A 72,089-nucleotide genomic window follows, 5' to 3' on the forward strand; every position below is an offset into this window, starting at 1 on the left:
TTTTTTGGTTTTTTAAAATTGAGCGAGTTAATCGATAACCTAGCATCGCTTTAGATAACCCGAGACTTTCTAGTGCCGAGACCCTCTAATGCTCCAGTAAAGGGTCGGATCCAGGGGGAGGGAGGGTCTTGGTCACACCGCAGGCACTTAAATTGGAGTTTTTCAAAGGGGGCAACCTCCAAAAAGAGTTGACAAGCAAAAATAAATAAATAAAATTTAAAAAAAAAAACAACCTGTGCACCACACTGTAAAACCTTATTTCGGGGGAGGGGGATTTCGTCTAACTTTTCGGTACATTTTGATTTCTTTTAAATGTTTGATTTAAATTTCCGTATTTGGAACCTTCCCGCAACAAAAAGTGCTGGGGAGCCTCCAATGCAAATCAAAACATATATATTAAAATTATAACAAAAGTGAGCGCCCTCCCCCCATACTACGCGGACATTTTGAACTTTCTCTTCATTGATTAAAATATCCCCATAATATAAGGAGATAAATATCCTGTTATGGATACTCCCTTTCATGACTTTTTATGCATTCTTCTTAAAGTTAGTTACTTAAGAAGATGGTCCAAAAATGACATAGCAGTACATTCGCCGGAATCTTCCGATGATATCAAAGTGAAATCTTTCATGTTATGTGTGGGTGGTCGAGGCCCGGGGCCGGGGTAGTGAAGGTACACGGAGGAAAGCAATAAGCAAAACGCTATCTAGAAAGCAGAAAGGGCAGAGATTGAAGTACTTATTTTATTGAAAATATTAGACGTAAAAATATCTATATTACAGAAAAAAACATTCTCTCTCTCTCTTCCTCTTTCTGCAAAAATAAAGGGGTTCCAGCACCCGAACTCCCCCTCCCTAGATCCGCCAATGGAGTTAAAATTCAACCATACCTGCATGCTTACATGTAAGCCTCTTTTAATTCTGTTGTTAATTTTTAAGGCTACATTACAATTGTGATAGATACCTAGATCAACATTTCATTTTCATATCATTTCAAGGTCATGATTTTTTTTTTATCATTACAGCCTAATTAAGCTGACTTAAATAACGATGAAAATTACAAGATACATGTACAAAAATTAAGTTTAATTACACCTTTGTAAAATCACTAAATCTAGAAATTTTCTTTGAATTTCGTTTAGAAACACATGCATATGGTCCACGTATTGCAGTCCTTTTTTTTAAAGGACAGCAACTTGTATCTTACTTAGAACATTTTTTCAATGCACTTTTGTATTGGCTGTTGTCATAATACGATACTGGTGACGGTGACCAAACAAGGTGGATGGGGCGCTTAGGGGTTTAAGATATTTCTTTCAGAGGGATGAATAGTTTTTGAATTAAATACCCTTACTGAACCCCAATCATATGTTATTTATCGTTGTGGCACTCTGCGGGTGCGTTAAAAAGGGCTGAGCAACCTCATGACATTAAGCGATACTGAGAGTATTGTGAAGAATCTTTTTTAAAACAGATGAAGATTATAACTGACCAGTAGGCAAATATTCAAGGAAAGCACCGTTTTGTCCCTTGAATATCGAAAGCGCCACATCTTTACGTAAATTAATTTGGAAATATATATTGAAATTAAATTTTCCGGGTACAAAAATTGGAGTTGTATGGGATATATATATATATATATATATATATATATATATATATATATATATATATATATATATATATATATATATATATATATATATATATATTATGTTCTTATTCGTGCCACTCAAACGAACATAAATAATTTATAAAATAAACACAAACACGTATATAAGGATGTGAAGCGCTCTGATAGTGCAGTTTACTTTTTACACATATGTACAAATGTCATAAACAATTCTTCTGTGTCTTCCTTTCTACAAAACAAAACAGTATTTTTTAATATAAAATCTTATTAAACATGTAAAAGCAAGGGCGGGTGGGGTGGGGATTCAGTTATCTGCACTGAAAAGAGCCTTCGAATGGCTATAGAACTTTCGGCGCTAACAGCGGTCAGTTAAAACCCGTGCAATGAATATTTAAATGTCACCTGACAAGGTGACAAGTATTGCAGCCAATAGATTACAGATATAAATAAACACGAACACGTGTTATTAAAACCTTTGATAAATACATTTATGTTCTTATTCGTGCCACTCAAACGAACATAAATAATTTATAAAATAAACACAAACACGTATATTAGGATATGAAGCGCTCTGATAGTGCAGTTTACTTTTTTCGAAAGACAAAGAAGAGCTAGCGATAAAGGGAATGACTTGTATATAAACTTTAAATACCTAAGTTTTGGGTTACAAATAATTTTTCCTGAATATTTTCTTTCACATAGCCGTCTTTAGCTTTTTCTGACCTCCACCGCCCATGCTTTTTAAACAATCTATCACTAATACCAGCCGCTGCAGCGGAAGTGGCCCCGCCTGACCGTAGGCTATGAAGACCAAATTTACTCTTATCTAACCCTATTTCTCCAAAAACATCTAAAACAATTTCTCGTGTTCTAGTATAAGACAAAGGCCGATTATCTCTTCTAACTTTATATGTATTTGTATTTTTACAGAACGTCAAAGATCTGAATAAATATTCTGATGAATCAACTTCAGCATCTAACAATTTTATATATTCTTCTAACATATGTACAGGACAAGTATCACCATGAGTTCTAGCAATACACAACTCGTGACCTTCCTTATAAATATCCGTTTTACTTTTGACAATGTTAATTTTCATACACACATCATCAAATGATATATCATTAAGTCTAATATTTGCGAGCTCCGAAAATCTGAGGAACCCTGCGAAACCTAACAAACACAAACATAAAGTACGCATATTATATAAATTATTCGATTTGTATCTCTGAACCAATAATTTCAAATGATCTGGTGTGATTGGTTCCTTTTTCACAACAGGCTTGGAAGTCTCTCTTATTGCACCCTCCTTTGTCAATTTCACTAAAGCAGATTCACATGGATCTTTTAATCCTGCTAACTGATGGGCCCAGCTTATGGAATGTGTAGCTAATTGAATTTTGCTTGATGATTTGCAATCTTTAGCGATAGAGATTATATATAGAGCCACGTGTTCATCCGTTGCGGGTAATGCAGAAATAGAAGGCAAAAAAGCGCCGCACCATCGACAGAAAGCATTGAATGCGTACCTGTATTGACTTAATGTATTCCCTGCTCTTGATTTAAGGCAGTAAGTTGGTAAAAGGTCCCTTAGTTGCTGTAACCGCTGATCTTCGATCCTTGCACTATCTGACCACCGTCCCGTTTTAAATATATCTGAAAAATGTATATAACGGAATACAATGATTAATTTGAAACTAGTACAATGGTCATGGTGTATCAGGATTCTCAATCAACTGCAATACACCGACTAAATAGATGTATCAGGACCATATATCAACTGCAATACATCTAACCAATACAAACAATCTGGTGTACCAGGGCCCCAGCTCATCTGCAATACACCTCAAAACGTATCTACATAATTATACATGCTGAACTCGACATGAGTTTATCAACAGACTTGAGCGTTCTATTTTTAAGACCTTGCGTCTAACTTTACTGCCAGTATCCCAGAAGTGAAATTTGTTGACCCAAACAAACATGCTTTGTTATCACCCTGAATAAGTATATCTGTACATTCATTGAATAGTAAAGCATCTTTAACGTACCATCTATACGTCATATCTTTATCAAAAATAAACGGCCAAAAAACAGCGGAGGGCCAGTTTGGAACAATTAGGACCCCGAAAGCTTTACAGGCTATTAGATGTTTTATAGCGCGAACTACTAAGTGAATAGGGGGTACTAACCAATTGTTTTCATGTTCCCAGTTTTGTGTAAAACAGTCAATAGCTTCCGAGCCAGGATTCCAAAACTTTGAATTATACCGCCCCAACTTACAATTATTATAATTTGCAAATCTGTCAACAGTGAAAGTTCCGAACAAATTGTTAACGAATTCAAAAAATGTTGCAGTAACACCCCAATCATCGTGATCTATGATATTACTTAGAAAATCAGCTTTATCATTTTCTAGTCTGGGAATCCATTGTATGTCAATTGAAATTTTTTGTTCTACACACATCTTGAAAATATTGTAAGCAAGAGATTGTAAATGATGTTTCATACTGCAAGACTGAACAATTTTTACACAGCTCTGATTATCAGTGAACCATTTTACTTCTTTATTCACTAAACTATCTTTAAATGAAGCTAAAGCTAATTCAATCGCCCGAAGCTCTCTCCAAGTAGAGCTCATACCCTTCTCAAACTCTTTCCACATTAAGTGAAATATTTGAATCAACTTCAACAGTGTAAGCTCCTGACGCTAGACTACTGGCATCGGAGTAAATGATGACACCTTTCTTTGTCAGTATGTGTAAATACCTTGTTTTTTTCTGAGTAAATACATTGTAACCAAAAATTACATTCATTTAGAACCTCGTTCTTGTGTGTAAATACAATAATATCGTCCCATGACTTTCTACATGCTATCTCTATAGAACAGAATCTGGTCATTATACTACATATGTTACCCATTACTGGTGACATTGACATAATCTTTCCGACCACTCTTGCCAACTCTCTGGCCGTCACTTTAGGAAAACTCTTCACTAGTTTCTGCAAACAAGCAACTGTGTCGTCAAGACGTCTTGTTGGCACTGAAATAGAAAATGACTTTGAATACCAAGAAATTCCTAACCATTCTAAATTCTGGGTAGGGTAAAATACAGATTTTTCAAAATTAATAAGTAGCCCAAATTCTGACAAACTCTTTTGAATGAATTCAGAAACTGAAAAACATTCCTGTTTAGATGGGGCAAACACAAAACCGTCATCTAGGTAAAGTACTATTTTTATACCCCTCTTTCTCCAGAATTTAACAATAGGTCTTAGGCATTTTGTAAAAATGAATGGAGCGGATGACAAACCAAACGAGAGCACGGTATAACAGTAATACTTGTCGTTCCATGAGAACCCGAGGTATGTCTGGAAACTTTCAGAAATATCTATATGATGATAGCCAGATTTGAGATCGAATTTTAGACAATAACAATCTTTTTCAAAATAATCTAGGGCTGTTTTCCAATCTTCAAACTTTATTTTCTCATATTTCACATAATTATTAAGTCGACTCAAATCTAGTATCAATCTCTTTTTCGACCTGTTTTCCGCGACGCTGAGGGGACTTACAATGTGTGGTCTGTATGTAACTTCTACAACACAACCTGTCTTAATTAATTGGGATATTTCTGATGTGACAAAGTCAGCGTTAATTCTTGCAGATTTGTTATTTCGAAAAATCATAGACGGTGGAACGGAAATAAAAGGAATTTCGTAACCAGAATGTATGACTTTCAAAATATAAGTAAAAGCCCCAATTTCTTCCCATTTACTGTAATGTCTTTTTAAACTGTGTTTTATGCTACTTTCTGTTTTACTCTTTTGAATCTTTTCGTGAACACAAGTCAAACAACCTGTATACTTATCATTGACTTTGAGTGGTCTTTCCCTTTGGGCAGTTGGACTTCCAGTGCCCTGTTGCAAAACAGTTGAAACAAACGTCGTACGGCATAGGCTGTCTCCTTGACTGCTTGTTTCTGCCCTGGCCGTAGAGAAATGGCTGTTGCTGCTGCTGTTGAAATGCAGGAAAGGGCTGAAAAGTACTAGAAACCCCAGGAAAAGCCAGTTGAGCTGGAGATCCCGCTGCTGCCGCCGGTGGTGTTTTTTGTGTCCCATAAGGCTGAAATCTCTTGTTTTGTTTCTGATGTCTAAGGGCCCTGTTTTCGGCGCTGCGAATCTTCTTTTCGTCATCAGAGTTGTCTGCGATCTCGTTACTCTGGTATTCGTTGACGGTTTTCCAACCGGCCGGAGACGAATCAGCTATCCGTATATACTTCTGACGCGTTTTTAATTTTTTATTTAAGTCGGAAATAATTTTCAATGATTCAGAATCCTTCAAGTCAAAGGCTCTTGACTCCATCTTCTCTAAGCCCTCTAACAATTCGGCATTAAATTCGAACTGAATTCGGTTACCTTCGGACTTTATCTTGTGCAGAGAATTTTCTTTGAGTTTCTTCGAAATAGATTCGGACTGTTCCGCTTTTAACTGCCCCGAGAAAGTTTTGAATTGAGACTGTATTACTCCCGTGAAGAGTTTAACTAATTAATTTTAATTAATGTCCGAGATTTCTAATGAAGAAGTCCCTCCTGTGCTGTCTTTTGGTAATTTATCTGTATCTAAAGTCAGCTCATCGCCCGAATCGCCCATATTACGTGGAAATAGAGAGTGGCAAAAAGACGTGTTATCTGCACTGAAAAGAGCCTTCGAATGGCTATAGAACTTTCGGCGCTAACAGCGGTCAGTTAAAACCCGTGCAATGAATATTTAAATGTCACCTGACAAGGTGACCAGTATTGCAGCCAATAGATTGACTTGGGAAAACCAAGTATGATCCCGAGGAGATCAATTGGGTCTAGCACGTTACTATAACAAGGGTATTTTTACCAGATTTTTGAAATTCTTGGGTAACATTGCTTCGTCTATCAGTTACTTTTGTTTTATACTTCCATGGATTCTTTACAGTGTTGTATTATACTCAGGTGACCGTTAAGGCCCTTAGGCCTATTGTTTGTATTACTGTCCTAGCGACTTCTTTTCAGTCAAATACATGAGTGTTATTGTAAAAAGTCACTAAATTGTGATATTTCAAAAAAGTATACCATCTGGGTTGGTCTAGGATTTATTAAAAGTTTATGGAAGCGATCATGCATCGCTTACAAAACCGGAAAACAGTGATGTCGTTAGAGCCATTTCAGCCTTTTTTCCCTATCAATTGTCTTAAAACCACATTTTCAGCCCCACAGACGTTACAGATCATGTTAATTTTGTATTGTATTAATAGCCATTCTCTGTAAGCATTTAAACTCTTATATAGGGAGTGTGGCACGCTAGGTCTTGGATTTTTATGAAACTTGGCACACATTCCTATATTGATGTATGAAACTAAAATTCATAATAAAATGGTTGCTATGGTCAATGGTTACCATGGCAACCAACATACATTTTTCATGGCCTACAAAATGCTAAATTTTGATGAAAAATGACCATTTTTGACTAATTAAAAGTCTTTAATACAAAAAGATATTTACATGACTTTATCTTTTTGTCAAAATACATCATTTTTATAGTTCTTTAGATAATTCCTGGTATTTGAGTAACCTAACCTCATAGAAAAAATATCCCCCCTTTTTAAGTATGATTTTTCTAAGGAAAAATTGTAGATTTTAGGCTCTTTTGAAAAGCCTGGTATAAATTTTTGCGGACATATTGGAAAAAATAAATACATTGGTTTGAAAGCCCATATATAGTTGTAATATAAACCATAAAGAACCACTTGGTATTCATATCTTGTTTTAATGTTACCATGGTTACAAACTAATGCTTTTTTAAGAATTCCAGACAAGGGCAATAGGTATCTACTATCAGTTTCCATATAAATACCTGAGTATTTTAAAATGGATTAAAACCAAATTTGTACATATAGTACACAATAGCAAAAACAAAGAAAAAAAAATCAATTTTCATAACAAAAGGTCAAAGTTCAAGGTCAATATGGCTCGATTTAGATGGAAAAGTAAGGAAACTAAGCACGTTTCTTCAATGCCATAAATAATACTTGTGTTTTAAACAACGTAATTATGAATAAACAAAATTACAGTTCTGGTGGACAATACATGTAACTAGCATCACATGAATTGGTAAATACGGACAGAAGGTCAAAGTTCAAGGACACAATGGTATATAAAATTTGCCATTTTATCCCCTACTTTCACTTAAAGTGGGGGATATTTATTTAGGTCTGTCTGACGTCCATCCGTCTGTCAGTCTGTCTTTCTGCAACACTTTTGTTTCTGCACGATGTCGCGTGAAGCCTTTGAGCCTTTGCAATGAAAGTTTATATAACAACTCCCTGTGACCTAAGGAAGACCCCCATTGATTTTAAGGTCAAAGGTGAAGGTCATGAATCATAATTCTGTCTGTTTTAACACTTTATTTCCGCGCAATATCTCAAAAACTTCGAGCTTTTGCAATGAAATTTTACACTGAAACTCCCTATGGCCTAAAGAAGACCACTATTGATTTCGAGTTCAAAAGGTCAAAGGTCAAGGTAAAAAATTTATACATTCTGTTTGTGTGTAAACTTTTCATTTCCGTGCGATATCTCAAGAAGCTTTTAAGCTTTTGCAATGAAATTTTATATCATAACTCCCTTTGGTCCAGCCCGCAACTCTTAAAGTATCCCGTTCCCCCAACCCCACCATCCTCCGACCCCACCCCTCAAGATCCGTACATGCTCTTTTTTTCCTTAAGCAGGGGACACAGCTTCTCTGAATTAGCTTGTTAGTATAGCATTTAAACTCGGATATTGTGAATGTCGTATCCTGTTTTATATACAATGCATTTTACTGAAATTGGTATTACATTCTCACCTTTAGCTTGATGCATAATGTTAAAATGCTATGAGAATGGTTTCATTTATTGAAAAAAAAGTAGCCAACTCAAAATATTGAAAGCCTATACACGTACCATATTGAGTGACTTGTACGTAGAGCATTGTGCTACGTGCATGTAAATACACTCTTTTGTTGTTTTGGTAGACTAAGTCCTTGTTCTAAAATGTACATTTTTAGACCCTATTCAACACTCCACACTTTTCCAGTGACAGTCAGAATGTGTTTTCCTGTGACTTTTTTTTTCAGAGAAGTTGACAGAAAAAGCCTAAATCCATTTTACTTTGCAATACAGTAAAAATCTATCATGTATTATTCTTAAAAACTTGAAAATTAAGAGACATTGAGATGATAAATATTTTAACCCAAATATGCCTGGATTTAAGTAATAGATCTGCTACTTCCAATATTTAATCAATAATAATCTTTTGTAAAAATCTGCTGGACCTGCTCAGATAATCTGATTTTGTGTTTTCTCGAATTTATGTCGGTTGCTAAGTTTGAGTTGGTTGGTAAGCTTGATAGAATTGTACACCTTATGGTTTGTATTGTAAACATAATTTCTAAACTTGAGTCCTTGAAAATATTGAAAATAATCTGTCCCTGCCTCCTTCCTACGGTTTTCATTTTTTAAAATGAACATGATAAAGTAACCAATGACCAGGACTTACTCCATCCCTTCCAGGAACAATGTAAAAGCACTTACCCCAAATAAATGGGTAAGAGGCATTTGTAAGAAAAACACGGATCCGTTGTGAAACATTAAGAAACGTTATATATAAATATGAAAGAAAGCGGTTCATTCATAAGTGATTAACCCCAACCCGCCCCCATTCCCGAGTATAGATTTTTTGTGTTTAATTTTATGATTTTTTTTCTTTTGGTAGAAAGGGGTGGGGTGGGGGTGGGGGGCTTGTCAGAAATTTATTTATGTTTTCATTATTAATAAAATACAGCTACACAGATTTACTATTAATTTTACTGCTACAAGGTTCAATCTACATTTATCTTAGTCTAGAGAAATGATAAACTTGATAAAAATGATAACTTTAAATATGATTCAGACAATTTGCATTTCTATGCAAACACACACACACCCCCTCCCCCCCCCCCCCCTTTAAAAAAATTGAAAGTATAATTTTCACTGGTCGAAAGGAATCAATTACAAAACAAAACATTTTCATTACTGACCTTAAAAAATTTTTTTATTCTTTTTTTTTTTTGGATAAAGATCATTAATTCCCTTAAAGAAAATACTTGGATCAGGAACATTATCAATTTCTTTGTAAATATTTTCAAAGTCACTGAATAAGAAGTTCAAATCTGAAATATACACAGATAACTTTTCTCTCTTTTTTTCTGAATCAGATACAGATAAAGGCAAACAGTAGTATTAAAAAGATTGAGTTTTCTGTTACATCCCTCACAAATACAGGGTTTTTAGGTGTGGATTTTTTTTTCTACATGTAGCCTTTAAATAGAGATAAAATATACTTTTACGCTCTTTAATTTTAGAATGAGGGTGTAAAGAGTATCAGTTTATATTTCAAATGTAGCAAATCCTATCAAGTGAAAACACTCATCATATAAAAATTGTAAATTATGAATGACATAAATTCTGTTTAAAACTGCATAATATGACTGCGTTGACTATGGGTTAAGGGACGACCGTTTGATTCAGAAGGGGGGGGGGCAAATTTTTTCCGAGTCAGATCATTTATTTTCATGGAATTGAAGGACAGATTATTTATTTCCAATATGATCCAGGACAGATTATGCATTTTTTGCTTCACTGAAAAAAGTCTGAAAATAAAATAAACAATCGACCCCGCCCCAAGGGAATGGGGGGGGGGGGGGCGTAGGCATTTGTTTTGGGAATAATTTTTTTTATTATTTTTTATAATAATAATACTTATTATAATATGGGTTAAAAATCATTACCGAAACAAGTGCCTTTGGGTTGGAGGTTGTAGCACTTATCAAAGATGGATTATTTATTTTCCTGCCAGTTGAGGACAGATTATTTATTTCCAACATTTTCAAGAACGGACTTTAGTTTCTAAAATCTGTAACCCCCCCCCCCCCCTTCGCATCAAATGGTCATCCCTTTAATGACAGACATCAACTTACATACATCATTCAATATTCAACTTCAACTTCCAGTTCTGTACAAACATGTAAATGTAGCTTGACTTTAATTATTTAGGTAAAATCAATAGCCTAGTTCTCTCACATTATAATTCAGTTTTTTTTCACATTTGTTTTAAAAAGGCACTGACTTTCCAAGGCTGTATTCATTATAATACATGTATGTCACTCTGACTAGGACATTGTACCTCTTCTTACAACCAATTCAATGTAATTCTGATATCTCAAGTTTATCTTTTATCCCCATTTTGAAACTCCTAAGACCTTGAGGCTTAGGCTTCAATATCATGAATATGCACAGAGCTGATTTCCTGTACCATGTGGTCTTTTACATTTCGCCACTGTTCACTCATCAAAATTATTCTTTTGCATGCAGGAAATAAACAAAGCGGTTAAAATTTGTATGCATATTAAATAAATAGAAAACACCAGTTGATTTTACTTGAAATCCAGGATACATGTTGATAATGTTAACAACTTCCAGTCAGTTTTGTCCAATGATTTTTTTTATCTCTCGCACTAAAGAGCTCACAATTATCAAAGGGAGATAATTCAATTTTTAAATGAATGTCTGCTATTTTAATCATAGATTTCTTATATTTATAGACTGAATACCAACAATGTTTTTAAATACCTTTTAAAATCAGATGTCATACTTTTTATTTCTGTGAGTAACATGGATTGAAGTAGCCGCATTTCATTGATTGCCATTCCCAAAAATTGCATTTTTTTCAGAAAAAATCAACTTTAGACACCGTTTCCATGGTAACTACTCAACATTCATATGATCTAACAATATTTTTTGGAGTAGTTTATGAGGTGGTAAATTCTAGCCAAATTTGAAAAAAATCTGTGACTATGCGTGCCACAAAAGTTTAAGTGGTTACAGAGAATGGCTATTAAATACTTAGGAAAGGTGTAATGTCGCACCGTCGACTGCATGAAATTTAAAAAAAACTGCGCAAAGTCATGCGCACTCGAATTAGACTCGGCCTCGTTTAGTATAATAAAAACCTTATTATTGTCTATATTTTGTCAAAGTATTAAGCTATACTCATGTATGATATGTAAATACTTGCTGAAAATTTCAGTAAGTACACGAATTATTTTTCATTTAAAATCCTTTGTCCATGATTTTACTGGACAACCCTCGTATATATAAGGCTATAGATTTTGATTTATGTCGTGTGAAAGAAATCATGGAAATGAGTAAAGAAAAGAAGATCAAAGTTAGTGAAGTATAAAAAATATATTTCAAAAGACTTCTTAAGGATGGTGACAAATTGAGGCTTTATAAAAGAAATGATGTTAAGGATTGGTAAATTATGTATTTTCTATTCTTTATTAATACACATGTAATAATTAAAAATGACACATTTTCTTATCGCATAATGTAAAAGTACTCACATTATATAATTGCAAGGTTTCTTATAAATGTATACAGTTCATTGTTACCTCTTGTTGTCGCATATCTGAGGATCTATTAAATCAGACAGAATGAAGGCATAGTTTGTAATTTTAACAACTGATAAAATAGTACTGTCTCTTACGATCCAGAAGGTATAGAATTGTAATTTTAACAACTGATGAAATAGTACTTTCTCTTACGATCCATTCCAAATATATAACGATATCTTCCACTGGGGCCTGCAGCCAAACGCAGGGGTCAGAATACATATTTTTGTCCATTGCGCATTTTTATATACATGTATGCTAAGGAAAGGATATGAAATAATAATAAACCAGAAATTTATCGGGAAGCAAGTCCAGATTAAGATTTTAAAATTACGCATCTGAGAGCCTAGTGGTATGGCGTCCGCTTAGTGATCGAGAGGTCCGGGTTCGATTCTCATTCGCCGAGCCGCGTCTTACATAGGTAGTGGCTGTTCCTTCGCCAAGCGCCCGGCATTAGAAGTGAAAGTCAAGGGTCTTTCGGGTGAGACCTTAAAAACCGAGGTCCTGTGACTGTTCCTTCGCCAAGCGCCCGACATATAAAATAAGAGTCATAGGTTCTTCGGGTGAGACTTTAAAAACCGAGGCCCTGTGTCACGGTAGGCGTTGGCACGAACTATCACTGCTCAATGGCCCTAAGTGCAGAGTATAGGTCTAAATTTGAAGCCCTACACCGACATTCGGTGACGTCTCTATATGAGTGAACAATTCTCGAATAGGACGTCAAACAACATACAAGCAATCCGTCACCGCACCGTGCAGCATGTATAGTCTGCTTGCTGAAATCATCGGTTTGATCCATGGTATTATTACATGGAAAGATTTCCTTTTCGTCATCTAGAGATATTCTTTATTTTGATGATGGTTAGGTTACGAATGCTTTTTAGAGGATTCCGAGAAATAGTATAAAATTTTCCTCCACAAAATTTCATCGAGAACGTGTCTGTTTTATGATCATACTAAAAGGGAAATAGAATTCTATATTATAGGGTTATTGAACTTTTATTGGTGAATATTGACACGAGTTGGCTTTACAAATGCACGAGTTGCGGCAACGAGTGCCAATATTCCCCAATATAAGTTCAATATCTCCTTTATTATATAGCTAAAACATTTACCACTGATTTATATTAATTATTTTAATAAAATAAATCAAAATTAATGATAATTATTCAGAATCAGTATCTAAATTAAAACTGAGCAATATCAGCGTCTCTCCTGGAAGTAATTCCAATGATCCTACAAAGTGCTATGATTTGCTTATTGGGGTTTTTATTGATCCTTATAGGTACTTAATTATTAATTAATATTTTGTGTAATAGACATATCTTACCTAGCTGCCACTACCCATCATGAAGGTTGACCAGACGTCATTTTTTTGTTTACAACGGGGCGTTCGAATTCGGAATGTTTCAGAGCATATATCTTGCAAACTGAGCGTTCAATAAAACGTTAAGATTCTGAACGCTGAAATTCTTCAGATTTTTAGTAGTTTTTTTTTTTATTATAGACAATAGACTATTTATTAGTTATATAATAATGCAATTTATGTTATTAAAAAAATCACTTCAATTGCAAAACATGTAGATTGGCTTTTGATTTAATTTTCCTCTGTTTTAGTGTCCATGCTTCTTCTGTTTATTATAATAATTCCTCTTATAAATGTTAAAAGAAACTGACTGTATAGTAAAGAATAATGAGACTCTAAACACTGCAAAACAAAGAGTCTGAACTTCATGGTAAAGTAGATCGGTGAAATTTTGACCACTTTTGCTGATGTATGGCTTTCAATCCCCCAAGTATCAGTTTCTTAAATAAATAAGTTTGAAATAGATTCAGAGTAGTTAAGATGGTTTGTACCATATATAACTGTGTACGAATTCTTTGCAACAAAATAACTGTTATTGAAAGGGACACTGATAGAAACAGAAAGTGAAGAGTTCAGGTAATGCAACCTCTTCATAATGTTTTCACAGTCCCCCCCCCCCCCCTCCGGAAAAAAATCATAATTATACTATACAAAAGAAAACAAATATACTATAATGCATGTATATACAAAAGAAAACAAATATTATACTATACAAAAGAAAACAAAGATTCATTTTACAGTTTAGCGTGCCCTCTCAAAAAAGATGTTTAATGCCATATTTTTTGCATTTGCTTATCAAAGAATTTCTGCTTGGATGTGCCCCCCCCCCCCCCCACCACCACCACCACCACACCAAGTGAAATCCTGTAGGTTCCTAATGGGCCTTGGTTAGAACATAGCTTTCATAATATTAGTATCTACTGTACCCATGGGCGGATACAGGATTTGTGATTAGGGGGGGGGGGGCGTGGATAACTTCGTTTAGGCAGGGGGTCTGGGGGCCGCCTTAAGGCCCCCAGTAGGTCCGGGGCGAAGCCCTGGTGGGGGCCCAGGGGGCGAAGCCCCCGGAAGCTCCTGGGTTTTCGTGTATTTTAAGAGTAAAACCAGGCACAATAATAGTGGTATTGGTTAGTTTATATGTACCAAAGTTTGGCATTATTAATACTAGTCATATCATATTTTGAATAGAGGGGGCCCAGGGAGCGAAGCCCCCGGAAGCTCCTGGGTTTTCGTGTATTTTAAGAGTAAAACCAGGCACAAAAATAGTGGTATTGGTTAGTTATATACCACAGTATGGCATTATTAATATTAGTCATATCATACTTTGAAAATTTTAGGGGGGGGGGGCGTGCGCCCCCCACGCCCCCCCCCCCTTAAATCCGCCAGTGGTACATTTCTGTGTTAGAAATGTGACTTACATGTACGTGTAAATAAATTCGCTGGACATGAAGACGTGGATTTCGATTATTTCAGACGTGAATTTCAGGTTTTAATTACATGTACATAATTCTTTACATCTAAAATATACCTAATTTGAATATTAAGGAATTTTTATATTTTCAAATGAAATCAGCATACATCATTAAACACAGATACACTTACGGAATTTACTGAATTAAATATTTCTTTATTTTGTTGTAACGCAGACAATGTGATCTGCATTGTAGAACATGATGTGATACATGTACATATGTGTAGCTTAACGTAATGCACCTTGTACTTTTATTTACTGAGAGGACTTAAAGATTTAAGGTCACGGCAGAAACCCAAAGAAGCGGCTAGCCGACGTTTTTCAATATCCAAACTGGAAATGAAACATTTACAATGAATCTTTAAATAATTGAGTTGAACTTAATAAATTACAACTATGGAGAATAAGATATTTTGACTTGATGTAAGGTCTGAAAGAAAATGGAAGAACTTGTCCAGTCAGAAACCCACAGATTGGGATTGCTCATAACATAGAATGATATGGTCTTAATGCAAGGTCATTTGGACAAGGACTGTAAATTTGTTCACCGTCTTTCTACTGGTGAAATATTGGAAGTTGACACCTCATTCAAGATTGTTTTTTTTACCTTAGAATGTGTCATGACCTTGACCCAAAGTCAGTACTTCCAGTCCGCAGCTCCGGCTTTGCAAAGAGCTTTGCTCTAGTTATCATTATTACTGTTCATAGGCGAGTAGTAAAGGTTTAAGAAAAAAGGGGGGGACAAGCAAAAAAACAAAAAACTAAGCTGTCTAAGCTCGAAAATCCTATATCGTAAGGGGGAGGGGATGAACCTTCCTCCTACTGTTAAGTATATTTTTTTAACAAATGCTGGAATTTGCCAGTGTTCGACATTACAGCTACAAAAGTGGGCGAGGGCATCTAAATGAAATTTTTCACATTAAACCTACAGCAAAAGACTATATACAGAAAAAAGTCGGGGGAGGGCAGCCCCCCCCCCCATCCTCGCGTTTACAGCCCTTGTTCAGATATGTAAATTCGGTTTGTAGAATATGGTAACTCATATTCATAACATAGGAGCGTTTTGTGTCTTCAGGTTGAGTAGGAGGGGGTTTTCAAGGTCATTCTTTTGTTACTTTAAGCACTCGATCTGAACATCACGGAAGGACTGAACCTTCTGCCTCTACCTTCTCGCGGGATCCGCAACTACATTTTTTTGGTTTTAGTTTTTCCTGATGTTTAGGTCATGGTTAGATAGAATATCTCAGAATTGATAAGAAGGTAGATCTCGAAGCAAAATGTAATAGCACAAAATGTTACAATCCAATTATCACAGTTTGCTTTATTATTAAATTTTACACTGTTATTACAGTTTGCTTTGTTATTAATCAAATTGTGCATTGTTACTGAGCTCGCATGTCCCTGATGTACAGGGCCAGGAATATCGAAAAAAACCCGTCTCCTACGTCGTGTAGCCTGATTATTAGATTGAATATGCATAAATATATTCCATCGAAAATAATGTAGATATTCTTCTGCTCGTTATAATAATGGGAATCGACAGGAGTATGTCACCACTGAGTGTAAAGTGATAGCGCCTTTGTACACAATCTCATGTTAGGCCAGCATTTTTTTTTTTATTTTTAGGTTTGCAAACCGGCCGCTCGATTTTTTGAATTTTTAAAAAAAAAAAAAAAAAATTGAAAAAATATGGAATTTGTTCTTTCCGATGTCAAATTTGTATCGGGATCGAGATTTCGAATTTACGAACTTATACTTCCTCTTTATTAGCTCACCTGAGCCTAAGGCTCAAGTGAGCTTTTCTGATCAAAATTTGCCCGTGTCTGTCGTCGTCGTAAACTTTTCACATTTTCATCTTCTTCTCAAGACCCACTGGGCCGATTTCAGCCAAACTAGGCACAGAGTATCCTTAGGTAAAGGGAATTCAAGTTTGTTCAAATGAAGAGCCACACCCTCTTCCAAGGGGAGATAACTAAGAAATAGTGAGAAATTGGAGGCTGTATTTAAAAATCTTCTTCTCAAGAACCACTGGGCTAGAAAAGATGAAACTTATATGAAAGTTTTCTGACATAATGAAGATTCAAATTTGTTCAAATCATGACCCCTGGGGGTAGGGTGGGGCCATATTGCGTGATCAAAGTTTTACATAGAAATACATAGAAAAATCTATAGAAATCTTCTTCTCAAGAACAGCAAAGCCATTAGTAGTGATATTTATGTAGAAGCATCCTTAGATAGTGTAGATTCAAGTTTGTTCAAATCATGACCCCCGGGGTTAGGGTGGGGCCACAATTGGCGATCAAAGTATTACATAGAAATATTTAGGAAATATCCTTTAAAATTTTCTTCTCAAGAACAGTACAGCCATATTGGTAATATTTATATGGAAGCATCCTCAGATAGCATAGATTCAAATTTGTTCAAATATAACCCCCGGGTTAGGGTTGGGCCATATTGGGTGATCTGATCAAAGTTTTACATAGAAATATATAGGAAAAATCTTTAAAAATCTTCTCAAGAACAGCAAAGCCTTTATTAGTGATATTTATTTAGAAGCATCTTCAGGTAGTGTAGATTCAAGTTTGTTCAAATCATGACCCCCGGGGGTAGGGTGGGGCCACAATGGGCTATCAAAGTATTGCATAGAAATATAAAGGAAAAACCTTTAAAAATCTTCTTCTCAAGAACAGTAAAGCAATGATTAGACATATTTATATGGAAGCATCCTCAAGTAGTTTACATTCAAGATTGTTCAAATAATGACCTCCATGGGTAGGGAGGGGCCATAAATGGTGATAGTTTAACATGAGAATACATAGGATAAATCGTATAAATCTTCTTACCAAAAATAGCAAATTCATGATTAGTCATATTAATTCAGAAGCATCCTCGGGTAAGGTATATTTGAATTTGTTCAAATCATGTACCCTGAGGATAGGATGGGCCACAATAGATTATCAAACATATGAAAAAATGTTCTTAAGCTATAATTAGTCAAACAAATATGAAAGCATTCTCAGTTAGTGTAGTGTAAAAATAAGTACATGTAGTAAACACACTCTTCCTATCGGCTTAATCCTATGACAGCGATGGTAGATTAGAAGTTCTTGTAAAGTCACCTTGTACATGTAGTGACCAGATTTGTATGCTTTCAGTAATATATCTCATTATATGGTTGGATTAAAGTGTCTGACATATGATCAGTAAAATATGGCAGCCTTTCCTTTATTAATACACCTAAGGAACTAATAACGACATAAGACAGTCTTTAAAAAAAAAAAAAAAAACACACACACACATATATTTATAGGAATTGAAAGTCCGGATGGTTAACCAGAAGCTTATCTACTTCCGTATCTGCTGCAGATCTCGCTATGTAAAGATTAGGATGGACGACCAGAGAGCTACAGCGCAACCCATGTAGAAAAAACTGACAAGTATATATATTGCGCACAAAAGCTGCGCTCGGTTCTGGATTAATTTCTAAGAAAATCTTACCTCAAATTCAAAACAGATGGATTAAAAAAAGCGCTGGACCAAATTATCTTGCAAACCAAAGTAGCAGTATAATCTATCGAGATTTTTCAAATGTTTTAATCTAAAAAGAGTAAAGGAATATGTTAGAAACACAACGTTTGTAATATTTTGAGTTGACACGGAGAAATAAATGGAGAAAAAAAAAATGCACTTTTTTGCGCGCGATATACACATTTTTAATGGGTGGAACTGTAGCTCTCCGGTCTGTCAATATATTTATCGTCGGAGAGATTCACACAATAATTGATCTGCCTCATATATTGAATTATTTATTTTAGCCTATATGAGACAAATAGTTAAATACAAAGGATTTTTGCTCGGAATCCAGTTGATGTTAACCTCAATGTTTTCTTCTTTATAAGTAGTATCCAAGTTTTATATATATATATATATATATATATATATATATATATATATATATATATATATATATATATATATATATATATATATATATATATATATATAAATAAAATTACACATGTACCTACATGTATAACAGAGCCAGGGTAGATATACCATGATATTTTTAGCACTTGTGTTAGCCCCGAGGCGGGGTATTACATGAAAAAAGCACATACTTCCTTGTATCGGTCCATAAACGTGTATTTTCGATTTAGAAGATTTAGAAGATTTTATGAAATTGAAGAAATTAAAGAAGGATTTTCAGACTCTACATGTATAAATGAATGTTAGTAAGCTATTATTATCGGAGCTTTTTTCAAAGGTAAGTACTTGATAACTATATAATTATATCACAGTCAATAGAAAAATTGATAAATATCTTTAAAAAAAAAAAAAAAAAAAAAAAAAAAAAAAAAAAAAAAAAAAACTTCACATAGTTTTTCACTTGTAGTTGTAAAAAATTTATAAAGAAACACTCTTTTTACTTTGGAATTAAAACTAAAATGTCTTAATATGGATGTCTTAGAATGGGAAGACTTAATAGTGTTCACTTGATAAAGTCTCTCCTTCGATACAGGAAGAAATTTTCTCTGCCCCTTGTTAAGATACGCTCTTTTTTTTTTTCCAAATACGATTGAACGTGGACCATAACTTTTTCTTAAATTGTTTTAGCGTAGCGTTTGATATTTGAATTGTGGATGTACTAATTATATCAAATTAAAACGACGTGTATTTTACAATTATCATAATTAGGCATAAATAACCGTTGACATCGAATGCAAATTTTGCCAAAGAAATTTAATTCCGGTAGAAAGTAACTAAAACAAACAATGCTTTGTACATTTAGGAAGTTCGTCAAATGGGAACGATATTAGAAAAAAAAGTTTTCTCATTTAGACATACATGTAACTACATATAAAATGTACTTCAGAAATCAGACTCATCTCTATTTTCGCTTGATCGGTCATTTAAGAAGGTTGACGATTAAAATAAATCATCTTTAAAACACTTGCTCTGAATAAGAAATGGCTGTGTAGAAATAAAAAAAAAAATTTCCGAATGAAAATGCAAACTAAAAATCAAGATGGCTCTAGATTAAAGTAAGAATCTTTTATGCTTTTATTATATTCTTTTAAAAGATTTCTCTGAACGTGTGTTAGATAGATTGCTTTTCCCCCTCTCACTGTGTTTGAATATATTTTCATAATTTATTTCAGTACAAGAGATGTTCGAAAGGCATGGGACTCTCATATCGTTGTGTTGTATAACGATAACTTGCTATGTTATAATCCTGTACCTGATTCCCAATACAGCGCACCCTCTTTGGACCGACTTGTCTAAAGTAGTAAATCTTGACTTATTATTCAACGACACAGATATTAACATGACCGTATCGGTATCCAATAATTCATATTCAAGGATATATCGCACATTTTGGTTCCAAGCAGAGGGACACTTTGTAGATCATTTACGGTATTATGACAGTTCAAAATGTTCCGTGCCAAATTGTATCTTGGAAACCAATATTTCTAATGCTGACATAGTGATATTCAGTCATAAACGGATTCCTAAAAGAGTGATCAAGAAAGAAAAAGGACAAATTTGGGTGTTTAACACGGCAGAAAGTCCTTATCACACGGTGCAGCCAAACAAAGAATGGATGGGCCTTTTTGATTTGTCTATGTCGTATATGGAGGAATCCGATATTTATGTGCCATTGTATGGTAAACTGCAAAAAGTAAAAGAACCTGTCATCAAAAACTACACTGGGATATTCAGCAAGAAAACCAAAGACGCGGTGTGGGTTTCGGGCCACTGTCCAACTCCTTCCAAAAGAGAAAAATTGGTTGAAGAGCTTAGTAAATACTTAAAAGTGGATACTTACGGCAGATGTGGTACTAAAAAATGTGGCAAACAATATGATAATTTGAATGGTTGCCAGTCCATGTTCGAAAGAGATTACAAATTCTTTTTTTCTTTCGAGAATTCATTATGTAAAGGTTACACAACAGAAAAATTGTTTGCGCTGTATTTGAACCGTGCCAACCTAGTTCCTGTCATAAACGGACCCAAAGGCGCTGCTCATTATCTTCCAAAGGGAACTTACATTAATAGTCAAGATTTCGCTTCTGTAAGTCTTTTAGCCAAAGAATTAATCAGAATAGGTTCTAATGAAACACAATACATACGGTATTTAAAAGAAAAGGACAAGTTTATTCCTCAACCATTTCAAAAAACTGTTTTTGATGCCCAGTGTGATTTATGTAAATATGTTAGAGAAGTGAGTAACGGGAAGAAGGTGAGGAAAAACAAATCCTGGCTCAATGTGTTGAATCCTGATGTTTATTGTACAATGGAAAAATAAAAATATAGAATTTATCAAATTATTCAATGTCATTTACTTATGAATGTTTCGGCAGAATAATGTACATGTATATGTGTTTGGCATGCAAGTGTATTTTTCCTTCTTAGGCTAATTCATGGAGAAACTGAAATTAAATATAAAAACTTAGCAGATAAAAAAGGAATTTAAAGAAAAATATCAAATAAAATTCTGTAGAACTCAGAATGCACTGACAATATCATGCTGCATCTTGGTTGTCGATGAAACGGTTCCTCCTATCTCTACACACTACGTGTGTTGACTAGAAAAAACAAGAGCCCGATGGGCTAAAACGCTCTCCTTAGTCACATTGCTCCTGGTGTTTTTCATCAGCAGATTTTTCCCTTATAATAATCTTTTCTAAAAATTTGATTGCCTGTTGTGGCCCCATCCTACCCCCAGGGGCCATTATTTGTTATTGAAAAAAGATTTTTTAAAGATCTTTTCCTATGTATCCTTATGTAAAACGTTGATCTCTTACATGTATTTTAGTCCCCACCCTTCCCTGGGGGATCATGACTTGAACAAATTTGAAACTACGCTACCGGAGGATGCTTCCAAACAAAGAACAAGGTTCACTTAGGACATTTTTTTGGCCTTCTGAATTTATGAGTTAATGACCACTGAAGCAATTCTTCCAAGAATGCAAGCTTGACAGAAACGTACTTGGTATTTAGGGAATCAGTTAACTTTTGTAGGTATTTGAAGTACTTTCATAAGGTTGAGAGTGGGAACATAATTTTTCCTGCCTTAAAACATACACAAAGCTTAACGCAATGCATCGGATTATGATACAGACAATCTAGTGAATGATGTTTTTGAAATGGAAAGGAAAATGCGAATGTGAACTTTGATTTGAACTGAACAACAATAGAGAATAAAGCAGATGCTGAAGGTATATTCGGCCATTCCAGTTTTTTTCTATGTTTAGCGTCCGCATGTACCTTGGTTTTTGACACCCAGAGCAGAAAAAACAAACTTAATCAGCAATCCAGGACTTAATTATTTTGATGGAAGCTTTGGAATTCTGTAAATTTCTTTCAAATATACTTTTTAATCTTTTTACTTTGTCAAGTTAAGTATTTGATTATCACATACTACCTTCATTTTGCAAAGGCATTCATCTTTCTATAAAGAAATAGAATTATGAAATCATATTGCTAGAATGTTGTTCTTTATACGTATCTAAAGTTTGTGTTTTATTTTTTGGCTTGTATGCTGTTGTTATTCTTTTATAATAGGTAGAAAGGGGTTTGTAAAATAACCAGCAGGAAAACTCTTCTATGGTAAAAATGAGAGATTTACCAGCCAACTGTGCTTATAGTGTTAAGTACCTCCAATCTTAACTATTCAAGCCAAACAAGGGAAGTTGTAACTATGGTCAGCACTAAATAATTTTAAATAAATAAATAATTTTATGATTGTACTAAAGTTTTTGTGTTTCTCTGGCGGCCCCAGAGATCCTTCTCTTTTTCTAAAACCAGAGAAACTTTTTTTTTTTTTTTTTTTTTTTTTTTTTTGCATGCCAAGAGGTTGAAACGTTTTATAAGACCCATTTTTGCATGATCTGCTCCGTCGCATTTTCTTCCTTCCTGTTATTTAAAGGTTTAATTTTTTTTAATTTTCCAGTTCTGTATGATCAATATTCTGTATCAAAATTATCATTGATAGATGAAATTTAACTAATTTCCCGTTTGCTAAATCACAGTTTTTATTTCTTTTGTTCAGTAACAGTCCAATTTTGAAGGATATCAGTACTGAGACAGTCTAATATTACGATTAATATAAGACCACTCACTAATGTCGGACTGCCACAGGTAAGTTTTAAGCCTACAAGAACAAAGGAATGACATCAAAACGAAGTTTTAAGGAGTGGTAAACGGTAAACTATGAAACTTAGTAATGGTGGTCGATTTGTTTCGATTTTTCCGTTTTGATTTTTCCGACTGAATGCTGCAATTATAACGATAACTATTAAACTCTGAATTTCAATATTTTATAACTTGCTAGCACAACAATTAATATAATTTCTGAGATTGTTATTTTTTCTTTGGTATTTTCTTTTCTTATTTGAGTATTTTAAGGAAAACCAAATATCCTGTATTATAAGACACCTGTTTTACATTTATTGTAATAAAAGAACTCATTTCAATGTAATTTTAACGGAGAATTTTATCTCTCATAAACAAACAGTAATATAATTATTACATAATTGTATTTTTATTACATGGGACCACCTCCAAGCCAATTACAGCTAAAAATGCATGAAAATTCAAATTCACCCAAACATTACTAGGAAAATTATCTTTTACAATGTATATTGTAAAAAAGCATTTTTTTTTATTTTCACACATACATGGACTTTTATTATTTTCCGATTTTAATAGTCGCAACCCAATGACTTTCGTTTCGCCTCTTCTCTCTTCAGGGACATCAACCATTGTTCCGGGTGAACCTGGAAGTTATTACATGTAGGAAAATTTGGGGGAATTTGGGGCATGTCCTTAATATCACCCTCCTGCATGACCAAGTTCATGCCTTGCGTTTGATGATGTCCGTAATGGCAGTGCATAAACCAAAAACCTAAAATAAATATATGCGTACAAAGAATCATATAGGTTAGCGTAAGGGTCTCATGTATGTTTCAAAAATTGCGAACGAACGTGTATATTTACCAGGATTATCAGCTTTTAGTCTTATTATGACGTAACCGTTTGCAGGAACAACGACTGTATCTCTAACAATGGGATTCACTAAGTTTAAGCCAGGGATATTTCCAGTATTCCACGTGGGATTCGTCCATGTTGCTCTTGTACAAGGCTCGTCTAAACATGTTATATCCGGATTTCGTGCAGTGGTATTTCCGGTAATGAAATCATATGGCGGGTATCCGATTTTAAGGACATGAAAATGATGCCCATGTAAATGAACTGGATGGGCAGCTTTAACATCACCTAAAAATGAACAGAGAAATATATTCTACGGGTTATCAAGTATAAGAATTCCTTGAATTAAAAACAAGATGTGTTTGTGAAACAATGATGTTCCCGTATGGCAGCACATGGCCAAGGTTAAAGCGTTTCAAATGTAAGTCAAACTCCAAGGTCAAGAGTTCAAAATTCTGATAGCCAGAAAGGTCTTGTCACAAGGGATACACATGTGAAATTTAATAGCGCTAGTGCCAACCATTCAGAAAATATATGGCTTAGAAGTTTTCAAAAAGTAGGTCATACTCCAAGGTCAATGTCATGATTTATAAAAAAAAAAATAACGGTACCAAAGGAAAGGCCTTGTTACAGGAAATGCATAATTGAAATATGAAAGCCCTAACAGCAACTATTCATAAATTATAGGCAAAGTAAAGATTTTTTTTTCAAATGTACGTCAAACTCCGAGGACACGGTCATGACGTCAAACATGTTGGAACACAAAGATAGGTCTTGTCAAAAGAAAAACACTTGTGATATATGAAAGTCCTGGCACCCACTGTTCAAAAGTAATTTTTTTTTCACAAGTTCAAGCATTTCAAACTTAAATGTAAAGGTAGAAAGGAAAAAAATGTTGGTACCGAAAAAAGGTCTGGACACATGAAATGTACCTGTCAAATAAAAAGGCCCTAACTCTAACCGTTGAAAAATTTTAGCCAAGGTTAGAGTTTGGTAATTTTTTGCAAACGCTTCGCAAACTCCAAAGTCAAGGTCAAAGGGTAAACAATTTTGGTACCCAAAGAAAGGCCATGTCACATGGAATACACCAGTGAAATATTAAGCCCTACCATCAACAGTTCAAAACTTATGGCCAAGGTTAAAGTTTTTCAAAAGTAGGTCAAACTTCAAAGTCAAGATAAAAAAAAATCAAAAATGCTGGTACCGGAAGAAAGGTCATGCCATGAGGAATAAACATGCTTAATATGAATGCCATAGTATCAACCATTCAAAAGTTTTGGTCAAGTTAAAGTTTTGAGGACAAAGAGACAAACAGACGGACAGACCAAAATTAATATTCCCGAATCTTCGTTTACAGGCCTTGGGTATAATTTTTTTTTCAACATTCTAAATTTTCTTACTAAAAGAGAAAAGGACGAAATCGATTATATTTCCTAATCCGAGTTTCAGCATATGTGTGCATCTACAACCCTTTGCATTACAAGTGTCAGGTCCACAAGGAACAATAGCTTCTGGACCTGGGTAGGTCTGAAATGAAGAATAATGGCGTTACCCATTAAAATTATGACTATCAAATATAACTGTGATTATTTGAAACTGTTATAAAAGATGTGTGGATATTTTGCATTTTGGTAGTTTTACCTGTAGTGCGGAAGTTGGCATGCGAAATTTAATGTTATTAATAACTGGTCTTCCCTCTGAAACAGAGTACAAACCTTTTACAAGCAAGAGGGGTGCAACACAAATTAATACTCAAGGAAATTATCACTTTTACAAAACATAAGGATTTGAAATATCAATCAAGTTTTAAGCTTGTAAATATCTACAGACATTGCAGAAAGCTTTGCTGTTTATAAAAGCGAAAACTGCCTCAGTCCATTTTATGCCGTATAAATTGGGTAGCTATTTTAAATTCATTCCTTATATAAACTTACCTAAGAGAAAGAAATTAAGGAAAAACAACTGTTTGGTAACTCCTGGCCCAACACGCGGGACTGGATTTTTCTTAAGGACCAAAGGAGTTGGCTTAAGACTTGTAACCGGTACACTTATTGTGTGTTGGTTTACTGGGTAAACTCTTAGAGAAAAAAAAATAGATACAGATCATCGATTTCTATATACAGGTTATTTTCGCCCCGTGATAGTTTCACCTTTTTACACCTGTAAACGTTTTTTGTATTGTTTTAAATTCACCCAGACAGACTTATGATGAAAAGAAAAACTCAGTTTTCTTTGATTTCGCCCAATTTCAAAATCATATATTTTGCCGAGGGCAAAAGGGGAAAAACTATCCTGTATACAGTATGTATCGTTCTAATCAGTTGTAATGGAAGGTCCTCTTTAAAAAAACTTCATAAAATTCTAGAATAAGTACATATATTGTTCATGTACAGATATAATATCATATCGACTTCGTAAACCATCATTTGACTGGTATTTTTTGTCTGAACCATAATTATGATAATCTGTTGTTTCTTTGCAAGAATAAATAATAGGAGCAAGAAAAACATCTTACCCATAAACTTGATTAAGTACAACACACGGCATAAAATTTGTACATTGTCTTGGACGGATCATTGGAGGAAGATACTTATCAATACCAACATAATTTAGGACTCCGTACGTACGTTGTCTGTTGGTTAACTCTTCCTGAAATAGAGTTAAGTTTAAACTATCCAAATCCAAATCGTACGCTTTAAGGACCCTCTATACACTGATGAAAAATGTTTTTTGGACTTTGAGAAAATTATTTAGCATAAATGAGGATATTTTGAAATTAACTAACTCATTTTTAATATAGAGAGCGTGCCTTTTTTATTCAGGAAAAATCTTCAAAGACAATGAAGCAATAGAAAAGAAAAATTGCCTTCACTTACTCAAATGGATAAAATACATGCAAATAAAGTTTTCAAATACTCTATATTGGTCTAATATAATGTTTAGAATACTTGTATTTATTTCATATTATGTGATTTAGTTCAGATTACAATTTATTCTATTTGTATGTCAAATGGTAGGTCAGTCTAATTACACAAAAGTACCCTAAAAATTGAGTGCAGTGTAGAGAGGGTCCTTAAGGTTAAATTTGAGGAAAACTGTTTTCTACAAATGAATGTATTTTACAGCTATCATAACTCTTTCGAATATAAAACTTATATTGGAGAACATCGACACACCAAACGTGTGACATACAAATCGTTGTTACATATAATGTAAGGTAATAATTGAAGAACATCATACATTTTCCAAAACAGCCTAAGCATACATTATTAAGGTCTTCCGTTTCCAACGGAAGACCTTCTACTGATTGTAATGATTAAGATTATTCTTATTAAGGTCTTCCGTTTCCAACGGAAGACCTTCTACTGATTGTGACGATTAAGATTATTCTTATTATTCTTTTTTTTTTTTCCTAGACGCCAACTTTGACGCTTCATATCTTCCTCATTTTTAAACAGATTTTGTTCAAATTTTCAGAGCTTTTCGACTTTACAAAACACTGTCAGAAAACCATAATACAATTCGGAAATTACCTTCTGTTCACGAGTTATTCCCCTTTGATTGAATTTTGCATGCCTCCGATTTCCAGACAAAGGCTCAGAAATGGTTATAATTGGAGCATAAAACCCTTTGAAATTGAAAAGAGGAAGCATTGAAGTTGTGCACATCGGTTTTTGTTTTTTGATTTTTGCATTTAAAATGGCGCTAGAGAGGGGTCAAAAGTTAGAACGCGGAAAACAGCAAAAAATTTGACATATTTTCCTTTATATCTTGAAAACTAGAAATATTTTGTTAAGACATGTAGAACAAAAGTTGTGCATAATTGCAAGGGCTTTCATATTATACTATTTAAAAGGGGCTGGCCCCTATGATTAGGGATCTTGGGCCCTTAAAAGTTTTTGCTTTATAACTCAAAAACGGTAAATATTTCGATCTGGATCTTGGGAACAAAATTCTTCTTTTACACCTTTTTGATCTAATGAAAATGTTGTTTTGTTCGAGTATACCATGGGTATTGCGTAATACGTATTGAAAGCAGGCCAGGTAAACAGGTAACGTTTTTCATTCGGCAAGGAAATCAGACCTCTTCATGTGTATAACTTAAACAGACTTGCTATCAATAATATACCCTGCGGTATTTAATGTTAATTTTCTTTTTAATGAGGTTTAAAACGTGGTTTATGGTTCACTATTAAATTATTTATTACAACTAGTCTTTCTTTTCTTCTTTTTTTAAATTAGATTAATAGTGTTCAAAAGCGGAGAATATTAAATCTATCTTTCTACGTTTATTATTACAACAAACTTTGTAAGTGATTTTAAACTGTATGCATTGAATAATTCACGATCATTAGCTGTATGCATATTACGGTCTCCATGTTCAGCTCGATGTTTAGTTATGTAACCCAACGCGCGAATCCCACGCCTTTGATCGAGGTCACCAGTGTACTAGCCACCTGTGGCCATAAACAAAGCTAGTATTTGTGATCGTGTATGATGTCAATTTTGTACAAAGAGCTATTAATTAATGGAAAGTTATGTTTTTGATTATATAGAATCAGTAAGATTACTTTACCGATCTTTTATATCTTAATTCCAAACACTGGTGCATAAAAATCATTTTGAATTTTAATCGCTGTTTTTGTCTGTTCACGCAACAATACATTTAAAAAAAGTATTGCTCTATCCCGTGTTGTTGTATTTTAATTCATCTGCAATTGTAATTGAATGGGGGCTTGGGTAAATAATTGTAATTACTACGCATGCTACGCACATATTATTTTTACCATCACTCTTGTGAATGTCCATTTATTATTTATAGAATTAAATAAACATTAACATAAATAAAAACTCCTTCAAATATACATGTACTATAATTCAAGTCTTTGTAATATAGCAAACAGTTTCACCCATCTCTGCCGCTTTGTGTCTTTAAGTGTTGTAGTCCAGTCCTCGTTTACATACACGTGGCCACAGAGAGCCACGGGCACCTCGATGTTGAACAAATTATTTTTTCTACTTAACTTGTTACTGTATGCGAACAAAATGATAAACGTGTAATTATTTATAGGTTCCCATTATAAATATTTCACACTCCTAAATCCACCAATGAGCATTCAACCGCATGAATATGAATGAGATATTTTATGAATGAACACATAGTAAATTCCAGAGGACTGTAATTCACTATGCTTAATAGATGAAAATGATGATGAAGATAATGAAATGATGATTAGTGATTAGGTCATTAAATATTCAATCATACATATAATATTTATTAGAATAATAATTTATTCACCCTGTGACAATAAAAAAAAAATGAATTTACAATTTTACATTTTTGCAGATGCTGTAATTTAAACTCCTCATTATTGGGGGGGAGGGGGGGTCAGATAATTAACTAACACTTTTTTTTTAATTTTTGGAGCTGTTATAACCTCCCTTTTTTTAAATTTGGGGGAGGGGGTTGAGATTTAAAAAATGGAGGGGTGTTACATTATTGCAGCTTGCCTTCTGCCTACATGTATATATTTGAATGTTTTCTCCACAAATTTTGATATTCATTAAACATAATGGTATGTATAAAACGATAAAAAAAATTTTAAAGTGTCATAAAAATTGTCATTTTCTTATTGTGTTTTATGTATAAAAAAACACCAAGGAATAAAAGTTTTTCCCAAATATCTTAAGGGTTGGGTGGGTAGGGCATGCATCGAAGTTACAGAAAAGTGCATTTCAAGGCCTTTAAAACATAAAAAAAAAATCATTTAAAATTTGCTAAAACCTTGATTTTACTAAAATATTTGAGCTAATTCAATTTTTCACAATCAACATTGCTGGTCTTTACTTTTCATATTTCAACCTTGTTTTTTTTTTTCTTCCTACGGTCTTTAAAAAACAACAACAACATAATTTTCATTAATTACTTGTGTTTGTTTATTCTAAGGGAATAAACCATATCGTTATTTTTTCATGTTTGTTTCATTGCAGAATAAACCACATATTCCTGAAATATCCATTGTTAATTTATCACAAAAACTATATAACTATCTTCATCAGTGAATTATATTTTTTATGTTTGTTTATTTCTAGTGGAATATAAATCATATTTTCATGCCAAGTGATAATATCTATGAGGAATGGAAGCCATGTATTCGAGGCTCGACATTGTGGAATTTGCAACACTTGTAATATCATTTAAACAGAGAATGCATCTCTGTAAATACATATAACATTTTGTATTTAATTCTTTAATTTATCAGATTATAAAATCAAAATTTACTGATCAAATTTATCTTTGACATTGTGCTTCTTTTTAGCCTTTTGTAATCTCAGTCTAGTTTATCTTCTATCCCCTTTACCCTGTAAACATGGTAAATACCGGGTCTGCGTGCATTCAAGCGAGAAATTCACACCTGACATGCACTAAATAAACAAAGGGACTTAATTTGTATGCATTAGATAAACAAGACCTTTCATGCGACCAAATTTTATTCGGTGTGTATGTATCAGAGAGCGTATTTTGCGATCTTTACTTGGGCTATTTATTCATTTATTTTTAAAAATGGCTGTACAAAAAGGGCATGACGCCTTACAAAAAGAACACTGCGCCACATGAAAATGGCATGCCTCAAGGAAAAAAAATACTTCTATGTCTCAGTGTAGAATGAAAACTGGCAGATAATAATTGAGAGATACCGCGATTCGAAGATTGCAGCCATGGCCGGAACCAAACTTACAGTAAAATCCGGAACCAATATTATGATTTTAAGGTTCCGGCCGGAACGCAAAGTATCCGGAACGTAAATTATGCGACACCGGCGCGCCGGGCGCACGCCCCCCCCCCTTTCCGTTCCGTTTTCGAATTTTTTGTATGTAGAACTTATATGTCCATTATCCTTAAATCAAGGAAAAAACATCTCTTATTTGTAAGAATTTGTCAACTTCTGGGGGCTTCGCCCCTGGATCCCCACCAGGGCTTTGTTATAGACCCTCTGGGGGCTTCATTGCAGCCCCCCGACCCCTCCCCTGCCTTCTACTTTGCCCCCCCCCGTTATGAAATTCCTGGATCTGCCACTGCAAGGGGCGTAATAAACAAGAATAATATAACTTTGAAGGGATGTGATCATCGGTATTGGTACTTTTACCTATGATATATACACAAAGACCTCTAGATCTACACGACAGAAATAAAGCTTGAGCGGTAGCTCTGCTTTAAAACATGTATCTACTTTTCGGTACAATCATAGAAAATTATAAGTATTTAGCAAATCCTTGCTACAAAGTACAAACACCATAATATTAAACTTGACATGTAACTAAAATTATTCCATCAATAATCCACGAACATACATTGAAAGGATTATAAATATCTGTAGAAATTAAAAAGCAATTTGAAATTTAAAAAAAAAAAAACTGTCGGCGAGTTTCTTATTGCTGCTATTGCGTTGAACATGCCATTTGATTGACAATCTCTCTACATATGTAATATAGAATTTTTTGTATTATTTTCATTCTTTATCTTAATAATTAAATATTACTGATTATTTCTATTTTTATCATTATTTTGTACTACACGTATGTGTTTGTGGTTTAAGTGCAAAGTTAGGCTGTAGATTATAAAACTATAACATATGCCAGGACAGACATTTCTACATGTTACTTTTCAAGGACATAGCATCGTTTTTGAAAAGGGGGGGGGGGCATCCAGAGAAAAAAATTAACTTACCTGAAAAGACTTCACAAGCAAAACCAAAATAGGAAAATAGCCCAGAATCCTATTTCCTGGCGGAAAGGGGTGGGGACAACGGGACAATACTGCAACAAAAAGTGGGGGCCAACGGGACTTTCAATGAACATTACTAAAGTAAAAAATTAGGTCTGAAAAAAGGGGGAGGCTGATGCTACGTGCCTGCTCTTATAGCTCATGCTTTATTTGATCTGCAATATCATAAGTTTACTTGATTGAATATCTCGGAGTCTCTCTTATCCTTTCTACAGCCTTTTAGTTTGACCAACTATGCAAAATTTAGCCTTTTGAACAGTTGGCGTTAGGGCTTTCATACTTCACATCCGAAATTCTTTGTGACAAGACCTTTTCTTTGGAATAAATATTTTTGACCTTGTGACGTTCACCTTGGAGTTTGACCCACTTTTTTAAAAATCTAACCTTGGCAATACCTTTTGAACGGTTGGGACTAGTGTTTTCACATTCACAGGTGTATTCCTTGTGAAAACGCTGTTCATTGGATATCAACAATTTTTACTATTTGACCTTGACCTTGGAGTTTGACGTACTTTAAAAAAAATTAAAAGTTTTGACTTTTCACCTTTGACCTTAGAGTTTGACCTACCTTTGAAACATTTTAATCTCATTCATAACTTTTCAACGCTTGATGTTAGGGTTTTCGTATTTTTACATGTGTGTTTCGTGTGACAAGACCCTCCCTTGAGTACCGACAGTTTTGACTTTTGTCCTTGATCTTGGGGTTTGACCTACATTTGAAAAAAAAACCTTGACCTTTGTCATAACTTTTGAATAATTAATGCTAGGGCTTTCATATTTCAATGTCTATTTCTTATGACAAGGCATTCCTTTGGACACCGTTAATCTATCCTTGACCTTAACATTTGACTTGAGTATAAAAAAAAATTAACCTTTGCCATGCTTTTCAATAGTTAGTCTTATAGCGGTTTCATATTTCACAGTTATATTCACTGAGACGAGATCTTTCTTTGGGTAACATAATTTCTTATCTCTTGACTTTGACCTTGGAGTTGGATACGGATTTGAGAAACTTAAACCTTTGCCATAAGCTGCAATACCGGGGCATCAGTGTTTCACAAACACGTCTTGTTCAATATCCAAACTGGACAAAAACATTCACAATGAATCTTTAAATCATTGTGTGGAACCTGATAAATTATTTGACTCGATCTATGGTCTGAAAGAACATGGCTAACCTTATCCAGTCAATAACTCACAGATTGGGATTCCAGTGTGTGTTATGGTCTTGATGAAAGGTCATTTGGATGAGTTTGGATGAGAAGCTTTAAATTCGTTACCGTCTTTTTCTAGTGAAACATTGTTGGTATCATGCAGAGTGTGACATGGCCTAAACTCAAGTTCAAGGTCACTAAGGATAAGATATTTTGACTGGATGTATGGACTGTATGAACATGAGTGAATTTGAGAAGTTAGTAATACACAGATGGGGTTTGCTCATAACCAGAGTGTGTCATGGCTTTCGCAAGGTCATTTGGACAAGTTCAAGGTCACATGCATTCCTTTATCGTCTTTATACTACAGAGTGAAACATTGTTAGTTGATACCTCTTACAAGATTGCTTATAACCTTATGATATGGCATGACCTTGACTCAAGGTAACTTCTTCCTGCCTGCAGCTCCAACGGAAGACCTACTCGTTGCTTTGCAACGAGCTCGGCTCTAGTTATTCTTTTTTTTTTTTTTCCTAGACGCCAACTTTGAACCTTCATATTTTCCTCATTTCTGAACGGATTTTGTTAAAATTTTCAGAGCTTTTAGACTTTACAAAACACTTTCAGAATACTGTAATACAATTCGGAAATTACCTTCTGTTCACGAGTTATTCCCCTTTGATTGAAATTTTTATGCCTCTGGTTTCCAGACAAAGGCTCGGAAACTGTAATAATTGGAGCACAATACCATTTGAAATTGAAAAGAAGAAGCATTGAAGTTGTGCACATCGGTTTTTCTTTCTTGATTTTTGCATTAAAAATGGCGCTAGAGAGGGGTCAGAAGTTAGAACGCGAAAAAGAGCAAAAATTTTGACATATTTTCCTTTATATCTTTAAAACTAAAAATAATTTGTTAAAACATGTAGAATAAAAGTTGTGCATAATTCCAAGAGCTTTCATTTGATATCATTTAAAAGGGGCTGGCCCCTAAAATTAGGGATCTAGAGCCCTTGAAAGTTTTCGCTTTATAACTCAAAAACGGTAAATATTTCGATATGGATTTAGGAATTAAAGTTGCTCTTTAACACCTTATTGATCTCATAAAAATGTTGTTTTGTTCGAGTATTGCGTAATATGTCGTAATATGTAGGTAAAAAGCAGGTCCCGTAAACAGGTAAGCGTTTTCATTCGGCAAGTAAATCAGAACTCTTCATGTGTATAACTTAAACAAACTTGCTATAAATAATATACCCTACTGTATTTAATGTTAATTTTCTTCTAAATAAGGTTTTAAACGTGTTCTGTGGTTCACTCATAAATTATTTTTTACAACTTTCTTTTCTTTTTTAATTTAGTTTTAAAGGGAACAACGTCTTCAAATAAAGGAAGGAATTAAATGTATCTATATAACTATGTAAGTAATATTAAACTCTAAGCTTCGAATAATTAATGATCATTAACTGTACGCATTTTACGTTCTCCATGTTCACCTAGATGTTTTTTGTTATGTAACACAATCCGCGATCCCACGTTGCCGAGGTCACCATCGACCAGCCACCTGCGGTCATAAACCATGTAAACAAAACAAATATCTGTGAAGACTGTGATCACGTTTTAAATCCATCGTGTAGAAACAACGACTAATGAAACATTGTGGTTTGTTTGTTTGGTTTTTTTTTTAATCTTTAACAGTTTAAGATAACTTAATCTCATCTTTGATTTAATCTTAAATTCAAACACTAGTGCATAAAATCATTTCGAATTTTAATCGCTTTTACCGGCCTGTTCACTGTCGACACAGCAATACGATTTTTTTAAAGTAAAAACAAAACAAACAATTTATTTCTCTGTCCCGTGTAATTGCATCTTTGATTTAATCTTAATTTCAAACACTAGTGCATAAAATCATTTCGAATCTTAATCGCTTTTACCGGCCTGTTCACTGTCGACACAGCAATACGATTTAAAAAAAAACAAACAAAACAAACAATTTATTTCTCTGTCCCGTGTAATTGTATTCTATTTCAATTGTAATTGAAAAGGTGCTAAGGCAAATAATTGCAATTAGTGATGGAAGTATTAAGTATTAATACTTGTGTAAAGTATAATTTTTACTATCAGTCTCTTAATTGTTTCTTCATTAAATTTTTCATTAAATATTAAACTATATACATCAAATAAAACTTTTAAACATACAATAATTCACGCCTTCTTACAGCACAGTTTACATTCTGCTCTGTCGCCTTGTAACCCAGTCTTCGTGCACACGTGGCCGCAGAGAGTCGGGGTCATATCGGTGTTAAAATACATTGTGTACTCATAGCGATTAATGGAAAATTGGGTTTGAAATCATTTCGAATCTTACATATTATTTTATTTTACTCTATCTCACGCTTATTTTTATCAATCCTTACCGCCCGTGCATTTATTAATTTCAAGTTTTACACATTTTAATTGCCGACTTAACCATTAAGTTTGCAACAATTTATTTTTCTGTCTCGTGTTTTAAACTGCATGTACACATGCATGATAATTGTAAGTGGAGGTGACTTTTTCAATTCTCGGCATCCTCACAATGTCAAGGTATTGTGATTTCGGAACCTGAATTGACATTGTGAGGATGAATTCTCGGGAAAATCGAAAAGTTTTACGGATACATACATACATACATACATACATGCAAGTACAGAACATGCTCTTTTTATAAGCACGATCATGAATTCGAATGTACAAGTGTACATGTATATGCAAGAGCGCCCCAAATGTACGCATATCGAGTGTTTAAAATACAGAGAAATACAAAATCCCCGGTCTCTGTTTTACATTATCTTTGCAACAAAATATTGGTTAATCTGAAATCAATTTTATTGATCTATAGCTTATTTTGAAGTAAATTATTGGTCCACTGAATTGATAATGAGTTGTTTTTATAACGGGTACATTTAGAGTATTCCGATTCACTTTTTACATTTTGACTGTAAACGATTTTATTAACAAGTTTATTAATGGTTGGTTGGTATTAAAGGAAAGCCAATTCAATGAAAAATCAAATCTACAGTACACGGCGAGTCTATCTACGATACAGCGGCCTTGACAGGGGTTATATTTACATCACCTTTTTAGTGTATTGCAGGTCACTTCCGGGTATTTCGAATCACCAGGTAAATGGCTAAAAACAGTCAGATAACAACATTATGATTAATGAATTAGTTGGTATTGTTTACCAAAAGAAAAGAATTATTTTCTTGTTGAATGTTGTTGTTTTTTATATTAAGTTATTAAAGCCCCCCCTCCCTCCCTTCTGTAGACACACTATAAAACAGCGTTCTCAGAGGCGGATTATGCAGAAAAGCAAATACCAACAGAATATTACTTTCTGAAATTACCTGATTGTAAATTGTTGTCCTGTAAATATAATCATGATAATTATGTAATTTTTTTTACCTTTATGATTTTTTTAATGCAAATAATTAACATTGAACAGTCATAATTCTACGAGTAGGCTACCAAATAATGATATAATGATGATAAAAAAAATTGTGAAAAGGAATTAAACCAACTCATGTTTAGATTTCATGATTATCAAGAATGATGTATATCACTGCATACGTGTACTCGTACATATCACCATTGATCAACACTGATCAAGTGTATACCGGGACCCGGGATAGTCTTATTATAGCTCTTGCTTTGTCAAATCGTTACTTTCATACCCTTTGCATTTAAGAAAAACAATGTTATAAAAAAAAATAATAATCTGACATATAACAAGTATACATGTAGCGTGTGCAATTTATTTGGCTAGGGGCATGTACACACGTGGTTCGAAACTGTAGGGGGCTATAAATGCGGCCATAACTAGTATATTTTTAAGGTGTTATTAAAAACAAATAATACTCACAAAAGCTTATAAGATTGCCGTTCTATCGATACCTTATATGCCATGTTTCATCCACCAACAACGCCACGACATCGATGAGAAATACCATGCAACGTTTCCACACGGGCATTTTCTTCGAAAAGGATAGGAAGTTAATGAATTAAATAATTAATTCTTTTACTTAACGCATTATGTTTACCTCTTTATTTGTTGTATGCAACAAGTATAGACCTTACTAATAATGACTGTTTGGTTGTCACACCTGTGCATGTGTCGTGCGAGGTACAGCGGTAACTAAGGTAAATTACCGAGAGTCGCGATTTGCGGGGTGATTCGGAATACCCTAAATGACTGTGGTCCATTGAATTTCTACTAGTAAATCAACCTGTCAAATATAACATGGGCCCACATTATACGACTAAATTCGTTTCATGAATGAACTGGTTCTTAACAAATATATGTACAGTATACAATATCTTTTCTTTAAAGCTGTTTGTTTATTATTTTCAACCACAATCTGCAGTACATGTATAGTTACACGAAATGCATGCACAACGTCGCTACACCTGTCAATCAAAATCACTCGATATTGTGAACTCAGTCTGGTGCTACGGTAGCATTTCCGAAGTGATTCAAAATATTCTTTCGGCTAATTCTAATTTTTCGCGTTGAATAATAATATTTTGGAACAAAGTTGGAATTAAGGCTGGAGCTGCATGCTGTGACTTTATCACACCTGCAGTCTGAAGTCTTCTCTTCTTACATGTATGTGAAGCATCTGTTGAGTAATGAATCAGAGAGCATAATATGCGGAACAGGTTTGATTGAGATTTTTACTTTTTCTTTAAGATAAAATGATTAATAACATAATTTATACATCTAATAGATACATATAAATGTACATGTATAGCTTTTTAAAAACAAGAATCTGTAATTGAAAATGTGAAAGTGAAGAGTTTAGGTAATAGTTCTTAACCAAAATTTAATGACAGTTCATTCCTTCCTAGTCTCTATATAACTTTTAATTACGGCCGTGCCCTCTCCCCTTCAATTGATGTCTTATACATGCTTTTAAATTCTGTTTATGTATCAAGAAATTTCCACAGGTACTTGTGGACAGGATCCTCCCCCCCCCCCCCCAAATTCAACCCCGATGTTTGTTGGACATTTTTTTTCCCACAAATTATATTTATTACACTTATTCATCATGTGTACCATAGGAAAAAATCGACTACAAGTACCTATGGAAATTTCTATTTGCCCCCCCCCCCCTCCCAAAAAAACTGAAATTGCTTTCTACGGGATTGACAACAGGTACTTGTTGACAGACACCCCCCCCCCCCCCCGATATTCAACCCCGGGGCTTGGACATTTTTTCCACAAATTATATTTATTGCACTTACTTATCATGTGTACCATATGAAAAAATCGTGAAAACCCCAAAATAATCGTTCCACACAAAAATGCCTCACTATGTATAGTTAAAACATTAAATTTTCATATTTCTTGATGAAATTAACATTAAAAAAATCAACACAAAATTAATACCGAATTACATATCACTTGAATTTATCATAAAGCAGAAAATCTGTTCTGCGGGCTTCAAGGCCAGCTCAGGAACCTAAAGATATCCTCATTTTCCAAGTCCAGTACAGAACGTAAAATAAATGAAATAAATCACACGATCACTGGGATGAACTCAAAGAAAGAAGACTCTTGAGGAAAAGATATTTTGGTTCGAATTATAGACTGAAATAAACCGATATTCTCTTTTTGCCACTCTTTCCTGGTGCCCTGGGATTCTGAATGTAGGATCAGTATTTTTTTCACAGGTCCGTTGTACGGATTGTACGGGGGGGGGGGGGGGGGCAGACCTTCTGAAAATAGTCTTTTGCTGTAGTTTTAATATGTAAATTTTGATTTAGTTGCTGCTTGCCCCCTCCCCACTCTTTGTTTCTCTACGGTCATACATAGGCGAATCCCAGCAAAAATGTAATGACCTCCCCCCCCCCCCCCCCCCTCCAACACACACTTTTTTTTAATGTGTATTGCGATAGGACTTAAAATTGGAAAACATTTTCTGTATATCTCTACATCGAAAAATATAAAACAAATATTTTTTTTTTATATTTCCTTTTTAAAACAACATAGATAATTATGCATAGCTAATTAAATACTGAATTAAATATTTATCTTTGCAGACAATATGCTCTGGGTTATAGAACATGATGTGAAAGCGTATCGTAATGCACCTTGTAATCCTTTGGATTTTCAGATTTAAGGCCAATGCGAAAACCCAAAGACGCCGACATTTTTTTATGCTACTGTAATCGAAGATCCGGGGGGCATACAGTTTTTGTCCTGTCCACCTGTCTATTTGTTTGTTAGACTGTGTTAGCCTCTTTGTCCGCAAAAACTTTAACTATGCCCATAAAATTTGATTGGTTGGAACTACTGCTTTCATATTTCTTATGTGTATTCCTAGTAACAAGGACTTCCTTCAGGTACCAACATATTTGACCTCTTGACCTTGAACTTGGAGTTTGATCCTCTTTCGCAAAATTTTACCAAACTATTATAACCTTGGCCAAAACTTTTGAACAGTTGGTGCTAGGACTTTTATACTTCACATCTGTATCCCTTGTGATAAGTCTCCTCCTTGGGTATAAATATGTTTGACCATTTGACCTTGACCTTGGAGTTTGACCAACTTTTAAACAACTTTAGCCTTGACAATAACTTTTGAATGACTAGTACTAGGGCTTTTATATTACATAGGTAATTTTCTTGTAACAAGGCCTGTCATTGTATACCTATATTTTGACCATTTTACCTTGACCTTTGAGTATGTCCTACTTTTGAAAAACTTTAACCTTGGTTTTAACTTTTGAACAGTTGGTGCTAAGGCTTTTTTGATACCACATGTGTTTTCCTTGTAACAATTAAGCCCTTCCCTCAAGTACAAACAATTATGATCCCTTGACCTTGGAGTTTGACCTTTTAAAGAAATTAACCTTCGCCATAACTTTTAAACTGTTGCTGCTGTGGCTTTCATACTAGTATATATTTCACGGTATATTCTTTGTTCAAGACCTTTATTTGGGTAATAACATTCTTTTTTATCTTTTGATCTTGACCATGGAGTTTGACTTGCATTTGAGAAACTTTAACTTTTGCCATAAGATGCCATATGGGGGCATCAGTGTTTCAAAAATCACACGTTGTTCAGTATCCAAATCGGGCATAAAACATTTACAATGATCCTTTAAAGCAGTGAGTTGAACCTAATAAATTACGACTATAGAAATTATGATAATTTATTTCGATGTATGGTCTAAAAAAAAAAGTTTATTATACCTCTGTGAAAACTAGCTTACAAGTGAAAAATCACTAGTAAAATAGAATTTGATTGGCCGAGAAAGTCACGTGTCCATCATGTTTGCTCTGCAACAAAACGTCGTGTTTAACGATTGTGACGTCACAATTAAACGAGTTAGGAATTAGATTGTTTATAGCGACGCTGCTAACTTCGTTCGCGCGGTAACAACAACTAAAAATTCACCCCAAAAAATCACCTTAATTAATAGAATTGCATACAGATAGTAGATTAAACGTTCTTTGTTAAAATGTTTGCACTTTTCAAAATTCGTTTATGGAAATACAGCTAACATACGTCATGAGACGCCACAGTCTAGACGTTCCAAATGTCTTGTGCTGTTTGAAGAGGCGGATCTTAAAATTAAGTGAACAATGCACTCGCCCCAACGGTCGCACCGTCAACATATTATCGTTGATTGATTGTGTCGATTTAAATGTGTAAAAATGTAATGGTGGTGTTTGAATGTTACTGGTGTGATCACACAAACTTGTCACGTAGGAATTTTTTTTTTAATGAAACGAGGCTATTGGTGTACCTGTAACTTACATATCTTTCATATCGTTCTCATCAAATGCATGTTTGCTTTATTCATTGGATCTCCTTTGTAATTCCTGCATTTTGGTTAATTCGGTATTATAAACAATTTATTGCATAATAGTGAGGGAGACATAAAGATTTCTTCGCAAATGAAAAATCATATTTCCCTCGGGCGTTGCCTTCGGGGAGTATGATTTTTCATGGGCGAAGAAATCTTCATGTTGCCCTCTGGGAATATGATTTTTTATGGGCGAAGAAATCTTCATGTCTCCCTCACTATCATGCAATAAATGCAAACTGTGAACTTGTCAAGTGCGAAACACACAAAAGGGCATCGCTGATATCATACAGAGTGTTATCATTGCCTTGATCAGGCCCATAGGAAGCAAATTCAGTTGTTTTTTTTTTTTTGGGGGGGGGGGGGGGGCACAGCCATACACTTTCAGTTGACAGTTACGGGAGCACTACTACCATAAATTTCCTGACAAGCAAAAAAAAAAAAAAGGTCACCAACTACCAAAAATTCCTTGACAAGCAAAAAAATCAGACGTTTTTATTGAGGTGGCACAAGTATAGTATCTATGTCTACTATAGTAATCTATATATCGGCAAAATTATTGGGGGGGCACGCCCCCCCCCCGTGCCCCCCCCCCCTCGGTTTACGGCCATGTTGATTAAATTTAGGGTCACTAAGGAAAGAATGTTTTGACTGGATGAATGGTCTGAAAGAACATGTGTTAACTTGTCGAGTCGGTAACACATAGATAGGGTTTGCTTATAACCAGAGTGTGTCATGGTTTGATGCAAGGTCATTTGAACGAGTTCAAGGTCATCAACGGAGAAACAACATTCCTTAACTGTCTTTCTACTGGTGAGACATTGCAAGTTGATACCCCTTACAAGATTGCTTATAACCTTAGAATGTGGCATGACCTTGACTCAAAGTCACTTCTTCCTGTTCGCAGCTCCAACGGAAGACCTACTCGTTGCTTTGCAACGAGCTCTGCTCTAGTTATTATTATTATTATATATTACTAAATATATACCCCTGTTGAACATTTCGTCGAGGCAGTTATAAAGTTGATATGGTAATTATTTATCGGACGTCCAGCAAATACAATGAAATCAACCCTCTCAGCCGGAGATATGGTGACGACATCAGCTTTGAATGGCACTACGTCATTTCCGTCGAAAGCAACAATCATGAGTGTATGCTGCAAATTAGACCATTTCATTTTCATAGACTATATATATTTTTTTTATATTTTGCTAGAGTATTAAGTCAATGTATTATGACGTCAAGTTATAAACCCCTGGCTTCATCCGGGTGAATGGAAATTGATCATGGAATTTTACACCAGACTTCTTTACCTATCACAACTCGTCTTTCAAATTACAAAGGGAATAAATATTTTGTGGATGTTAAAGAAAATAACCTTCACTACATTCTTTGAAAAGGCGATTTTAAGATCAAGGTGTATCCATGTCTTTTTTGTTTCCAGAAAGAAAGGATCAAATCGATTATGCTTACATCGTCTATGGAAATTTCAAATGCTGACACGATGCCTACGTTAGTCACCCTGAACCGGTAATAACGGTTCTGTGTTACGGTGAAAGTCTCCAAAGGAATATAAGGCTTTTCTGGAAAATTTGGATCGTTATTTATGTATCTTCTTCCTAGAAAAAGTAGAACAGAATTAGACGTTTATGTATATTCATACAATATACCCACCTTTGTTATTTTGATAAACAAAATTTTCGAAGATTTTAGTGTAAATTACTAATATCTCAAAAAGTTATATACTGTAGAATATTTATATGTGATTATTATCATAATAATATCATATTATAACTTTGTCTTATGATTACAATAATCCATATTATTTTTCCAAATGTAGATTGCACGATTATCTACATTATGAATAATTCATTAAGTAACTTTGTAACTTATTTATAAAGCAACTAACTTCAAAATGTTTAAAACCAGTTTAATAATCTACTTTAGTTTCCGAAATTGATTATTTCATTCTGTATTGTGTATAGACTGTCTTTATGTTACTGACTCTTGAAGTTAATGGCAAACGAAAATCTAAAATATAGAACAATTGGGATGATTTCAACTTTTCCATCGTCAACATCCCCTTTTAATTTTGTAAAATTCCACATATCACCTTTATATGGTGTTCACAGCTCTCAACTAGTTTAGTATGCAACAGCATGTTCTGATGCAATCATTTTTCAAAACCGGAGTAGGATATTCCTAATATAAATTGATGTTATAGGATTTTCTACAATCTCCTATCTACTGTAAATCACTTTTTATTCGCGAGAACTTTATTTTCGCGTAATTACGCGAGTCTGTCTGCTCGCGAAAATTTTATTCTCGCGCACATTTGTATTGTTAAAGATTATATACAACAAAGAGCGTAGCTCGCGAAAATTTTGTGTCGCTTATAAATACCAAATAGCTATCTCGTGAAAATAAAGTGATCTACAGTAGACAGATATTCGAAAAATGCTCTGGTCTTTAGAATGATTTTTTTTTTTTTTTTTTTTTTTTTTTTTAAATACATATCATAGGGTCTTTTTGTTTTTTATCAATTATTAGCTAGTCTATCATTTATCATCATTTTTACTAAAGATTAAGTAGTTTGTCTGATCGATACAGAGGGCACATGGCGGGTGTAAGGGGTCGACAAAGGGGTCTAACTCCCTATTTAGGCACCTATTCCCACTTCAGTTATACCCAATGGTCCATATAAGTGTAACACATAACTCATTATGAGAATTTCCAGCAAGGGCAATGAAAATGCGTGCATTCAGTCATTTTGAGGAAATATTGGCATCACATCGGGAAAAGATAGAAGGATTTTTTTTTTCGGAATATTAGTGCAATACTTATGATTAACAGCTACAAACCCTTGACAATCCATATTATTGTCAAATGTTTTATTAAACATGCAATTTTTGATTTCTGTTAAAAAGACTCAAATTAAACTTCCGATAGTGGAATGAAAATCATTCAACCGTTTAATTACCGATTTGGCAAAGTTGAAGATGTCCTAACTTTTTAAGTACAAAGTTATAACCTGCATATAATTTTCCCCTTAAAATAAGGATGTTGCGTTTCTTTTGCGTTTCAGTATAATTTACGTAAGAAATTTTGTCCCTATTTTCAATTCCAAATATTAGTGACAATTCTTCATTAGCATAAAAAGTTTACAGACTTATATTTGCGTATAATATTTTTCTCTCTACATTGATTTTCTGATCTATAATAGGCAACGTACCTTAATGAAAATTAGCAACTTTACAAGTGATTCTACGCAATCCAGTACGATATTTGAAGAGAAAAAAAAATCTTCCAGTCAATAGTGGTGTACACAAAGCTATATATTGTCTACGATTCACCAAATTGTATTAATATTCAAACATACCAAGACCATTTACAAGGCCCACGTGTAATTGGAATCTATTAGAAGATCCGTCTGGACGCACAACTTGTGGCAGACATGTTCCATCATATTCATCCAAACTTAAAAAATAAATATTATCATAAGTATGGGTTCATATAATAAATAAATAAGACTTTAGATAGAGATAGGAGAATCTAATAGGAGTTTATTTTGGACATTTCGTTTCTTAGTTTAGTTCTCTTTTATTGACATTTGAAAGAGTTGATACCTGTCTGTGTAAGTTTGAATTCTTCTTGAAACAAACAACAAAATATCACGATCCATTACAGTGACAGACAATATGCTTAGCATAAAATAAAAATATGTCTCTAATCATTCTATATATATTTTCAATATCATATCCCTTTTCCTTTGCCGTTAATTTCTTGATCACATGTTTCGGTAACTCAGTATTGGACAACCCTAATGTCTCAATATTTGTTCTTACATTTCCTTAAAGTCATACGTTGAGCAGATATTCTAGGCATAAATAAGTATAATTAATTATTTGAATTATTAATTAATTGTAGCATTATTTGCCAGAGAATAATCAAACTTTTCTTGAATACGATTCATCTCATTTCAAAGAATTTTCGAAGATGGGGTTACCAAAGTAAATACATAGCATAGTTTTTCTATAAATTTAAATCAAAACATTTCAACACTTCAAAAGTTAAAAAATGTATCGTATCATCAGTATACATAAACAAATTTACCAATGTCACTAAAGAATGATTTGACTTTAATGTTGGTGTGAATGTTGTTAATTAATTAGAATACAAATCGATATTAATTGCCACATATCTTACAGTCCCAATCCCCCCTTAGGATAAAACTTTTCTAATGTCGCCTTTTTAGTCCAGTCCTGCACGATTACTGAAAATTCTGCATCCACATCAGGTATGGGATCATGCGGAAACATCTGTAAATGAATTAAATCTTTCTTACAGGAATTTGCCTCAAGTGACTAGATGCTTTTGTTAAAGTAAAATTTTGTCACCAAGCAGAAACTGAAACCGTTCATTTTTCTCTTCATTAGATGCTACATGTATAGAGATACTATTGTATCCAGAACTATATAGATGTAACAAGACTAGAGAATGACGTCATGATATCGGATATTTGATTACTAGAGAATGACTTCATGATATTGGATATTTGATTTATCATTTGAATTTTCAATTTGGATCATGATATAAGATACATGTAGCATGAAGAAATGAAACGATAAGATATTTAAAATATGTCATCAAATGATGGTCAAAACTATAACTGCTATTAAAAGTTCCATAACGCGTACTAAAATATCAAATTAAAAACAATGTTCAATAAAATACCTAAAGAAATTACTTAAAATTATGGATTCAAATTATTCAAATTTTTATAAAGTATATACATGTACATATAGGCATCTTTCAAAAAATTGCATTCTATATGTACTTGTACATAGAATATAATAATTCTTAAAATGTGGTCTAACTCAAAATTTCATAAAGTATACTTGTATCTTAAATTCACTTCTATATTTACAGGAATTACTTACAATAGGTGGTCTAATTCTAGGCAATACAATAAGGGCACCTGCCAATCCGTCATTTCTCATGCTATTGGTGTGTGCATGATACCAGTGAGTGCCAACAGGAGTGGCAACAAATCTGTGAATGAAAACATATTTATTTGTATTGGCAACTTTCTTAACCCTTGCAAACATCACCTTATACAGTAGAACTCGTTTAGTACCAACATGGATATAGCGAATTTAGATTTTTTGGGGCATTCCCAGCATAAGTTTTAATAATTTCGTCTATGATTTTATGGCTATAACGAACTCTGATGTGACGAAGTGAAGGATATAGCAAATAGATTTTGTAGTTAAAAAATAATGAAATATACATCCTTTAGCTTGGATTTTTAAAATCTTGAAGTTTATACTATTGATATGACATTTTTTTATAAATATGTGAAATTCAAATCATCAGAAGACTTTAGTTCTTCGAGGTTAGATTTGTATTTAATACTTCTATGAACATATTCGGTGGTCATGATTTAAGAAATTTAAGAAATAAGAATTCGCTATATATACTTCTACTGATTCGTTATACGTTTATAAAGAATTGCGGATTTAGCAAAGAAATTTTACATGTCCTCAGTACTGACGTATAGCTATTATCGAGGTTTACTTTAATACTTAATCTAGCAAATTATCATAACTACTTGAGTCAAAATAGGAATGAAAAAGTGAGCTAATGTAAATTAGATATGTTGCAAAAATTAGAATTCCCTGTTGTATGATGTCAAATATATTAATATTAAGAAAATCAGCATTGACCATTTACAATCCATTTTTGTTATCTCAACAGTTAAAGAGATTCTGTATTTAAAATAAGTTAATATCATTTCAGTATTTTCGTTTATAGTTAAATAATTTAATTCTGGTTGTAACACGCCATTTGATTGGATAAAAAAAAATAGTTTATATCGTTTGATCTGTGTTGCCTACTTCATAATGACTTAAGTCAAAAACAAATATATTTCAAAATTACGCTTACCTGTACTCAAATGTTTGTCCTGGTAAAATGGGACACTGGGTTATCATATCTACGCCGTCCATAAACGGTGTACCTCTGTGAACCATGCCATGCCAGTGAATAGTCACCGTTTCAATTTTCAGATGATTGTGCACACGAACAGAGACCTGTAAATATTTGATTTCATCCTTTTAATGAAAATGTTTAAAGTATGCATATATATGCCAAAGATCCCATCGAATAAACATCATCATGACAGTTTCTCCCCCATTCAGAAATGGTTTGAACGTTTAGGTAAATGTATAGTTTTAAAAAAGTAAAATTATTACCTTTTCGAGTTTTCATATAGTGATAATTTACTTCAGTATTGTTAACTGACATGATGATAACGGAGTAATCATTGATATAAAACTGTAGAACTTTAAACGCAATTGCCAAAAGGGCATAACGAGGATAGGGTCTATTGAACTTTGAAAGAAGGCATGATTTACTGTGATTTTAGATAGGAATTTTATTGAAGATACAGTGTTGCTATATACCTTATCTAATTATTAAAGGTTTTTGAAAATACATTCTTTGTATCAGTTAAACCTAGGGTTTGTATGAAAAAAATAAAAAAAAAAAAACATCTGAAATTTACTGAAACAAAATTTAAATAAAATGAAAATAAGATAAGGCATGATATCTACATGTACTCTGTTTGCGTTAGATTTTTATTTTCTATTCCAATAGGTACGAAAAGTTACACAATTCATCTTTTTTTTAAATTATAAAAACTACTTTAGTTAGTATGTACTGATTAGACACTCTAACAATACTATCAGGGTACAAGATTATGTCAAGTGGCATTTACGAATTGGAAATGGCGATCTGTGAAAGACTAATATCTTAGAAAATCTTTTGAGAAAGAAATAGAAAAGGAAAAACTGGAAGTAGGCTAGGTATAACAAGCAGTCACATAACAGACCGCCATAGAAGTCTAAGTTATTAGGTATGTAAAATTTGACTTCTTCTGAAATCCAACTTTCTCTGAAGATTGCCCTTTGCAATTTTAGTACTTACGATTTGGTCCTCAAAGACAACAACATCTGGTCCGGGAATCTGACCATTGATAGCGTATACCATTCTGTAATTTCCATCTCCAGGACTGACATTTTGTTTGAATTCTGTCGGGAAGAAACATTATATGACATTATTTCTGTATTGTACTTATATAAAGAGGTATTGGGGATTTCCTGTTCTCTTAAATATACTTTCATTGTACTCTACTATCGTAGGAAATTCAGTTTATGTCTCAATGAGAAATTTATAAAACTCTACGTACATGTATTTGGATATCTCATTGAAATATTTGGTACATAACTCATTGCACATTTTTCTTAAGCGCTTTTTTTTCTCAGATTGTCATTGCAGCCAAAAATGATCAGTCTGACATTGTAGTTATACCTTTGAATAGCATTCATAGATCTAAACTGCTAAAATTTTCGTGAGACTTCGCTGCAACAGACAGAAATAGTCGGAGGAAAGCGAAAGCACACAAAGAAAACTATAACCAGAATGGATCTTGATTCTTTCGACATGGCGAAAAAATCATATCTGTATCTTAGGGCAATCGGACATTAAGAGAATATTAAAATTTGCTAACTCTGCCGCGGATTTGGAAAAAAAATCTATATTTATTTCATTATCCATATAAACATGTTCCTTTCCGATAGGGTCAAGTCGTCCAAAAGCATTGCACAGCGTTTTGCAGAAATGTTCCTCACCTGTCAAGGGATAGAGCACACCCCAGAACTGTTCAGTATAACAGAAATCATTGTTTCTCAGTTAAGCATCATTTCTGATGATCAGGATCATGGCAGTGACAGTTTAGTACAATAATTTAGTACAATGTAGCTGCCTTTCAATATTTCATTTTTATTTATTTGTTTGTAGTATGCATATTTTATTACATTTTCAACAGTGAAATACTGTAATTAATTTATTGAATAAAAGTGATATTCTGACACAGTGTGAAAGGATATCAAAATGATATTCTCACAGTATGAGAGAATATCAGATGCGTGGCAAAACTCTCGATTTTTCTTCCCTTCACGAAGAGTGCAAAAAAAAAAAAAAAAAAAAAAAAAAAAAAAACTCCCTGGCTTGCCATAAGATAGAGAGAGAGTCAATGAACCATCCTGACAGAGACTCAAACTGCCAAAGTTTCTCCAAATATGTTGTTAAAAACCATGTTTACAACGCAGCTCTGTTAAGGCTTCATAAAGGGGGAGAGTCCTATTTTATACGGGAAAAGTTTACTGTGACATCACAAAATACTGCAATTCCTTACAATAACAGAAAAATGAAATAATTTGCGGTTCCAAACGTCATCATGGTAAAATTTGACGCATATTATGTGCGGTGAGAGGCGGATCAAGTGATTTCTTTCACAGTGAAAAATGCATTTTATTATTAAATAGAATATTATTTGCAAATCATAGGTAGACCAATAATACAAATTTGAAACGTTTGTTTAGTGCCATTGTTTAAAAACTATCGATAGAATGTATTGAATTAATTCTACCGTGTTTTTATCTACAGGGTGTGTATGTTTCACGCCGATGTGCCTCATTAAATCGCCTTTTCGCAAGGGCATACACTTAGGGTGAGTTAACCATGCATCGGACACATACCTTGCTGCGGACTACCTTAAGAAATAAACTTTCATTGAACCTGAGTCTCCCCGTGTTTTTACTTGTTTCTGTCTTAAAGGTGAAGAATTAAACTTTTTAATGATGCCGATTTTTATTTTCATGTTGTGATAAGAATACCACAACAATGGCCTTGAAATTACGTCATATTTTGCATCATCAAAGGGGAGTAGCCAGAATTTTACGATTTTGCAATTTTTAGAGTTGTCGTTCTTTTAAATAGACGTCAACGGAACGGGTCGGACCTTGGTAAAAATTGTCAATAGTTGATAATATTACAGAAGAAATTTTTCAAAAATTTTACTTCAATGTTTGTATAATATATTTTAGAGTTGTTTTTAACTAGTATGTTTATTTCACCTTACATCGGACACGAATTAACCATGCATCGGACACTTTCCGATGCATGGTAATCACTTTCATTTTCATGTAAAACCCAAATGACAGCTGTTGTTTACGGAAATAGAAAATAGAAACTCTAAATCTTCAGTGAAAATACAAATTATCGATATTTGACGACTAGAAGTGGACTCAATTTATTTCTTTAAACTAGATGATTATAACCCACGAGACAAAGGCGCGAGTTGCCATATTACTAGCATTGTAAAGCCTCTCTAAGGCGATGTGATGCAACTAAAATCTCTTCATATTTGTGGATTGAAATAGTCATTAAAATTTAATTAGAAGACTAATTTTAAAGCACCGAGATCAAGGTACATGTATGATATTTTTCTGGTTTAAATATCGTATGTCCGATGCATGGTGAATATTGTCCAATCCATGGTGAATTCTGACTTATTTCGAAAAAATCGGTTTTTAATAATATTTTCTCAATTAATAGGGCACGATTGTGTCAAAAATTTATATTTTAACCACATACTACATGTTAAGTTCCATTTTGATAATGTTCGGTCGGTAGCGATATCGCTAGAACTTGTTGGAGTGCAAGGGTGTCCGATGCATGGTGAATTCACCCTAATAGATGTTGACCATTTTTTGAATATACATAACGGACACATTCCTTAACTTGAAAAGTGCTGCTGCTTTCCTGAAATCGAGAGCATAAATTAATAAATATATAAAATACTTGGTGAAGGTCATACATATTTCGACTAAAGTCAGATAACTTGGAATTTAAACTAATAAAATGCGAATTCTATTTAAAGCAGCAGCACTTTCCATAAACTACAAGTTATATAGATACAATCTATTACTTAAATTTTTGATTTTAACTAGGGTATGCCCTTGCGATACTGAAATTTGTTTATGACCTACATATACAGTACACAGTACAAGCATTTGTCAAATGACTGTCAAATAACGTACGTGACCAAACCAAATTCAGTACAGAGCGAGGTATACAATGTTATTTCACATAATATTAAAGTCATGTGATAATACAGTACCTTTACAAAAATAAATTCAGTTTAAAAAGGTATGCATTTATGCTCGTTTATATTCAGCTGATTTCTTCGAAGTACGCCTTAACAATGCTGCGAACATTCCTCAATTGCGTAGCTAAGACTTCTCAACCACTTAACTACGACGTCACAGCCTATGATACTGTGTAACGAAAAGACTGAGGCAAAGAGATAATGAAAGAAAATGCAATACACAAGAAATTCAATGTTTTGTAGATGAATATGGAATTTATTTCACTCGTGAGGCAGGATTTTTTGATATTTTAACTCGTACTTTGCACTTGTGAAAATCCTGTCCCACTCGTGAAATTCCATATTCATCTACAAAACATTGAATATCCTCTATTTATTATGTTTTATTTAAGCATTGAATCATTATTTTTTAAAAGATATAATCATATAACTGCAGTGGTGTGTGCTAACATATTGAGTAAAGCGCGTTAGCTGTTGCAGTTATGAGACTATTTCTTTCAAAAAATAATAATTTAATGCTTAACTCCTTGCCTTGACTGCTAATTTGATTTATATTTCAAAATCCCTGTTTTATCATTTGGGTAAGTTACAATTAATGGTAGAGCCAATGCAACAGTTTCTGTTCAATGTAAACGTGGATTTTGAATTTCGCTTATGACGTTGCACTCGCAGGGCGTTGAATCTTTGTGAGGTCAAAATAAAACGCATAACCTCTCAAAGGTTCAACGCCCTGCGAGTGCAACGTCATAAGCGAAATTCAAAATCCACGTTTACATTGAACAGAAACTGTTGCATTGGCTCTAATATTAATTGTAACTTACCCAAATGATAAAACAGGGATTTTGAAATATAAATCAATTAGCAGTTAACCTTTTGACTCCCTGCCCGTGTTACTGGGTTTTGAATGCCGTAGATCTCCACACATTTTTAAGCAAAATACTTTTGAAATGTAAATATTTGTGATCCACATTGGTCGCACTGATTAAAAATCTTGATGAATTTTTCTAATTATGACTGTTGCAGGATTATCAATCATTTTGTATGAGTTTAATGCTGCTCTTTGTACATGTAGTTCCTCATTTGATACAAGGATAAAGTCCAGAAAGATTAGATTAGCTCTGTTTCAACGCGAAATATAATAAACTGGGATTATTACATTTTGAGTTATTACATTTTCGTCGAAATCAACGCATGATGTAATAACGCAAAATGTAATAACGGGATTTCTGAATAATTACATTTTGCGTTGTGGTGAACGCAAAATGTAATAAGGTACTTTTTGATTGTTAAACTTTGCGTTACTTAATTTTTGCGTTGAGGGCAACGCAAAATGTAATTAAACAAAATGTAACAAAACAAAATATAATTATTTTTGTGTTCATTGCGAAACATCACAAAATTGATTAACACATATAATAATTGGAGAAACTCGCTTATTTAAATAGACAGACAAACCTAAGACTATGAGACAAACGTTACGGCTTTTACGGACATTACTAAATCTAACCAGGTTGGGGGGAAACGTAAATTCCGCTATAATAGTGGTATATCACTATTATAGTGAGATTCCGCTATATTCTCAGCCGTAGTTGTCCTCGATTTCATCAAATAATATACTTGCTGTTTAAAGCGCAAGTTATGATGGGTATAAAAATGGACAATAATAGGCATCCTTACATGTTATGATTTTTATTTAATTTTCTGCCGATGCTTTTAATGATGCAAACACACTTTTTAAAGCGGAAGTTACATTTTAAACATAGCAACCAGTGATTGTGGCAGTATTGAACAAAGACTAACTGTTAATCTCTCTCACACATGTGCACAAATTAGTGCTTGTAATAAATTTCAACCCATGTTGGAATAGGTTTGTCGGTTTTACAGAAGAAAAGATGATTTTTGCCTCCATGGTAACGGATATGGAGGCCCGCTATGACAAAAAAAAGCTCATTACATGTTTACTTTATTCTGATGAAACCTATTTGTATAGTTTAATTGAAATAAATCGTAAACAATGATATACGTAAGATGTCATTTCAACAGGTAATTATAAACATATTATATGACATTAGTTTCGGGAATATTAAAAAAAAATGTAAAATATTAATTTTTGTTTTATGACAACAAATAAATTTAGATATAAAAAAAGAAAATCTTTTTCAAAAGTCTATCAAAAATTAAGTTTAAACTATTTTTTGTTGGGAATATTTGGCGTAATTTCTCAGAAGAAACATTGTTGCTTAATACATGTTTTATGATTAAACCACGTAATGATGAGACACTACAGTAATTAAAGGTTAATTTAGTTATGATATAGCTGCAGTTTCCAAAAATAGAATTATGTTGAAAATTATTGATAAGAGACACCAGAGAGTATGACACAACTGCTTCATATCTGATATTTTACTAGAGAAAGAGATTGATGGCAAATTAATAACTAAACTTACATGGTACATGTGATGACTTTACTTTTTCTATCGTCAGCTTTCCATATTATGTAGCAATATACCATATTACCTGCACATGGGATTAATGTCTTACATATCAATTGATTCGATACACATTACGAACAACAAGGGGTCTCGGTTTTGAGAGTGTCTTCCACCTATTCCCACTTTAAAAAAAAAAAATCACAAATCCACCTATTCCCGCTTGCAAATAACAAAATGAGTTGAAAGTTCATTTGTGTTTATAATTATGTCAATTACATCCAAACTTAGATATACCTGTGTTTTGTATAATTTAATACAATTTAAGACAGAAAAATACAATAAATAAATGGATGAAAATGCAATGATTTATTTCACTTAATTTTGTACATTTTCTGTTAGAAAATAAATAAATAGATTTAAAAAAAATATGATGTAATTTACTCAAGTTTTGCACTTTAAGGCAGAAAATAAATTAAATGGATTCATTTTTTTCAATTTGCTTAAAATACTGTATGAAATATGAAGATAACAAACAGTATTCAAATTCAAAAGTCCATTAAAACAATGCAAATTTTAAACAGAGCAAACAAGGACCTCTAAAAACATCAGAGGTGGGATCAGGTGCCTTGGAGGAGTAAACATCCCCTGCCGACAAGTATGCTCCTTGTCATGATCGGGAAAAACGAAAAAATAACCGTACCCGAAGAAAATTCAATGTGAAAATAATGGCCTCTGTGTAGTTAAAAAAGCGGGCTTAATATTTTAGCGGCTGTGGCGCAGACAACGATGCACTAATTCAAGATAACAATTAATAAATGAATTTTGCAAAGTCCATGCTTGAGACGGGGACGCGTACTCCTCCATAGCACCTTATCCTACCTTTTCGCTCTACAAAAAATTTATTGCTCAAATGGCATTTTTCGTTATCTTCATATTTCTGTTTTTCCTTGTATTTCGTTTATTTACACCAGAAAAATCTACTTCTGGTAATTAAGATTTCATTGTCTCTTTTCCAATGCATAACGTAGTTAAATATAAAGTTTCATGCAATTTAGAGAATCAATAAATCGTGCGGAATTTATTTTACGTCACGTCTACAGATAATTCCATGCACAAGTGAAATGGTTCTTTTCTTGCTGAGATAAATCATTTAAATTCATGGTTTCATAATCAAGAAAGGAAACATTATACACGAACTTAAGATTACTTGTAAAAGTAACATCGTATGTATTGCTTACGATTTAGACGACACAAATCGGTTCCATTTAATTGTACATGTGCTGAGCATTTTTTTTTTTCATTTGTCATAACGGGCCTCCGTACCAGTAACTATGCAGGCAAAAATCACCTTTTCTTACGTAAATTCGACAAACCTATTCCAACATGGGTTGAAAGTTATTACAAGCACTAATTTGTGCACTTGTGTGAGAGATATTAAGAGTCAGTCTATGTTCAATACTACCACAATCACTGGTTGCTATGTTTAAAATGTAACTTCCGCTTTAAAAAGTGTGTTTGCATTATCAAACGCATCGGCAGAAGATTAAATAAAATTCATAATATGTAAGGTTGCCAATTATTGTACATTTTTATACCCATCATAACTTGCGCTTTAAACAGCAAGTATGTTATTTGATGAAATCGAGGACAACTACGGCTGAACATATAGCGGGATCTCACTATAATAGTGATATACCACTATTATAGCGGAATTTACGTTTCCCCCCAACCTGCTAACAGTTACTGTTTATTTTTTAAAACTCTATTTCTTACATTGTTATTGAATACTTATAAAACATTAACTTAACTCTCATTGACATGTCTATTTAGAAATCAGTATGTATTATATATCCATCACTAACATTCTTAATTGACCCTGGGTCCATTAAAAGTCTTTGATATGCATGTACGACGTGCATGTGTACATTGGTTAGCAAATTAGAAGTGCATGCGTATGTCTGGCGAAGATAAGCCGGGGGGGGGGGGGGATGGGGGGTAGAGGTTTTACTTCGTAGGTTGGTCATTGTATTTTTATGCGCATGTAGAAACTATCCATTTATCATTGCAGAGAGAGAGAGAGAGAGAGAGAGAGAGAGAGAATTTTATTTTGCTGGTCTGCAATGCACATTTGTAAAACAGTATTAATTGTCAAGAAACTCCCTTCCCGTTATATTTAACCTGCCAGTAAAAAAAATTGATTTCTTTTCTGTCCCTATCAAAAGCAACCTGATACAATGATCAACAAAATAACCACAACCACCTACCCACCACACACACACGTGCACACGCACGTTTCTAATTTGCAACACCTATGATTTGAATATCAACTGATTTTAAATGGCTAATGAAATCAATATATGTTGAAATCAGATCTAATGTTAAAAAAAAAGCACATTAAGTTTATTTTTCCTTTTGTTTTATTTTCTTTCCGTTTATTTTCTTCATTCACTACTCAATTGAAAATTATTCTCAACCTCACTGATCAAAAAGTGTGTTATTACATTTTGCTTTGTTGCATTTTTCTAAATCTCGACGCAAAATGTTATAACGCAAAATGTAATAATCCTAAAAACTCAGTTTTTACATTTGCGTTATTACATTCTGCGTTGATATCAACGCAAAATGCAATAATTCCGGTTTATTACATTTTGCGTTGTTATTACATTTCGCGTTGTAACACAGCTCCGCTTATCAGCAAGCCTTCAATGTAAGCAAGTCCACAGACATCGTGCCATAAACCAATACAAAATCAGACAACACTCAAGCAATGGTGTTTGGAGAACATATTCTGAAAACTTCGCACTACGACGTCCAAGTTTGGGTCATGGAAAAATAACACTTCCGTGTTTATATCTAATTTCTTTTTTATATACATATTTTATTATTTTTATAATCATAATGATGTTATTTGACCCTCTTAAAATGTTTATTTATATTTAACTCGGCAGGTGTATGCATTTTAATAGACTTAATTTATCACGACCCTAACACAGACTTAGAGATGCGAATTTTTAAAACCTTATTAACCTTATAAGGTTAAGAATAAAATATATGGTCAATTAATAAACACAATCTACTTTTAATGGAGGAACACAGTCATATAATACAAGAAAAAAAGCGGCAGCGTAAATCGAAGGTTTATATCATACTAGGATGCTGTATATAGCTGTCTGGTATGTCTCTCCGAATTTTCTATAAAAGTGAACTACCATTCTGCAGCTAAGACGGATCCAGATTATTTTCGGAGGGGACGATTCAACATGACAGACTCAACACGCAAAATAGGTCAACAAACTGCCCAATTCTGAAAAACCTATTTCTTGTGCTTTGGCGGAGGGAATCAATTTTCGTCAAATACACTAATTACTTTACTTACCCTTTTACACGTAAGAGGGATTTTGTTTCTTAAGGGGTCTAAGGTCAATTTTCGATACTTTTTAATACTTTTACAGAGAAATCATAGGAATTTAATAACTCTGAAAATTTCAAGAGGGAACCCCTGTCCCTCTCTAGACCTGTGAGAATGTATTTCTTCATTTGAATATTTTGCGTTTAGCTTTTTTTACTCATATTTTCAGCATCCTAGTTGCGAAATGAATTAAACAAAATTAAAAATATGCTTAAGAAAATGAAATTTAAACGTTATTTGTTGAGCAGGGTCCATACATAATTCGTTATGTGGTTGATAATCTTAATACGTGAGGATTTGTGTTTGATTAATTCAAAACACATAATGTGGTCTTCTGAAAAGATGTGTATACCTCATTAATAATTACAAATTATCAAAGGAGCACGACAGAAATATATTGTAAATAGCTATTTGCAAATTACGCAATAGTCCTTTGACAGTTTGCAGTTTAGGGACAGAATAAATAATTCGGTGATCGTAAATAACAGTTGAAAAACAATTTTTTGTTGCTGTTGTAAGAATATTTCACTTTTTTCTGTATTTAGAAAACTCTAACATTTTCTTCTCTTTCATATTGAAAAAAAGGATATTCTTAATATGTTTGAATTTGATATTTAATTTACAAGTGCATTTTATTACTTAAGCATAAATTCAATACAAGTGTAATGTCACATATTGAAAACCGTCCAATCTAAAAAAAAAAAAAGAAAAAAAAAAAAAAAAAAAAAAAAAAAGAAAAAGGTGTAACTTAAAACAAGGAAAATAATTACTTGTGATTTAAACGTTTCATTGCACACAAATATAATGAGTGTACTTCTATTAAAAATAAATTTTCTTGTCTTTGACCTTTTAAAACCTTTCGTGTAAATTACCTGTTCTTTTCTAAAGAAAAGTAAACTTTATACGTTTACACGGATGTTAAGAGACAAAAATATAATCTATGACCGTAATTAATGTAATTATAGATTGAACTCTAACTTTCCTCAGATAAAGTATTCCACATTTGCTCCAGTGCATTTGATGCGTATTAATTAAGTTCCGTGATTGATTTATAATTGGTGGTATTTGTCAGAACATCAGTCTGATTTCCTCCTCGTTTTCCTTTAAATGAATTATGACATTTTGCATCTTTTGCGCTGTTATAAGTATCATTGAGTTAATGTTAAAAAGAGTTACGCATTTGCAGTCCCCAGATTTCCCTTTTTTACACTAGTTGTCAAATTTAATGAGCTTAAAATATGCCTTCAAAGAGCAGAAAATTTATCTTCAAAAGGAATAAATTATGCCTGACAATTAAATTGTGATTTAACTTTACCTTATTTAAAGTGCTTAAAAATAAACCAGAATTTCATTTCCAATATCTTTTTTTTTTTTTAAAAATATTTTAAAAGCGATACCTATTTATCTTTATGCATGAGAATGAAATAGAAACTAGATTTTCTTACATTTTTAGGGCAAGATCTTTGAAAAAATAACTCTATAGTAAACTATAGCTTACTTTTTTTTCTATATTAAATGTAATTTTAAAAGTTCTTACTATATTGAATATGAGTATTTAAATTTTTGCAAACTATAGTAAATCAAAGCCTTTTAACTATACATGTAACAAATCATAGAAAAAAGTCTTTTTACTATTTATTTCCAACTGTTGTATTTCGTGTTCTCTGAATCTTGTATGATTTTTTTTTTTTACATTTAAAAAATATTTCTATAACTTCAAAACTCACATATTATTTTCACAGACTACATAATTGATTCAGAATTCAAAAGATAGTAAGGGCCTAAATCTCAACAACAAAAATTATTATGATTCTAGAGTAAAGTATCATAGTAAATCAAACTACCATTCAAAACGTTTGAAAGTATCTAACTAAATCAAATATCAAGGTATTATAGTATGAACTTTGGTAAACTATAGTGAACTTTATTTTAAAAAGAATAGGACTGATATTTAATGTTTCCCACTAAAGGAAAATTAAAAATTATGGTCCAATTGAATGATAATATTGAAAATTAATTGATAGACTGTGTACAAGTAAAAACCCCTTTTCAACTCAGTTAACAATTTTTTAAATAAATTCTTTGAGGAAAAATGTATACCTTCTATGGTTAATGGAACGAATGTATCTCCACATTCATTACTTGTAATCCGCCTTTGAAGTATTCCGTCTTTCATTAAAACAGGATAAAACTCCGGACTGAGAATATTTGTGTAGTTGTACCACATCATGGTGAACTTGTAGTCAACGTTAAAATCAAAGTAACAGACATTATTTACACAGTTCTGGTGAGGTCTCACCACTCGACATTGGCATTCAAATAGGAAGAGGACAAAGAAAAGTAGCTTCAGAATCATTCTGGTTCTCCTTTCTACTGCTGGTTGACCTTTTGCAAGGTGCACTTTTGGCAGGTATTTTTAAATTTAATGAGACCCTACTCTAGGTCAACCTCAATAGGGTCTAATGTCCTCGCAATAATTTTTCATTTATATATAGATGACATCAGCTATACTGGTACAGAATCCAATCACGTCTCAAGTTAAGTTAAGGACATATCTAAAACGAAGATTCTAGTAATAGAACAGGTCCTTACTTTTTAAGCTCAACAACATGCATTTGATTAAAATGAGCAACCTTCCATACAAAAAAAAAAAAAAAAAAAAAAAAAAAAACAATGTGCTCTGACAAATGATGCATTAAAAGAAAGAATGCTTTGATGGATACTTTTGTCTTCTGCGGCAAGGAAACTACTATTATATCAGATGAATGTTCTATCTGACCTACATTGAAAATCGAAGGGGATTGCAAAGGCATATTGTAATAGAGAAAATATGGGCAAAAAGGAATTATTATAATATTTATCTAAATGTGAGTTAGAAATGAAACTATTTGGTAATCGTTCAAAGGATTAGTTCAGGTATGTAGCAAAAGACATTATAAGCATAGATAACATTTATCGTTTAAAATTTAGATACTGTATTCAAATTAATCTTTATCACAGATTCTTGGTTATCCTCGATTTTTTTTATTCTACAAAAACCTAACCTCCATGTTGACTCAGCCTAAATCGAGAAAAAGTAACTACAGCACACATGCTTAAATAACTAAAGCTAACATGCTTACTGCAAAATGATTTCCATTCCCCGTGATTTTAAAAAGTTTTCTGAACTGAGCGGATGTAAGGAATTTCATGAAATATATGGAGATAACGATCAGTATCCAAGCTCAAAAGTCCATTAAACAATACAAAATAGGAGCAGAGCAAACACGGACATCCAAACATCAGAGGTGGGATCAGGTGCCATCTAGGAGTGAGCATCCCCTGCCGACCGATCACACCTGCCGTGTGCTCCTTGTCATGCTCGGGAAATAACGGAAAAATCCGTCGACAATTCAGTGTGTAAATAATGGCCTTACAATTAGTATGAAAAACGTCAGTCAGCATTTGACTCAATGATAAATTGTATTTGCTGACAAGGTCATTGTTTCTACCATAGAACTTACGAAATGATGACTTTAAACGAGACAGCTGATACTCTTGTTTCATTAACTTGTTTGTCAATAATATACCTCGTTTTAGAAATTGTACATACGTAGAGCATGCTCTTGCGTATCGAATCAACTGAGAGATATATACCCCGTATGTAGGTGATGAAGGTATATTGCTGCATAAGTAAGGGAAGTTGACGATTGAAAAGTTAAAGTCATCACGTTTATCATAAAACTTTGTTGTTAGATTACCATTAACGTCTTTAACAAGTAAATATATCCAAATATGAAACAGATGTGTCAGACTCTGTGGTATCTTTCGCAGCTCTGTTAAGGCTGCATAAAGGGGCGGGGTCTAATTTACACGGGAAATGTCTACTGTGACATCACACAAATATAGCAATTCCTCACAACAACAGAAAATGAAATAATTTGCGGTTCTAAACTGCATAAGAGTGAAGAACTACATCAAAACTTACCCCTGCATTCATTTTTGTTGCTAGTTAAATTACACACAGCAAGATATAAACAAGTCACTTATCGCAATGCACTTGTCGACATGACGTCATCATGGTAAAATTTGACGCATTTTATGTACAGCGAGAGGCGGATCAAATAATTTTTCCACAGTGAAAAACGCATTTTATTATTAAATAGAATATTATTTGCAAATCTTACGTAGAGCATCAATACAAATCTGAAACTTTTGTTTAGTGCCATTATTTAAAAACAATCGAGAGAATGTATTGAATTAATTCTACAGTGTTTTGTATACAGGGTGTGCATGTTTCACGTCGAGGCGTCTCATTAAATCGCTTTTTCGCAAGAGCATACACTCAAAAGATCTTGACCATTTTTTGAATATGTATAACGGAAACATTCCTTAACTTGAAAAGTGCTGCTGCTTTCCTAAAATCGAGAGCATTACTAAATAAAAAAATAAAATACATGGTAAAGGTCACACATATTTCGACTAGAGCCAAATAACTGGAAAATTAAACTAATTAAATGCGATTTCTATTTAAAGCAGCAGCACTTTTCATAAACTACAAGTTATATAGATACAATTTATTACTGATTTTTTTTTTTAATTCTAATTAGGGTATGCCCTTGCGATATTGAAATTTGTTTATGACCTACATACAGTACACATTACATGCATTTATCACGTGACCGTCAAATAACGTGACCAAACCAAATTCCGTACAGAGCGGGGTATACAATGTTATTTCAATTAGAATTATAAAGTCATGTGATAATATAGTAGCTTTACAAAAATAAATTCAGTTTAAAAGGGTATGTATTTATGCACGTTTACATTCTGTTGATTTCTTCGTAGTACGCCTTAACAGTCCTGCGTTTATCTCAAGCTCACTGGGATATATCGTATCGACATGAGAATGGAAATAGCCACTGTTAATTGACAATATGTCGTCGATATATCTAAATGTCGAGTTGAAGCCACAACAAGTGTTTTCTTCTTTTCATGTATAAGATTTTGGACAAATTTTGCTTCATATGAATACAAAAAAAGGTTTGCAAATAAGGGGGCGCAATTGGTATTCATGGGAATTCCAATAGATTGTTGGAAGACCTTGTCCCCAAAAACCACATAGATATTGTCAATCAGAAACTCAAGCATCTTTTTAATGTCAACTTTAGAGTACTTCAGAGCAAATGGCCAATGACAGGTTACGTAAATTTACGAGTTCCATTTTTATTGAAAAAGCAGCTGTAGATGATATCAAAAAGCCTGGACTTTAATTCATAGTAGGGAATGGTCGTGTATAAAGTTGAAAAATCGTAAGTTTTTAAGCTGTTGATTTTGGTAAAATCTTGTGATTTCAAATTTTCCAAATGTTCCTTGGAATATTTAAGTATCCACATCTGATTTACTTCTCGAATATATTGTTGCACAGTACTCTTGAAGTTTCTTCTTCACTACTGTTAATATCTTAGTGAGGAGTAAAGAAAGAGGTTTGGTTGAGCATTTACTGGAACCCGCTATGTATCTTTGTTTGTAAGGATTTTTATGAAGTTTTGGAATCCAATATAAATACGGTAATTCAAATTCATTTTGGAATATTAAAAATATTCAGAACTGACATGTGATTTTGTAGAATGTCTTCCTTAGAAAGGGAACTATGAGTATAAGTTGGATTACCACTTGTAGAATTAAATCCAAGTTCCTCTAAAATACATTTAATATAATGAGCCTTACAAAAAAGATAATGTTGTTACCTGCTTTGTCAGCAGGGACCAGTACGTACTGATCATGTAATCTATCTAATTCTTTTTTTTTCACTTCTGGATTACTGAATACAGAAGGATAGATGGTTCTCATATTGCCCCTCAATCTTTTAATGCGCTATTTTAACATACATCTGATACATTTAATCCGTTCTGACAAAGTGTCAAGGTTTTCGTTTTCATGTCTGGCCCACCGCCTGGCGTAATTCTCTACAGAATCCATAAAAAATTATGAAATTCCGACGCCAGTTGAAGGATCGGAATTCCCTATATTTAGGACCTTTTAAAATTAGTTAACTATATTTACGTCACCAGTAATAACGTGTCCAGCAGGACTATAGTTAAAGGGGGAAGAAGAACATGAACACGATGGAGGATTATGTTTCAGATATTCGATATCTAGGCCATGTAAAATTTTGTTTATAACGAATCAAAATTGATGGTCGTCCTGGGCACTTCTCTATAAGCATGTTTTAGAGTATTTAAGAAGTAAAATATGTGAGTAAAATAAGGAATCTTGTTTTAAGAAATGTAATCATTGACAATTTCCAAGCAATTATAAATAGGAAAACAGTCTGTTTTTTTTTTTTTTTTTTTTTTTTTTTTTTTTTTTTTTTTTTCGTTTTGGCTAAGGGAAAGTTACACTTTTATAATAGAGAGAAAATATTATTTCTTTTGTTATCATCTCCTGCAATAGAGAAATGAAATGTAAAGGTAAGAATTAATTGTAATCATGCTCAAACGTCCATTTAAACAAAACAATTTGTGAGCAGAGCAATCACGGACCTCTAAAAACAGATGTGGGATTAGGTGAAATGGAGAATTGAGCATTCCTTTTTCATTGGTCACATCTGCAATTTGCCTCTTGTCATGATTGGTAACACGGAAAAATCCGTAGACAATTTAGTGTGTAAAAAATGGCCAACCAATTTTTATGTAAGTTGACATTCGACCTACCAATAGATTGCGTTTTTAAACAACTTCATTGTTTCCACCACAGAATTTGCGAAATGTTGACTTTGAACGAGAATGTTTATAATCTTGGATCATCAACATATTTGTCAGTTGCCTGCCTCGGGCTAGAAATGGCTCGTACATAGAACATGCCCTTGGAATCAAATCAGATGCAGGTGCAGGTGGTATATTGTACATATATATATAAGAGAAATTCACAAAAGAGAGCCTGAAGTCATCACGTTTAACATAAAGTTTATCTAATAGTTTGCCCAAATATAAAAGAGATGTGTCTTTTATTTTGAGTTCAATAGATATATGTTATTGTATCAACGTAGGAATGAAAATGAACAAAGTCATTGTTTATTGAAAACTGCACCTCGAAATTAAAAAGCTGAAATAAAAATCTGACTATAATATTAGCATACAAATAAAAAAAAAATACCCAACCTTCCGGAAAAGAAAACAATCAGGATTTTTGAAAATGGCGTAAGTATTTAGAAGAATCTGTAATGCCATTCATAAATTATTAAAAATAACAATATAATAAAAGTTTAAAAAAGCAATAGTTACCATTTCCGAGAGCATTCAGTATATTTTAATTATAAAACATGTTTACGAGGGGTTATCAAAAAGTTCGTGGACTGATTCGATAAAATTAATACTATGTAGTCTGTGCTTACAAAATTTATAGGGAACATAAATCAACAAAAGTGTAAGAAATGTTGAAAATTTTAGCTCGATATATTGATAATTTGCCAAATTATTCTAAAATAAAAAAGACATTATATGATCACCCGGCGCTGTCGCCGTTTTGTTTCATGACGTCCGACAACGTCATTGTTTCTCAATGACCGCTCTATCTACTTCATACACTTATCTTGATGAAATTACCTGGAGTAATAAGTAAGACTTAATCCCGTCTTGTTTATATGACTTTACAATGTCATGAACAGCTACTTTCAATGCATATAATATTGTAAATGGATCTATACATAGGGAAATATCCGAACTTGATTATGCCAGAATACTTCGCTTGTTGGAGTTCATTTTCTACCACACATGATCAACGTCACTTTTCGACGTGACTGACTTTTGACACAATAACTACAAATCGACATTAACTGTGCATCTTTCATCTCTCTGAATCTTTTTGGGTATTTAAAAAGAGTACTTTGGATGCATTTTATTTTTCTGTAGCCTGTTTAAACATTCCCTAGGTCTATACCAGTTTTTCCAGGTGCGAAACAATATAGAATGTAGGAAAAAGAAACCCCTCCCCCTTTTTGACGTCATTTTCAAGCCCTTGATTGTTTAGACACTCCATATAAAACTTACGATAAAATTTCATAGAACTTACAGAATGGGGTAAAAATTGCAAATTTTACGGAACAATTGCGTCGTACCAAATATCTGAATTAACGGGATTTTTTGAGGACAAATGCTCATATCAAAAGAGTTTTTTTAGTAACACTCAAGTAGAAAAAACGTCATATTTGAGGTTGCGCCGCCTGGACATACCATTCCTTACAAAAACATTAACAATTTATTAAAAAATAAAACTTATGATTTATGGTTTATCCTATAGATAGAAAAGATGATGCTAACTAAATGTGTAAAAATTCATTGATGTACCTAAAGCGGTTTTAATTTTATGGCGCTAGTCCACGAACTTTTTGATAACCCCTCGTATGTTTATTAAACTGATGTCCGAATTCTTGCAGTCATGCAGCTCAATGACTTTGCAGTTTTCTTCATTTCAAACAGTATCTTTCAATAAAGGATCTTATTAGACATTTATCTTGAAATGAACATAAAAAAATACAACGTATAGTCACTATACCGAGGCTTTGTTCATTCTTTTAAGAAAGGAAACCCTCTGTGCCACCACAAATGCGTTTTTAATTAGGGAAACTGATCAATTTATTTTGTAATGTCAATATATCTTTTCATAAATGTTCAAATTCAAATTCATTAACTTAATTCAGTTTTATTTATAAATTCTTTTCTATTGTTTAAACCACAAAAAGGAAATATTTCTAAACACTACATCAGTTTGTATACTAATCATATTTAACCAAAGCAATGCAGTTTTATCACGGTTTGTTTTTTGTTTATACATGCACAGACTGTAAATCAGTTGTTTCAGATTCATCAAACACGAATTTTCACATACATATTGAAAGTTTCATTGATCTGTATAATCTCACAAAAAACTTAAAAGTACCGGTAATCGCACTGCTTTTTAAACATGAGTAGCAAGTACAATATATTTTTTTTTAATTTTCTTTGTTTCATGTATCTTTTGAATCGATTATATTTGTCACACATTATTTTGCCTTATTCTTGGTCTTGACTTGCCAGATATATTTGGTCTGGTGCAAAAAGGCTCCCATCATATCTGTGGTGACATGAAGATTCCTTTAAGGGGCCTGGACACAGATTTGAAATAAATAGTTTCTCCAATTTTCAATGATCATGACATGTTGCTTTAGCATTTCACGCAGAAATATAACCAAAGCGTGTTCAGAAATGCCTTTTATCTGGAAATCATTGAAACTACAAAATATCTGGACGCGTTTGATTGACACATGCTTGCACTTTCACAAAGTAAAATTTTATCCTAAATACTTAAGAAAAGTAAATATTTTGTTGTATATTAATGAAAAATATTAAAACTATAATCCAGAAAATTCAGAGTAGAAATATGAGAAAGCAATACCAACTCACCAGTATTGTCAGTCCCTGCTCAGTGATGTGGGCAGAATTTAACAAATTGAACACACCCGGTGAAACGTAAGCATTTACAATAACAGAGGTCGCCTGTTTACAAAAACAGATGTTTGACGTGATGTAAAGAAGAATATCGTTGTCATTGAATTCTAAGAATATTCATGTAAGTTCAATTCATGTAACTGGTTTCATTTTTTGAATAAGTATAGACATTCAAAATATAAACAATGCAACTGTGTCCAGGCCCTTTTAAGCCTGTTTGGCAGAATATTTATTATCAACGTTTGTTCTGTATACCACACTATTATCAGGGTGTCGTCATAACAATTTCAAGACATTGCGGATTGTATTTCCGGATAAAAGGAAAACTTTTTAAATATCAATTTTCGGGTTACAATAAACGCTGACTAGTGATTAGTTAATCACTATTGATATGTATGATGATTTTTTTTCTCTTTTATTAAAACATGGTGCATAAATAATTCAATGTACAGAAAATCATAATACATACACTGCATAGAAATTTATAATCCAAAATCACAAATAATTGCCTACTTTTAGATACAAATTATCATTAATTACATGTGCTTTCCTTAGAATCACGTTTTGTAAACAAAGACAATCTTTGATCTTATTTCGAAAACCTTCTATATACATGTTTTCTTTTCTGATCATTTTTTCATACATATACTTAATTTTAGCTAGATATACATTTTTCAAGATATATTTGTAACTAAGATCAAAAGTCTTTTGCCACATGTTTTCATAAACCGATCTTTGAAATTTTATGTTTACCAAAATTAAATAATAAAGATCACATTTAAGGTTTGCTACAGTTCTTTCACTATTATCTCTGAATAAAAATGGCTCTTCGTATTTGATATTAACAAATTTTGCATATGTACCATCAAAATTGTATTTGTATTCTCTGGGTGCCTTCTTTATCATGATATATTCACAGAGTATATTGTTTTTCTTTTCCAGTATGTTAAAGAAGTGTTCAATACTAAGGAAGTTTCCATCATTATCAAAAAGATCTTTAATATACAGAATATCACTTTTTATCCAGTTTTCAAAACAAAGAAGTTTAGAATCATACTGTAACAGATTATTGTTCCAAATGAATTCCGATAAAAATTGGTCTCTCTTTAAAGCACAAATTTGTTTAACTTTTTTTACATTTATTGAAAGCAGAAAGGACTTCGCCATAAAAAAGTGGTATTCTAAGCATCTTAAAAAAGCAGTATTTTCAAAGTTGCATACACTTGTTTTAACAATATCTTTAACTGATAGGTTTTTAAGATTAAGAATATTATTCAACATGTTATATATTATACTTCTTTTATCTACAAATATGATGATACATATAATTGAAATAATGGTGATTTTTTTAGCCATCAAAATATCATCATTATCTTCGATTAATTGAAATGTTGATTTACTAATTTTGATTTTCATATTGATTTATCTATAATTGATTGAAAGCTTATGGTTAATTGATTGCTAATGAAAGGAAATTGATGCATGGCTGGTTTGCCTAAGTCAAGACATTGTCAAGATGTTTTAATAACTGTCAGATAAGTAGTATTAATGTTTATGACATGTAAAGTGCGTTGTACTTTAAAGTTATAAAATGTTACATGTCTGGTTAGAAAACTGATGTACAAATTAAATAGATAACTGTAAAGTCTTGTTTGTACTTATAAGCTGCCCATTCATCATAGAGGTCTACGACTGGGCCTAGTCCGGCCTAAATCAGTGACTTAACCTGAAAATGACACTAACTGCGTTTCACAACAATTCGGCAGGGAATAACCTTCTAACTTCTGATTGCCCAAAAAGTCAGAGATTATATGGGCAAAACAAAATATTTGCTTAAATCCACGCCTACTCATTGGTAGGCGTAAGTGCGTCTTTTGCACATAAACAATTTCAAAGTGACAAGTGTTTTGATTGTACAGAATATTAAAACAAAAACTATTATACAAGTATACGATAATATATATTCAAATAATAGTATATGAATTGCGAAAAAATTGTGAAATATACATTTAGGTAAATGGAAAGTTAACGATCGATTGTGCACAAGTCTCTAAATTTTGGAAAACCAAATAGATGTATATTTATAATTTGAAGTTTTTAGTAGCTACAATGTACCCCTTATGATATAGATGATTTATATACATGTACATTTTTAATATATGTTTAAATTTAAAAAAAAAAAAAAACCTTAATATATGTGCTTAGATCTTGATCAGCCATTGACTGTATTGATGTCAGATGTCCAGTAGATTCTGAAGAATATTATACCCTGCATGCGCGGATAAAGTATTTTTTTCAGGCCTGGAAATTGCATTAAGGGGGGGGGGGGGGGGCAATACAGTGTATCACCTAGAACCGGGCATTCTGCGACTATAATTTTTTGATAATGTTTATTCTATGGTATGGGTATTGGCGTAATGAAATGTTTCAAGAGTCAGCAAATTGCAAGACTACGGATTACAATACTGTCACTTGCGCCTTGATAAGTTTTCTTTTACCTTTTGAAAAGGATATAGTTAAAATAAATACTTTTATGATAGTACAATTTGCAAATATCAAATTTACAATTACAAATTAAGCTATTTTGCGCGCAATCTAGCGTCAATTGAGTTAATGACTGTAGGATTTGTATCTATGATCGTTTGTTCTGCAACGAAGTTAATTTTGCAAATGAGTTTTTTTTTTAATTTTATTTTTAGTTTTTTGTTGTGTATTTCAGTATGTTAATGCAAACTTTATTGATCGTTTTGCATTAGCGTCTTTTGTACTCTTTCTGTCGCCTAAAGGGTGGTTGAACCTGAGATACTTAACAGAAAATTTTAAAATGTAAAACTGGGTCACAAATTAAGAAGTGACAGATTTGAACATGCAGGCAGGTAGTGTCGGTTTGGCAGAGGAGGGAGTGGGGTATAAACTTCCCTTCTTTTTCCGATAAAAGTCTTTGACTGATAGATTTGTTGTAATTTAAGCTTCCTCAAATTTTGTACCATTTTGCCTGCCAGTTTTCTTAGCATTTCAGGCACCATTTGACTATTCAACCCCCGCCACATCCCCACAAACACGCACTTTAAAAAAAGATGCTAGAACATGACAAGTTAATATCTGAACTGTTAAAAATTTTTGATTAAAATTTCAAAACAATTTACATATTTATACTTTCGATAATGAGAAATCTTTAGTAATTATGCTATCAACTAAACTAATGCAGTTTAATAACGATTTCCCGCTTTAATTAAATTTTTAGAACAAAAAAAAAATTTTGTTAAATGTTTCAGTGCCTGAAATGTCTTGTTCATAATATTGTTTATCTATTTCAAAGGAGTACGTGTCAACGACTAAGGTTGTGAAAATAGCAACTACTATTTTAATATTAATTTTGCATTACTCTTCGCTGAATCTTATATTTTTGAGATTTGTTTGTTTGGAAGCAGATCTTTTTGATTGATTTCTGAATGGAAAAAAAATTATTACATGTAAAAGTGTTATTTCAATCCCAACAAAAAAATAGTTTTTAACATGAAAAAAAAATGTGGATAAAGAGTTAAATTTTCAACAAAAAAAAAAAAAAAAGAAACTGCAAACCTTTACAGAGAATGATGTGCTAATGGGAATGTACTGGTATTTCTGCATCAACTGTGTAAATTACCATTGCCATGTCAATGTAACATGTCAAAATTGCAGTATTGTAATACATGTAGATCGGTTTGAATTTGAAGTAAGTCTAGCTCCACTAGAATTGATAATCTAACTATAAAAGTATAAAGTCAATACATGTACAACTAGTTAATTTTCAAAAATGCCTTTCATCCATTAGCAAATGGCCTAAGGGCCTTAACGATAACCAGAGTATAATACAACATAGTAAAGGATCCACGAAAGTTAAAAAGAAAAACATCATAAACTGGCTACATTACTATAATTATTTTTAGAATCGGTGGGGGAAGAAAGTAGTTCACTAAAACGAGATAGTACCTTAACTTGCAAGCAGTATATAAACTAGCGCCGAGCTCGTTGCAATGCAACGAATAGGTCTTCCGTCGGAGCTCCGGACAGGACATAGCGACCTTGAGTCAAAGTCATGCAACATTTAAAGGTTATAAACAATCCTGAAAGGGGCATCAACTTGCAATGTTTCAACAGTAGAAAGACAGTAAAGGAATGTAAAATTCCCACGTCAGTGAACTTGAACTTATCCAAATAACCTTGCGTCAATCCATGACACATTCTGCAGCTGGTTAAGAGCAAACACCATCTGTATGTCACCGACATAAAAAAAATCACAGTCACATACTCTTTCAGACTATTCATCCAAAACATCATATTCTAAGTGATCTCGAATTTAAGTCAAGGCCATTACACACTCTGGATGATATATTTATCATCTTTTCCGAAAATTGCAGATGCATGCAATTTTTTCTGTTACAAAATTATAAACCTTTTTGTTTGTTTGTTTGTATGTTGTTTAACGTCCCTCTCGAGAATTTTTCAATCATATGGAGACGCCACCATTTGCCGATGGAGATTTGCAAATTTTGACCTATACTCGGCACTCATTGCCATTGAGCAGTGAGGGATCTTTTCGTGCCAGCACCTAGTGCCAGACGGGACCTCAGTTTGTACGGTCTCATCCGAAGGATTGGTGGAAAATTATTGACACGTCTCATAAATTATTTTCTAAAAATTATCGTCTTGCTTTCAAGTCAAAATAAGTTGTCAAGCAATCCGTTTATAATTTATCAATTATAACCAATTAATTATATCAACGCTCGGATGCTCACAGGTACAGTGTCATTTATGTAAACACCCAATAAACACCTCCATGCCAGCCCCAGGCATTCACTGTTATCCAGGTAAGCCCAAGCGCAATTAAAACTTCGAGAGATAGAGAGTAAAAACAATGAGATGTGTAACGGAACCCAGGTCTTAGTTCGAGAGATATAGAACTTCGAAAGTTCGTTCGAGAGATCAGAAGTAAATTTGCTTAGTTATGTAGAAGAAAACACGGGACCGGAGGTTCACTTCGAGAGATCGAGAACTTCAAGAGATCGGAGTTAGAGCCATCGAGAGTCACCTGTATTATATCAGTGACCTTGAATTTGCCTAAATGACCTATGTTAAGGTTAAAAGCAACCCCTGAAGAAATTATGAACTTCCAGTGATACTCAATGACAAAGATATACCTGAAAAAGAATATTGCACTTTTCTGTCAGTGACCTTGAAATTGCCAGAAAGACCTTGGATCAAGGTCAAAACACTTCCTTGGATCATAAGCAATCTCTGTATCAAGTTAAAGCTTCCAGTGATTTTATATTACAAACTTATAGCATGGAAAAAAAATAATATTTATCTGCCAGTGACCTTGAACTTGCCGGAAAAACCTTTGTTCAAGGTCAGAACAAACCTATCTCAAGCAATCTGAGAAAACAGTTTCCTGTGTTCCTCCCATCCCTTATAAATCTATAACCCAGGCACGAATTTTGCCACTTCTTCTGCCAGTCTAGTACTATGTTATCTCAAACCGGTGGGTCATAAGCAATCTTTGCTCCAAGTATGAGCTTTCAAAATTATAGCACATACAGTAATCTTACACTTTTCTGTCAGTGACCTTGAATTTACAGGAATGACCTTGGATGAAGGTCGTGGCAAACCCTTTTGTCATAAGCAATTCCTGTATCAAGTATGAGCTTCCACTGACTCTCTATTACAAATAAATGGGTCGGACAAAACTTTGCTTTTTTTCCAGTGACCTTGAACTTGCCGGAATGATGTTGGAACAAAACCATGACACACCCTCGGATCATTAGCAATCTTTGTACCAAGTATGACCTTCAAGTTTCTTCATAACAAAGTTATATCCTGGGCAAACTATCACGTACAGACGGACAGCTAGGCAGACGGACAGTGTGATTCCAAAAGACTCAAAACAACCCCACCCAAAACCCACACACTTCGTTTGGGGGGATATATTAATTCCTATGTTAAATTATGAACACTCCTTCCGGCCAAAACCT

At 33.3% G+C, this 72,089-nt stretch overlaps 3 protein-coding genes across 3 annotated transcripts; 1 reads left to right on the forward strand and 2 right to left on the reverse strand.

The window, feature by feature from the left end:
• Positions 1 to 5,471: 5,471 nt before the first annotated feature.
• LOC133176050 (uncharacterized) lies at positions 5,472 to 8,528 on the reverse strand. Its single transcript, XM_061311221.1, has 2 exons — positions 8,513 to 8,528; positions 5,472 to 5,902 (listed from the first exon to the last, which is right to left on the reverse strand). Exons 1-2 carry the CDS (start codon positions 8,526 to 8,528, stop codon positions 5,508 to 5,510), a joined length of 411 nt encoding a protein of 136 aa, XP_061167205.1. The 3' UTR covers positions 5,472 to 5,507.
• An 11,771-nt stretch (positions 8,529 to 20,299) lies between these two features.
• Positions 20,300 to 21,280, forward strand: LOC133176051 (alpha-(1,3)-fucosyltransferase C-like). The gene has a single exon (XM_061311222.1). The coding sequence runs from the start codon at positions 20,300 to 20,302 to the stop codon at positions 21,278 to 21,280; it is 981 nt and encodes a 326-aa protein (XP_061167206.1).
• Positions 21,281 to 23,426: 2,146 nt separating this feature from the next.
• Positions 23,427 to 59,048, reverse strand: LOC133176083 (uncharacterized). The gene is made up of 14 exons (XM_061311255.1): positions 58,712 to 59,048; positions 47,746 to 47,849; positions 46,705 to 46,850; positions 45,699 to 45,810; positions 44,965 to 45,077; positions 44,138 to 44,235; positions 42,232 to 42,377; positions 41,747 to 41,914; positions 26,480 to 26,613; positions 25,899 to 26,041; positions 25,606 to 25,661; positions 25,365 to 25,491; positions 23,974 to 24,252; positions 23,427 to 23,881 (listed from the first exon to the last, which is right to left on the reverse strand). Exons 1-14 carry the CDS (start codon positions 58,965 to 58,967, stop codon positions 23,679 to 23,681), a joined length of 2,085 nt encoding a protein of 694 aa, XP_061167239.1. The 5' UTR covers positions 58,968 to 59,048; the 3' UTR covers positions 23,427 to 23,678.
• Between the last annotated feature and the right edge of the window lie 13,041 nt (positions 59,049 to 72,089).

The sequence above is a fragment of the Saccostrea echinata genome, unplaced genomic scaffold, assembly GCF_033153115.1.
Source record: "Saccostrea echinata isolate AGI-Se365-2 ecotype Australia unplaced genomic scaffold, CSIRO_AGI_Sech_v1 ptg000065l, whole genome shotgun sequence".
NCBI lineage: Eukaryota > Metazoa > Mollusca > Bivalvia > Ostreida > Ostreidae > Saccostrea > Saccostrea echinata.

Excerpts from the sequence above, each read along its gene's own strand:
- LOC133176051 (XM_061311222.1), top strand. The coding sequence starts at position 20,300 with ATGACCGTATCGGTATCCAATAATTCATATTCAAGGATATATCGCACA.
- LOC133176083 (XM_061311255.1), bottom strand. The coding sequence starts at position 58,967 with ATGATTCTGAAGCTACTTTTCTTTGTCCTCTTCCTATTTGAATGCCAA. Across the intron at positions 26,042-26,479 it reads GTACTTAATCAAGTTTATGG|AGTTTACCCAGTAAACCAAC; the intron begins GTAAGATGTTTT and ends TTTTTCTCTAAG. Across the intron at positions 25,492-25,605 it reads TGCCAACTTCCGCACTACAG|ACCTACCCAGGTCCAGAAGC; the intron begins GTAAAACTACCA and ends TCTTCATTTCAG.